General features: G+C 38.6%; 1 protein-coding gene and 2 pseudogenes across 1 annotated transcript in view; all 3 read right to left on the reverse strand.

Moving 5' to 3' along the window:
• IMPG1 (interphotoreceptor matrix proteoglycan 1) overlaps positions 1–1,354 on the reverse strand; it is a 126,208-nt gene extending 124,854 nt beyond the window's left edge. Inside the window, exon 1 of the mRNA XM_002923921.4 lies at positions 1,288–1,354. Within this exon, the coding sequence (XP_002923967.2) occupies positions 1,288–1,354 (67 nt within the window). The remainder of the gene's footprint in view (positions 1–1,287) is intronic.
• Positions 1,355–18,228: 16,874 nt separating this feature from the next.
• LOC105239610 lies at positions 18,229–20,333 on the reverse strand (annotated as a pseudogene).
• A 20,302-nt stretch (positions 20,334–40,635) lies between these two features.
• LOC100466850 lies at positions 40,636–41,740 on the reverse strand (annotated as a pseudogene).
• Positions 41,741–72,089: the final 30,349 nt, after the last annotated feature.

The raw sequence follows: 72,089 nt of genomic DNA on the forward strand, positions 1-72,089 counted from the left end.
ACTTTTTTGCATTACCCACCATCACTTATATGTTGAAAAACATAAAGGAATTTTTTTTTAAAGATTTTATTTATTTATTCGGCAGAGATAGAGACAGCCAGCGAGAGAGGGAACACAAGCAGGGGGAGTGGGAGAGGAAGAAGCAGGCTCATAGCGGAGGAGCCTGATGTGGGGCTCGATCCCATAACGCCGGGATCACGCCCTGAGCCGAAGGCAGACGCTTAACTGCTGTGCCACCCAGGTGCCCCAACATAAAGGAATTTTTATATAATCTTTTCTAGAGGTTTTTTTTCCCCTCTAAATGAAACCACTAAAAAGTTAATAACTGACAGAATCAGTTAATTTTGGGACTCACAAATACAATAACTCTGTTTTACTTACTCTGGACGTTTGTCAAACCAATAATTTAATTAAAATGTTAATTGTCTGGGGGCGCCTGGGTGGCACAGCGGTTAAGCGTCTGCCTTCGGCTCAGGGCGTGATCCCGGCGTTATGGGATCGAGCCCCACATCAGGCTCCTCCGCTATGAGCCTGCTTCTTCCTCTCCCACTCCCCCTGCTTGTGTTCCCTCTCTCGCTGGCTGTCTCTATCTCTGCCGAATAAATAAATAAAATCTTTAAAAAAAAATTCCTTTATGTTTTTCAACATATAAGTGATGGTGGGTAATGCAAAANCTTAAATATACCTGTTTAGTTGCTTGCTTTAATTTTAAATTTATTTGAAGATATGCCATAAGAACATTCACTGCCTCATTCTTTTATGCATACAACTTCTGAGTTTGTCATCATCATGAACTCTGAAGACAAAGCCCACTTGCTGTTTTTTAAGGAAAAGCAACTCATGATTTAACTATGAGAAGGTAAGAAATACATTTTTTGTCTGATATAAATAGCTTAAAACACTAGCTTCAAAAACTATTAGCTTCAATATTTAGATTTTATTTGTCAATTTTAAGAGATAAATGGAATGGTTTCATGGATCTAACTATTGTTATTGATATTAATAATGTGAATTTTGTATTCAATGTTTTATAAATGCAAAAAAGATACATACATCTCTCCTATTTTGTTAACATGAATTGCAGTTAAAATTATGTAGCAAATAAATATTCAATCAAGTGAAAACCATTTCTGACAATCATTCAATCAATTAATCAATATAATTCAGGGCCTACCACATACTATCCCTCTGAGACAGTGGTGACCTCGTTCATTTTGAATGTTCACTTCTGCAAATAGGTTTTAGATAAGCAAATTTTAAAAATGAACAAATATTTAAATAACTTACCTTTGCTTCCTTGAACTTGGAGAAAAATCCAAAAAACAAAAATAGCCCTTCTAGTTTCCAAATACATTCTGGCTTTTGTGTACTGGAAATTCTGGAAACAATCACAGAACAGTCCCAAATTTCATCTAAAAAAAAAAAGACAGAAATATGAAAAATAATTAAATATTGATGCCAGCTGAGTGAGAATAACTTCTTGGTTTACCTTTGTAAGGGTGCTAATTTATGAAGAACATGAAGCAGTGTCTGTTTCTGGAATAATCTGCTTATCTTCCCCTCTGGTGTAATCTCTGCTTAAGGGCCAGCTGGAGGAACCTTTATCTCATTAACCTTCTGGAGGAGCATCTGTCAGCCTAGCTCCAGGACCCTGAATGCCATTATAAACAAGTGTCCACAGGCAGAAGAAATGCTTTCTTCTTAGTTATTCACCTGTTACAGTGACATAGAGAGCCAGGGGAAGTTCTGCCAAATGCAGAAGAAGCCTGACAGTTAGGGTCAAATGTTTTCCAAAATGACATGCTCAAGGAACATCCATTGAAAGAGTTTAATTGCTATCCTTGGAAGTGTGTAGTTTTTCACTATATGTTAGTCTCTGGAGACAGCAAAGCTGTCTCCACTCACATAGAAATGCACTGGTTTGTACATAGCTTTCTTTCTGGCATTACATACAGCTGACATTTTTGGTTTGTTTTGTTTTATTTTAATTTTTTAAAATCTGTTTTTCAGACAGAGTTTAAAAAGTCAAACAGTTTGTGAAAAGTAATGGTGCTATTCCTCCATTCAAAGGAAACCACTTTTAAGTTTCTAAGCTAATTCTAGTATTCTCATTTGTACCACTTCTATTACTATTTTTTTCATTTTCACTTTTAGGCATTATCAAATAATAGATATTGAGCATATCTTCCTCTCTACACACACATTCCCTACTCCCCATAAACACGTAGTCGTCCTTCTGTCCACCTCAGTATTACTGTATTTTCAGTTTATTGAATATTCAATTTTATATTTCTGTGACTGTATACATGCTACATATAGCTGAACCACGGAGGATACTATAATTACACGTATTGAGCTCTTAAGCTGTGATGGACACTGCTCTTAGACATTTCCATAGATTATTTATATATTTCTTAATACAGTGTTATGGGGGTGGATACTATTATTAGGATCTGTTTTATATCTGAGGAAGCTAAGGTATATATGTCAGAGCCAGTGTTTGAACCCAGAGTCTGGTTCCAGGACCTATACTTTAACTGCTACCCCCATGATGCTTTTTGCAATTATCTCATATTTTTTCCCCTTAAGATTTTACATACAAAATGATAAATTATCCCCAAATGTTACCACAGATGTGTAAATTTCCTCTTCTTATGGTTAAACACTTCAAAGAGCCTGTCTTCCCCAGGACCTGCTCCCGCTAACCCCCTCCAGTCTGTATTGTTTCTTGCCATTGCTCACTGTAGTCATTGGGGGATCCTCCTTCACAGACAGGTTGGGGATGGCTTTTACCTCTCTTGTGTTAGGTTCTGAGTTTTCTGGATTCTATGTTGCCTTTTTTCTTAACCTAATCTCATTTCAGCAGAGCATACGCTCCAGTTTATTGCTGAAAGTTCACAATATTTGAGATCTTATATGTTTAAAAGGGTCCTCCGTCGATACTCATACTTGATTGATAGTTTGGCCAGTGCTATAGATGCAACGTCCGTGCCCTCCTAAAATTCCTATGTTGAAAATTAACCCCCAGTGTGATGGTATTTAGAGGTGGGGCATTTGGGAGGTGATCGGGTCGTGTGGATGAAGCCCTCATGAATGGGATTAGCTTCCTTATAAAAGAGGCACCAGAGAGTTCCTTTGCTCCTTCCACCACGTGAAGCACAGTGACAAGATAAGACTATGAGCCAGGAAGCAGGCTCTCATCAGACACTGAATATGCCTGCATCTTGATCTTGGGCTTCCCAACCTCCATAACTAAGAAATAGATTTCTATTGTTTATAAGCTACTCAGTCTTTGGTATTCTGTTATAACAGCCCAAACGGACTAAAGACGACTGAGTATAGAATTGTAGGTTGGAAATAACATTCCCTTAGAATATCAAAGACATTAATCCATTGTCTTCTAGCTTCTTGTGCTACTAAAATTTGATCTTTTTGTTCTTGGTTCTTTGTATAGGATCTTTCTAGAAGGTCTGTCTCTCTGAGAAGATCTGAGAGAGAGAGACAGAGATAGAGACAGGGTGCAAGAGAGGGAGAGAGTACTTCTCTACTGCCAGTGTAAGATTTGTCCTAGGTCCGTTACCACTCCACCCATGTTTTAGGACGTTGCTTAAACCTACATGTTCAGCTTAATAAAATTATTATAAAGTGAACACTCTAGGAACATCTAGGTAAAAATATAAAATATTAATAGCACCTTAGAAGGACCCATGGTCCCCCATTCACTAACACAAACCTTTCTTCTCCATTAAACATAATCATTATTCTGATTTCTATGGTAATCACTTACTAGCTTTTTTTTTTATACTTTTACTATTTATCTACACATCTGCAGGCGCTGTAGTTTAGTTTTGCCTATTTTATCACTATTTATCGAAAAGATTATTTCCTCTACTGTTCTGAAGTTCCACCTTTGTCATAAATCAAGAATACATATGTTTGTGGGTTCTCTTTTCCATTTGTCTCTTCTTGTGCCACACTGTTTTAATTATTGTACCATTTTATTATATGTCTTCACATCTGTAGAACAAATTTTCCCATTTGTTTCTTTTCAAAATTGTCTTGTTTACCTTTGGTGTTTTGAATTTTTATATACATTTCAGAGTCATATTGTCAAGTTCCACAAAAAGTTTGCTAGGATTTGTAAATACGTGTTGTATGGAAGTGCTGAATCACTATATTGCACAACTGAAACTAATATTACACAGTACATTAAATGGAATTTAAATAAAAACTTGAAAAAAAAAGAAATTACATTGGATTATATCAATTTGGGGAAACTGACATCTTTACCATATTGAATTTTCTAATTCATGAACATAATTTGTCTATTTATTTACTTAGGTTTCTTTAATTTTGTCTTTATATATTTCATTTATTTTTCTCTAAGTATTTGATATTCTTACTTTATTGTAAGAAGTATTAAATTTTATTTTCTAATTGGTTATTGCCAGGATATAAAAACATGATTGATTTTTGTATATTGATCCTCTGTCCAGTGATCTTGAGAAATAAATTTATTAATTATAATGATTTATCCTTTCATTCTTTGCAATTTCCTATATATAATATTGTCATCTATGAATAATAAGTTTTTTCTTCTTTTCTTATTCATTATTATACATTTTTCTTCCTTTACCTTGCTTTTCTGCACTGGTTAGGACCTCTAAATGTTGAATAAAATGGTGATAGTAGGTATGTCTTTTTTTCTGTTTCCAAAAGGAAAACCTCCATTTTATCAAGAAAGATGTTTGTAACAGGCAAGTATTTAGATAACCTATTATGGAATAAGGAAATTTCCTTCTTCCTAGATTTTGAAGAGTTTTTTTTTTCTGTAAATAATGAATGGCTATTGAATATTATTACTTGATTTGTGTGTCTTTTGAAATTATCATAGATTTTTCCCCTTTATCCCTTAATGGGGTAAAGTACATTGATTTTTCTAATGCTAAACCAACCCTACTTTCCTAGAATAAGACTACGTTGTTTATAATGTTAGTGTTCTGTATACATTGCTGGATTCAGTTTGCTAACTTTTTAAGTCCCTTAAACATCTATGTTCATGAGTAAAATTGCCTACAATATTGCTGTCTTATAATATACTAGCAGATCATTCTCATAAAAGGAGTTGAAGTGTGTTCTTTTTCTAGTTTATGAATAGTTTTATGTCATATTAGTAATAAGTCTTAGATTTCACTAGTAAAGCTTAGAATTTTCTTTGTGATAGGGTTTTAAATTTTGGATTCATTTTATTTATTTATTTATTTATTTGAGAGAGAGAGTGACAGAGACAGCACATTTATTTATTTATTTACTTGAGAGAGATAGGGGAGAGAGAGAGAACAAGCAGGGGGGCGGGGTAGAGGGAGAAGTAGACTTCCCCCCTGAGCTGGGGCCTAAAGCAAGACTCCATTCCAGGACCCTAGGATTATGAGCTGAGCCAAAGGCAGATGCTTAACTGGCTGAGTCACGCAGGTGCCTTCATTTTATTTTATTTTTTTAACTTCCAGCTTTATGGAGACAGTTGATATATAGCATTGTGTAAGTTTAAGGTATACAATGTGATGATTTGATATAATAGTGAGAAGTGATTACCACGATAAGGTTAATTAACACATCCACCACTTCATCTAGCTACCATTTTGTGTGTGTATCTGTGTGTGTGTGTGGTAAAAAGATTTCAAGATATACTTTCTTAGTAACTTTCACGTATACACTACAGTATTGTTAACTGTTGTCGTCATGCTGTACGTTATACCCCTAGAACTTACTCATCTTGTAACTGGAAGTTTTTACCCTTGCCGATTTCTCACCACCTTCGGTCTTCACCACTGGTGTATCTCTACTCTTTTTCTATGAGTTTCATTTTTTAGATTCCACATATAAGTGAGATTACACAGTATTTGTTTTTTTCTGTCTTACTTCACTTAGCTTTATGCCCTCATGGTCCATTCATGTTGTCACAAATGTCAGGATTTCCTTGTGTTTTATGGTCGAATAATATTCTATGTATGTGTATATATAGTGTGTATATATCTAATCACATGATATCTCATTGTGAATAACGTGGCAGTGATCATGGAGGTGCAAATATCTCTTGACATAGTGATTTTGATGAGGGAGCAGAAGTCTAGCTGAGGACAAAGAGAAGCTGGCACCCTACACCCCCCCCCCATGTGATATATGTGACATTCCTCAGGCACTCCTGGCTGCCCTAAAGGGGAAAAAATGGTTAACTGATAGAGATCACAGTCCTGCAGGACAGGAGTCTCCCTCAGTTTACAAATGTCCTAGCGATTTACAAGGAAAAAGCTTTCTTATCAACAGCCTAACTTCCAGAAGACCCATAACTCAGTTTGCTGAAGCCCTAACATCACCCTTCTATCCATAAAATTGAGGGAAACTGAGGCGGAAGGAAATGTAAATAAAATTGAATTTCTTCTAAACCTGAAGCCCATTGACAAAGATGTGTGATAGGAGGAATGTTACATTCCCAACTGCCTACCTGTTAGTGCCTCATTAGAGGGAAAAACAGCCTTGGCTTGACAATAACCAGGTCTCCATTGTCCTGAGAGTCTTCTTTAGCATATGACAGTCCTTCTGGACACCCCCTTTGTCCTCACCTTTCCAGCTCCCAAGTATATAATCAACCACACCTCACAAACCCAGAGCAGCTCTGCCCTCTGGTCCTGTCTCCGTGCTTTAATAAAGTCACCTTTTTGCACCAGAGATGTCTTAAGAATTCTTTCTTTGTCATCAGCTCCAGACCTCACATGACTGAACCTCACCTATATCCTAAAACTTCATCAATTTCATTTCCTTCAGATATATGCCCAGAAGTGGAATTGCTGGTTCATATGGTAGTCCTACTTTTATTGTTTTGAGGAATCTCCATACTGTTTTCCATAATGGCTGTTCTAATTTACACTCCCACCAAGAGTGCACAAGGGTTCCCTTTTCCCAATCTCCTCACCAGTATTTGTTATTTCGTGTCTTTTTGATGGTAGTGATTCCAACAGACATGAAGTGATAGCTCATGGTGATCAGATTTGCATTTTGATTTGATTTCATGATAAGCAATATTGAGCACATTTTCATGTACCTGTTGGCATCTGTATGTCTTCTTTGGAAAAATATCTATTCAGGTCTTTTGCCCATTTTTTAATTGGATTTTTTTTTCTCTTGAGTTGTATGAGTTCTTTATATATTTTGCATATTAATCTCGTATTAGATATGAGATTTACAAATATTTTCTCCGATTCCATAGGCTGAATTTCGTTTTTGTTGATCATTTCCTTTGCTGTGCAAAAGCATTTTAGTTTGATATAATCCCACTTTTTAATCTTTTAGTTTGTTTCTTGTGTTTTAGGAGTCATATCTAAAAATCAGTGCCAATACTCATGTCAAGGAGCTTTTTTCCCTGCTTTCTTTTGTAGTTTTATAATTTCATGTTTTACCTGTAAGTCTTCAATCTATTTCAGGTTAACTTTTGTAAGTGGTGTAAGATAAAGATCTGGTTTCATTCTTTTGCATGTGAATATCCAATTTTCCCAGCACCATTTATTGAAGAGACTGTCTTTTCTCTATTAAGTATTCTTATTTCCTTGTTGAATATAGTTGATTGTGAATGTATGGGTTTACTTATGGGCTCTCAATTCTGTTCTATTGATCTATATGTCTGTTTTTATGCCAGTATCATAGTTTTGATCACTAAAGCTTTATAATGTAGCTTAAAATCAGGAAGTATGATGCTTCCCTCTTTGTTCTTCTTTCTTAAGATTGCTTTGGCTCTTTGGGGTCTTTTGTAGTTTCATATAAATTTTAGGATTGTTTCTTCTACTTCTGTAGCAACTACTGTTGGAATCTTGATAGTAATTGCGCTGATTCTATAGATGGCTTTGGGTAGTATGGACATTTTAACAATATTAATTCTTCCAATCCATGAATATGGGATACTTTTTCATTTATTTGTGTCATCTTTGATTTCTTTCCTCAACATTTTGTAGTTTTCAGTGTAGAGATCTTCCAACTCCTTGGTTAAATTTTGCCTAATTATTTTATTGTTTTTGATATTATTGTAAATAAGATCATTTTAAAACATTTCTTTTTCGGATAATTAGTTGCTAGTGTATAGAAATTTTACCACTTTTTGTATGTTAATTTTGTATCTTGCAACTTCACTGAATTTGTTGTGTAGATCTAACAATTTTTTGGTGGAGTTTTCAAGATTTTTATATATATTAATTCATGTCATCTGCTAATAAGAGACAATTTTAGTTCTTCCTTTCCATATCTGATGTCTTTTATTTGTTTCCTTTTTTGCTTGATTACTCTAGCTAGGACTTTGAATAAGAGTGGGGAGAGTGGGCACCCTTGTCTTATTCTTGACTTTAAAGGAGAAACTTAAAATATTTCACCATTGAGTATGATGTTAGTTGTGTACTAGTCGTATATGGCCTTTGTTATGTTGAGGTACATTCCTTCTATACCTAATTTAAGAGTTTTTATCGTCAACAAATGTTGAATTTTATCAAATGTTTTTTCTGTGTCTATTGGTGCAATCATGATTTTCTTCTTAAATTCTATTAATGTGATATTTCACATTTATTAATTTGCTTATGTTGAGCCGTCCCTGTATCTCAGGGATAAATCTCACTTGATCATGGTGAATGATCCTCTTAATGTGCTGCTGAATTTGATTTGCTAGTATTTTATTGAGAACTTTTGCATCTATATTAATTGAGATATTGGCCTTTAGTTTTCTTATCTCATAGTGTCTTTTTCTGTCTTTGGTATCAGGATAATGCTGGCTCATAAATTGAGTTTGGGAGTGTTCCCTCTTCTATTTTTGGAAGAGTTTCCCCCTACATTATCACTATTGTTTCTAAAGTTAGTATTCTTTTGGATTTACAAAGTATTTATTATTTTCATTCTTATAACTCCTTCCTCCATCTCAAAAAAATTTTCCATTTTGCTCACAAAACTCATCTGAATGTTTCTTTTATTGTAATTATGCTGCTAGTGATTTATCTCAATTTTTGTTTGCTAAAATGGCTTTATTTTACCTTCATTATTGAAAGATATTTTTCCTACCTATAGAATTTTAAGTTGTTAGTTGGTTTCCTTTCAGCACTTTGAAGATAACATTCCAGTGTGTTCTGGTTTCCACTGTTTCCATTGAAATCAAGTTATCAGTCTAATTGTTATTCATTTGAAAATAATCCAACATTTATTCTCTGGCTGCTTTGTAAAGCATTTCATTTTGTCTTTATTTTCTGTAGTTTCATGATGATGTGTCAGTCTGTGGTTGTTATGTTATTTATGTCTCCCTGGATTTAACTCTTGAATCTGTGGATTGAATCTATGACTTTGTTTTGGAAAAGTCTTGCCTTTATTTCTTCAAATATTGCATCGCCCTATTCTCTTTCCCTTTTATTCTGTGATTCCAGTTTCTAAGCTTTAAGTCATCTCATTCTATTCTGTGTATCACATATACTCATGTTTTCCCAAACTTTTCCATCGCTTTTGTTTCATATTAACTTATCTTTTATTTCACTATTTTCCCATCATCTGGATCTAATTTATTGTTCTTAATTTCAGTTATTCTACTTTTTTCAGTTCTGAGATTTCTGTTTTCTTTTTTCAAGTCTGCTTCACCTCTCTTTTTAAAACAGTTTATACTTCTGTGCTAAAATTTTTAATACTGTCTTTTATCTCACTGAATATGTAAGAACAGTCTGATAATTCCAAATTCTGCAGCTCTTTGTCTTGTTTTTTCATTGTCTTGTTTTTTCTGTTTTCTTATTCATGTTGTATTATCTCCTTGTCTAAGTGGTTATTTTTTTCCTCCTGAATGTCACACACATATTTTAAGGGTTGTGCTACGGTAAGAAAGACAGTTGGATATTGGTGAAAAATATACACAAAAATCAATGGAAAACAATAAAGGAGTAGGCCCACACAAATACAATCAATTGATTTTTGAGGAAGATGCAAAGGCAATTTGGTGGAGAAAGGATTGTCTTTTCAACAAATGGTGCCATAAGCAAAAAAACAAACCAAACCATACAAACAAACCAAAAATGGAGCTAGACACAGACATTGTACCCTACCCAGAAATCAATTAAAAATGCATCTTACACATTAATGTAAAATGCATATCAATCTTCTAGAAGAAAATACAGGGGCAAATCTACATGACCTTAGTCTTTTTTCTTTTCTTTTCTTTTCTTTTCTTTTCTTTTCTTTTCTTTTCTTTCTTTCTTTCTTTCTTTCTTTCTTTCTTTCTTTCTTTCTTCCTTTCTTCCTTTCAAGAGAAAGAGAGTGTATGAGTGGAAGGGAGGGGCAGAAGGAGAAGGAGAGAGAGAATCTTAAGCAGGCTCTAGGCTCAGGGTAGAGCCCGTCTCGTGGCTTGATCTCACAACGCTGAGGTCATGGCCTGAGCCAAAATCAAAAGTGGGATGCTTAACCACCTGAGCTACCCAGGCACCCCTGACCTTCATCTTGATAATGAGATTTTAGGTACAACACAAGAGCATGATCCATGAGAGAAAAAAAATGATACACTGGATTTTATTAAAATGAAAAACTTCTGTTCTGGTAAAGACACTGTAAACAAAATTAATAGATAAGCCACAAACTGGGAGAAAATATTGGCACAATACATTGACAATAAAGGACTTGTATTCTAAATATATAAAGAAAACTTGAAGCTCAACAATAAGGAAACCTAACAACTCAATTAAAAATGAGCCAGAAATCTGAACAACACTTAACCAAAGAAGAGATACAGATGGCAAATAAGCATATGAAAAGATGTTCAACATCATTTGTCATTAGGAAAATGCAAATTGAAACATCAATGTGGTACTACTATATACCCATTAGAATGACTAAAAAACAAAAACCAAATCCTGACACTACGGATTGTTGGTAAGGATGCAGAGCAACAGGAACACTCATTCATCACTGGTGGCAGTGCACACTGGTATGGGCACTTTGGAAGATGGTTTGGCAGCTTTTTACAAAGCTAAACATATTCTTACTATACAATCCAGCAATCAAACCCCTACATATTTACCTAATTGATTTGAAAATGTATGTTCCACATAAAAGCCTGCATTTGAATATTTATAGCAGCTCTTTTAGTAATTTTGAAAACCTAGAGAAACCAAGATGTTCTTTAGTAGGTGAATTGATAAACTAACTGTGTGCATCCATACAATGGAATTCTATTAGCAATAAAAGGGTATGAGCTATCAAACCATCCAGACACATAGATGAATTTTGAATTCCTATTGCTAGGTAAAAGAAGCCAGTCTGAAAAGGCTACATACTGTATCATTCCATTTATATGAAACTCCCCAAAAGATAAACCGGTTGAAATAGATTAGTGGTTGCAGGAGTTTTGGAGAGCATATGTGCTTTGAATAGGTGAAAATAGGGGGTTAGGTCCAATGATACTATTTTGTATAATACTATAATGCATACCACTACATATTTTTCAAAACCCATCAAACTTTACAGCAGAAGAGTGAATCTTAAGGCATAAAAATTTAAGAAATCCTTTAGGTAGCCTCTAACTACGCTATGTGACAGTGCACGCTGTGACAAAAGAACCTAACTGCATTAAAATGTATGAAACAATGTCACTGAAGGGAGTGGGGCAAAAAGCTGAACGAAATAATTTCAGAAATGAGTGGAGGCTGTAAGACTAAAGACAAAAGGAACTGTATAGAAGTAGTGTACTTTAGTTGAAAAAAATTGCCTTCACCAGGCATATGAGTTAACAATTCTGAAACAACTATAACATTGAGGAGTTAAGTAAACAGATGGTGGATGGTGTGAGTCAGTTTTCTTGCTACTGGAGTGGAAGGTTACGGACAAGTAAGGGGAAGAAGAGGCAAGAGTAACTCATATGGTAAAGGAGTAGAGTTGGAGACATAAACAGGAGATAAATCCTGTTTAACACACACACACACACACATATTTATGTATAAGTATATACATTCTGGTTAGTATGTACATATTTCCTTTCTCCATCAGCTGTGAGGGCCTAAAAGCAATGACACTCCCATAGCAATGAGCACACTTAACACCCTGATCTTGATTGATAATGCCATTCTTCAGTAAGATAAACCAGGACTCCTTAGAAAAATGGCTTATTGTAAAACTGGGGCAGGACATATACAAGATGAATCCAGAATGTCTTGTAGTGACAGAAAGTAAGGAAGTGCTCAAACCAAACCAAAAAACCCCCACAAAACCCCGTAAGACCACAACTCCACAACGATGGTGGCATATTAAAGGGGCACAGGAGTCAACTGAAAGGGCTCCCAATGGTCAAATTTGGAGCAATTTTAGGAATAAAATGAAGTAGTATTGGATTATAACAGAAAATGTAAAATAAATATCCATGAGTCTATACTGATACAAATACATTACTGAAAAAATAAACAAATGGGAGAGAATAAACAAATGTCCCATGCAGAAGAACTAATAATTTATGTAGACAATTTATGCCCTCAAGGAGGTAGACCATATCTCCCATTTTTAAAGTATGACCTGTGTCCAGTGACTTCCTTTTAAAGAGTACAATGTAGAAAGGGGGAAAAGATTAACTTTACACTTGAGAATCCTGACAAAAGTAACTTTGATCAAGGTCAATATCAACAGTGAAGTCATGTTGATAGTATGCTTCCTTCATACGTTATGATGAAAATGGCACTTTACCTCTCTGGTCTTCCTCCAAAACATTCCATAACCCAGTCTAATCATGAGAAAACCATAAGACAAATCTCAATTGAGGGACATTCTAGAAAATACCTGATTGATATGCTTCCAAACTATCAAGGTCATCATAAACAAGGAAAGTCTGAGAAACTATCACTGCCAAGAGGAGCCTATGGAGAGAGACATGATGACTAAATGTAATGTGGTGTCCTGGATCGTATCTTGGAACAGAAAAAGGGTGTTAGATTAAAAGAAAAAAAAACTAAGAAAATCTAAATAAAGTATGAGCTTCAGTTGATGATGATATATCAATATTGGTTCATCAAATACAACATAATAATGGAAAATGTTAATACTATGGGAAATTCTGTGTGGGGTATATGGGAATTCTCTACTATATTCACAATTTTTCTGTAAGTCCAAATCTATTCCAAAATAAAAAGTTTATGAAAAATACAAAAAAATAAGTTTATATGAAGAGTTCAAAGTCTATCTCCTTCTAGGTAGGGTTTTTTTCCTTGCTTCTTCCATCCACTGGGGATAACTAGCAATCCAAGGTCAGTTCAATAAAATTTCTGGGTTGGAGATTTTCTAAACTACACAGATGATTCAGAGTTGGGAATCATCTCTGGGAATGCCTTTGTCAAAGGCATGGTTCCCTTTGTGTTCATCTTTGTTCCTAGGATGCAGCCCTTTGGGTTACCAGGGCTTTACTATCTCCTAGACTCCAACTTTTTTCCTTTCCTATGAAGAGATTTTTCAAAAACACTTCTAGCTCTGCCTTTCTTACAGATCAGCAAATGTTCTGGGAGGCAAAAGTGGCCCCCAAAGTTAGGCTCACCTGTCTTGATGCTGACCTCTTGTAAATCTCCATTCGGGTAATGCTACATTATTTTGTTAGCTCTCTATTCCCTTCGATTAGATGATTTTATACTTTATCCAGCTTTTCTACATTTCCTCAGCAGGAAGATTGGTTCAAAAGACCTAATGGCTTTATCTGCTGCAGAAATTCTAAAATTTTATTACTATTGTGTCCTTTCTCTTCCTGTTGACTGTTGTGGCTTCAGACTTTAAAAAATCCTTTAATATTATTTTCTGGAGGTATCTGGAAGTAGCATAGGGTAATGGGTTTTCAGGTTTCTTTAACTACAGACTATTTTGGTGATAGCTAAAGAAAACTGGAATCATCAGATTGGTATAGAGTCTTATTTAGAACAGTGTATCTGAAAATGAGAAATGAAGTAGGCAAAAGATGACTTTTAAATAACCACACCTAGGAAAAATTATATTAGGACTTAGAATAGATACATACTTATATATAAATATACATATAAATATTCTTAATATATATTCCTATGGGCTGGAAAGCTGGTAGGTGCTAACAAAATTCTTTCTTTCTGTTTGCTGTATATCCCTGTGTTATATGTATGTTTCTAACCCTGTTGTGAAACATCAGTGTTCTTTCTCTGAGACAGAAAGCAACAATTTTAAGTTATGAAAACTATCTCCACTCAATACCCTCCTTAATAAGACATGTTACTTAAAGGAAAATGTGGTATAGGCCACTTCATGTTCTTAAAAACATTCTATATCATACATATGATTATAGAAATGCTGAATTTATATTATCATGACACATATTTTAAGGTTTCTCTTGATGGAAGTACCTTATTAAGTTTTTCCATTTTTAATTAAAAATCTGGATAACTAATGTTGATAACTGTCACTTAGGAAGCAAATAAAAATGATAAACACTCATTATTCCTGAAACAATTCTTTCTGGGACCATCAGGTCTTTTTCTTAAGTACTGTTGTATTTAGTTATGGGTCATTGTTAATCAATCCAGAAGTGCTTCTTCAAGCTGGTTGACTGTCAACAATAATTATATATTCTTAAAGAGGTAAGCATTCTCCTTTCTTTTATAGCAGAATTTCAGTGGTGCATTTAAAATGTACAAGGTAGGGTTGAAAGGGCAATACTGCTTTTGCAGATGTATTCCTTCATCTGAAATCAGTAGAAATGAGAAAGGGTTACCAAAATGAATTACTTAATATCATAAAGAAATGATTCCACTTGTTAATCTATCTCTCTATATATTTGCATTCCTACTAAATTCCAAACTCTCAATTAGGTACTTTATATGCATAGATGGCATATTCCCATCATCTCCAGGAAGTACTATTTTTATTTCTGCTTTACAGATGAGGAAATTGAGTTACCAACTCAGAGTTGGTAAGTGTATTTCCCAGCTATGCCACGAGTAAAGGTGAAGCAGGGTTTTCAACCTAGATCTTTCTAATTCCAAAGCCTATGTTTTCTTTATTGCTCCTCATTGATGAGGGAAAGGAAGGCAAGCTGAAGATAAAGCAGAAGCTGACACCCTGCACCCCACCCCCCCCCATGTATGCAACATTCCTCAGCACTCCCATCTGCCCTAAAACTATGGAAAGGACCTGCAGCTCATTGATAAGGACACAGTGATAGTGTAAACAGCCTTGGCTTGACAATAGCGGAGGCTCCAATATCCTGCGAGTCTTCTTTGACATATGAAGGTACCTGCAGCTCATTGATAAGGACACAGTGATAGTGTGGGCAGCCTTGGCTTGATGATGGCGGGGCCTCCAGTGTCCTGTGACTCTTCTTTGACATATGAAAGTACTTTCTCAGCCTCCCTTTTTCCTCACCTCCCCCAACCCCATGGTATATAATCAGCCACCTCTCACAACCCGGGGCAGCAGCTCTTTCTGCCCACGGGTCCTGTCCTCGTGCTTTAATAAACCACCATTTTGCACCAAAGACTCCTCAAGAATTCTTCTTGGTTGTCGGCTCCAGACTCCACCCCACCGAACCTCACCTACATTCCACAACCTCATCATCATTATGTTCCTTTTACAGGAAGAACAGATGCTAAGAAAGTAACTGTTACTCTTTAGACAAATTAACAGCTAGTTCGTCCTGGTCAGCAGTTTCAGTGTGTGTGTGTGTGTGTGCGTGTGCGTGTGTGTGTGTTGGGAGGGGTGTCTCTTCCATACAAACAAGCAATTCTCGGACACCAGCTTCTCAGTGCACTGCAATTCAATTCAATTCTGACACTATCTGCCTGGATATAGCCTCAGGTCCCACAGGTTAAGGGCTCAGTCCTACAAGACCACCCACCCCCTCCTCAATTCACAAGTCAACTGCAAGTCTAGGTTGTCACCTGCGCTTCTGACTGATTGGCTATAGACTGAAATTTCCAAAAACCTAAAGATGTTAGAGTAGCTCACAGAGCTCACAGAAACATTTTATTTGCTAGATTACCTGTTTATTATGAAAGAATATAACTCAGGAACAGACAGATGCAAGAGATGCATAGGGCAAAGTATGGAGAAAGGGCGTGGAATTCCATGCCCACACCAAGTAAGCCACTCTCTCCAGATCTCCACGTGTTCACCAACCTGGAAGCTCTCCAAACCTTGTTTTGTTTTTTTTGGGTTTGTACAACAAAATGGAGGCTTTATTACATAAGCACAACTGATTAAATCATTGGTCACTAGTGATCGAACTTAATCTCTAGCCCATTTCCCCTCTTTGGAGGTCAAGGCTGCTAAGACTGCAAGTTCTGACCTTCTAAGCACAAGGTTGCTTCCCCTGGCAACCAGCCCCCAACCTTAGGAGTGACCCATTAACATAACAAAAACACCACTGTAGCTCTGCCACTTATGAGATTCCAAAGGGTTTTAGGGGTTCTGTGTAGGAGGGCGCCTGGGTGGCTCAGTAGTTAAGCGTCTGCCTTCAGCTCAGGGTGTGATCCTGGAGTCCTGGGATCCTGGAGTCCTGGGATCGAGCCCTGCATCGAGCCCTGCATTGAGCCCTGCATCGAGCTCCTCCGCTGGGAGCCTGCTTCTTCCTCTCCCACTTCCCTCTCTTTCTGGCTGTGTCTCTGTCAGATAAATACATAAAATCTTAAAAAAAAAAAAAGGAGTTCTGTGTAGGAAACTGGGGACCAAGACCAAATATTTATTTCCTATTATAAATCACAATATCACAAAAACACTGAATAAAAAGAGAAGCCAATGAAAATGCAGGGTCACATCCAAAGTCTACTGTTTGCATTCGTCTTTTCCTTCACATTCCAACTACTAATTTGGACATAATGGGTAAAGTGGCGACATAGGAATCTGGAAAGTTTCCATCTCTGAAATCTTTTCTTTGGTAGATTGACAACTGTCTGCTTAGCATTCTAGGTTTCTTCTTGTTCACATTGTTGGTTTGTCTCCGAAGTTCAGACAGGCAAAGGGTATTCTTGAGGTACTTCCATCACCATCAAAATGTGTGAGTAATCAGGAGTGGCTGAACCACTTCCAGAAGAAATGAATGCTAGGAGGAGCAGGTAGGCACTGCTATTAAGTGTTAAATCCTTGATCTTGGAAGAACAAATTCCATTATTCTACGATAAAAACCCAGTGTCCTCTGTCGTACTTCTGAGTGTCTTGAGTAAGTGTCTTTCTTGTTAATAGAAGATTCACATTGCATAGCTCAGAGTATTTTCCCTACATTATTACCTGTATCTTAGAAAAGGAGGGATACAATACACAGAAAGTACAAGGGTAACACCAATTGGAATGCTATCTAAGGTGGGCTCCCATCTTCTGCATTTGGCCTCCAGATCATCGCAGTCTGGCAGTCGGCTAAAGACCAGAGGATTAAATAAAAAGGGCTGCCTCACCTCAGGCATAATGACGGGAGGAACAGCAGATGGAATCTGACAAAACCTGACTTCATAAGGGCAGGAATGGAGGGAGGTGATTATAGGGCCACGGAATGAGAGTTTTAATGATGATATGAACGATAGCAACCCAGGGACAGAGGCCCTGCATCCTCATCCACCTTCATTATTTTCTCAGAGACCTTTCTGATGAATGCTGATGTGAGAGGACTTGAATGATCCCTTCCTTTCTGCAGACAAAGTGGGCCAACCTTTCTCCAAAGACTCTTAGCACAGAGCTCTTTTATCTCTCTCCTTGCCTGCAAGTCCTTGGTAATAAAGGTAGTAATGCAGAATAAACTGAACTAGTCCCTTCTTGGGAGAAATAATTATAAGCAGGACACTATAAAATTAATTTTTTTAAATTTTAAAGATGTCAATCTGTATGCATTTTAATTTTTTTCACAGTCTGTGCAGCTTCTATTTCAATCAGAAAGTAATCAAATATATATACAGTCTAAAAACAAGATAAAAGGTGAATAAAAAGGCACACAGTCTATCTGGGGTGGGGACAGAGGGTGCGCTGGCCCAGCATTGTATCTGGCATCCTGGGAAGAGGACCAATAACAGGACCAAGCAGAGAAAGGCTTGCTGGGGACAGAGCAGAAAGGAAACTGCCTGGCGGGCTGAGCCTGCTCACCCGTTCCACACACAAGGCAGGAAGAGACCCGAGACTACTCACATGGCCAGCCTGGCTTGGACAGGCCTAATGCAGGCCAAGAAGAAGCCAAGACCCAGCCTGGATTTTCTTTTAACAAGTCCAAACTTTCATAGTGCTGTCCACAGTCCCTGAGAAGAGCTGGCCCCTGGCACAGGCCCAGTCACACTGCCCGGGGATGCAGCAGTCTACATGCAGATCGTGTTGTTCACACTCCAGACCCTGAGGGACCTGTCACTGGACACGCTGAAGACTTTAGTCTGGTCTGGCATTGAGAGGACTGTCAGGGCCTACATACTGCAATGGCCTGTTAGGACATGGGCATCCTAGGATCCTATGACCTGTTACTTATATTTGATGTCTCATGTGTGAATGAGGTTCTTCTAGGTGCCACTGACAATGTGGCCATTCATTGTGCCAATATAGTAGATGCTGCTGGTGACATCTGCAGCTGAGGGTTAGGATGTCCCAGATCTTGATTTTTGTTAGGAGCCACCATGCATGTAGCTCTGACCGGGGCCTGCAACATGGTTCTTTAACTTCAGCTCAGTTCCCATGATGTCTCAGACCTGGATGTCCTTCAGGGAGCTGCTGAAGAGTCTGCTATAGGAGCAGACCAGTGTGTATACCAATTGTCTGGGCCTGGGTCACGGCCACCCTCTGAAGGTTCTGGATATCCCACATGACGTACAGTCTGCTGAGCTACTGTCAACCTTGTGCCCCTGAAGGCAGGCATCAGCACAATGCTGTCATGACCCTCCAGCATCTTTGGCACTTCGTGGTACAAGTGTCCCACATGTCACCCATGGAGTAGATGCAGAGACACCAGACAGGACCCTATTGGCCCATGTAGGTTCCTTTGCACTTGAAGATCTGCTGAGAGTCACGGGATCCTAGGATGCCCATGTTCAGCCATGTACTGATGTAGGACAGCTTGTCATTCAACATGGACACATCCCTCTAGAACGCCATAAGGTCCTCTCTGAGCTCCCCGGTTTTAATCTAGAACATCAAACGAGCTTAGGCTCATCCCCAGCTGGTCAGTCTTCTCTCAGAGCTTGCCCAGCATGAGGTGCAGAAAGCAATCTCCTGGTCCTTCTGGGTCAGCACCACGTGTATTCTGTGGAAGCTGTCAGCCTTTTGCTGCAGGAACTCTTTCAAATCCATCTCATACATGTACTGGTTTCCCATGAACAGGCACCTGTATTTCGAGTGGGGATACTTGATGTGCTTGTACTCCTTGAGGCGTCCTCCAGGTTCACCTTGAGGAGGGGCTGGCCACTAGGGTTGTTGGAGCACCACACAGGCCTGCAGTCACAGCAGCCCTTGGGGTCTTTCCAGGCACTGAGCTTGACAGTGAAGGGGCCCCCACAGGGCATCTACTTCAAAGGTGATGGGCTTCCTGCCAGCCACCACTGGACAGCCATGCCTGCGGTGAATGAAGAGCTCCTGGATCTACACCCCACTGCAATTTTGTTCACTACCACTGTCAGCTTGGTGTTGTTCAGGGGACACTTCTCTGACTTTAAGATGCATCTTCGATAAAACATGTGCCTCCACGTGCTGACCGAGGGTCTTTTTTAATTTTTTTAAAGATTTTATTTATTTATTTGACAGAGAGAGAGAGACAGCTAGTGAGAGAGGGAACACAAGTAGGGGGACTGGGAGAGGAAAAAGCAGGCTCCCAGAGGAGGAGGGAGCCCGATGCGGGGCTCGATTCCAGGACCCTGGGATCATGCCCTGAGTGGAAGGCAGACCCTTAACGACTGAGCCACCCAGGCGTCCCTGATCGAGGGTCTTGAACACACTGTAGCTGAGCTGGTAACAGAGCTTCACTGAGGGCTGCTCAGCAAACACTAGTGGCTCCAGCTCCTCCTTGTACTCTGGCAGCAAGAATGTGAGTGCAGCACGGGCTGGACTCTGAGTGCAGGCAGCTGCCAGAGATGGCACAGTAGAGCTTGATTTGGAGTGCATGCTGTCTTCCTCATCCCGTGGGAAGTAGGTGGTGGTGCTGGGAGAGGGGAACACCCTGTGGTGCTGTTTGTGCATGCTGGTCCTATTGGTTTTTGCAATGGTAGTGACAGCTGAAAAAGTGGGCACAAAGTCTTTTCCATTTTGGTCCCTATGGTGAGATCTGGGGTGGATGGCTTGGTAGTCTCCCTGGAGCAGTTGTAGCAGGTGACTTTGCCTGACCTCATGCTCATGAGAATTATCTTGGACATTTATATAATGTTGCCCCACCTGTGGCCACCAGGGAGTAGCAATGCCACCCTCCAGCTTCATCGGTCCCCCTTGGCTGCCTCTCTAGAAAGGGACCTGTGTGCATTTTAAAATACAGCATTTTCAAAATACTTATTTGCCACATCTACTAAGAGAGTCAACAAGGTGAGTTCAGTATCATCAAGTTATGTATATTCCCTTCTATATAAGGTCATGATAAATGTTGCACAATGTAAGAGCACAGGGACTTTCATCAGGGACTTGAATTTTATAGACACTAAACTCAGGTTAAATGACAGTATTGAAAGATCTTTGAGGTCTGAATTTCTCCAGTGCTCACTGTCTGAGTACTGAGACACACAGCAAGAAAAAGTGAACAGTCAACGGGGTCAAGGGCTGCAAAAAGAATGAAGAAGATGAGTGCTGAGGAAACACTGTTGGATCTATAATAGGGAGGAACCCATGACCTTTGGGAGAGCATTTTCAGTAGTGTAGTGGAGAAGGGAGTTGGCTTGCAGTGCATTACAGAGTAATTGGGTAGTGGAAAAGAGACAGTGAGTGAGACTTCTCTTTATATAGTGTAGCAGTGAAAGATGAGAGGGAATGAGTTTGACAAGCTAGCTGGGCCAAAGTACATTTTTTTTTTAAAGGACTGTTTATTAGGCAGAGCAGGAGGCATGGGTAAGATGTGCATTTGTAGCAGAGTTCAGGGGGTGGAGAAATACAGAAGAGAGAGAGAGAGGGAGGCAGAGAGAGACTAGCACAAGATTTCCTCAAGCAGATTACCTGTCTGTTTAATAAGCACTTACCCTTAAAGGAGGTTTCAAAAATTGCCTCATTTTTGTAGAACTCAGAAGAGTTTTAGAGCATGAAACACAGACATTTGCCCTAGAGGGGCTTGCCATTTAAAAACGATACAGTGTACATAGAGACAATGACATGGAGTTATCAGTTAAGTACCTTTCAAAAGATGTTAGCCAATATACTCTAACCATAATAAAAAACATTGATTACTTTGTTTAATTTATTCACATATAATCCACATTAGGTAGGTATTATCATTTTGGACATGAGGAAACTGAAGCTTAGGCAGGCTACAAGCTAAGGAAGTTTTGTTTTGTTTTGTTTTTAAGATTTTATTTATTTATTTGGGGGGGAGGGGGGAAATGGGATGGGGAAGAGTAGAGGGAGAGGGAGAAGCAGACTCCCCGCTGAGCAGGGAGCCCAGTGTGGGGCTCCATCCATCCCAGGACCCTGAGATTATGACCTGAGCTGAAGGCAGATGCTTAAATGACTGAGCCACCCAGGCCCTCCCAGGCTAAGGAAGTTCTTAATGCCTCATGGCTAATCGATGATTTTAGTCCAGTCTTTGATTTCAAGCTAGGATCCCACACCTAGTAACTGTCATTAAAAAATATTGAGTGAAGCTTGTGACTTCAAATCTCAAATGAGAATTCAAAAATGTCTGTATCTTACTTTAGGTAAGATAATGTCTGCATCTTACTTTAAAATATTTTGACATAGGCACACATGTGTGCATGTGGGTGTGTGTGTGTGTGTTTGCTTGTGAGTCTGAGCTATACTTTAGGTATGACCAATTGTCTGGTTGTAATGCATACTCTAGGAGAAGGGAGGGGATAGCCAACATTTAATAAAAGAGGCCTATAATCCAGGGATATCTATTATAGTCTTCAATAATCTAATTCCAATTAACACCAGATTTTAAAATATTAGCATAATGAAGGATAGAGATGGGTATTCATTGGTGAAATTAGCGGCTTGTTAATTAGATAATGGATGTTGGAAATAGGCGTTGATTAGTGAGATTAGTGATAGCTAAAGTCTGTGAGTTGACTAAAATATTCTAGAAATACTCCCCACCTTGCCCTAAGGCTAGTAAGTCACCCTTCTCTTTTAGAAAGAAGTTGGAAGCTTGATCCTTGACAGCCCAGTGTCTAGTCATTCTTTGGAGGGTTCTGGTTGACTGCTAATTACCATAAGGCTAACTGAATTCTGCCTTAAAATGTTCTCACATCTGTCCCAAAGAGATTTCACTGGGCTTACAGAACAGGATATATGACCTATCTGAAGGTCACTTATTTTTTTTTAAAATATTTTATTGATTTCTTTGACAGAGAGAAAGAGAGGGAAAGAGCATGAGCCAGGGGGAGAGGCAGAGCAGACTCCTTGCTGAGCAGGGAGCCTGACGCGTGGCCTGATTCCAGAACCCTGGGATCATGACCTGAGCCAAAGGCAGACGTCCAACCGACTGAGCCACCCAAGGGCCCCTGAAGGTCTGCTTATTTAATAAATGTTGATTTAATTATGGTCTATATGTATGAGCAATTTTTGTCTGATTCTTTTACTAAAACCTGGTAATGAGATTATATGGAAGTAGGAAACTCACCCATTCTCAACTTCTGGTGTCCACTATTATCTACTAAAATTAACCTATTTGTGTTTGATCAAATTGGCTTAGGCCGGTTAGACATTTATTTCTGTGAATTTCCTCTATAAATTTCCTTCCCAACTTTTAGAAAAACTGTTCTTCACCTTCTTAATATGTCTACCCTGATGACCTCATCCCCAGCCTCTACCTGTCTGCCCTCCAGTTTTACTGAGAATATAGATACAGTCAGATAGACAGTCCTCCTTTCCCCTTTCTTCCATCATCAAATCCTCCAGCATGCCTGTATCTGCCCTTACTTTTTGCCCTTCTTCTTATGTATGACAAGGAAGAGAGCATAGCTTCACTTGTGAAAGGTGAGCCTTTCCACTTAAGCTTAGTATCCTGTCTTGCTTTGTTACTTAAGGACTTCATTTCTGTGTTTTACCCATTCTCTTTTGAATCAATTTCTCCCTTTCTGTTAGATTACTCACACTAGCCTGCAAAATGCTCTATCATCTTTTACCTTAGACAAAAACAAACAAAACTTATCTTGATCCTTTTAAGCAATCACTCTATTTCTCTATCCCTACACAGTAAAACTACTCAAATTGTCTTTACTATTTTAGAAATAATTCAAACACAGAGAAAAGTTAGGGACTAATATAATACACACCAATGAACACACATAGCTACTGTCCAGCTTCATAAACTTTTAATGGTTTTCTATATCTGCTTTACCTTTTTAAGAGAACTATCATAGACATAATTAAAGCCCTTCTCAAATGCATTCTCTCTCATCCCCAATGGTAACCATTAACCAGAATTTTGTGTTCAGCACGCCAGTACATGTTTTTATACACTACTAAACAAATACATATTCACAACTGAGAGTTATACTTTATTCTGTATTGATGGATGTTGCTCCAATTTTCATCCCCACCAACAGTAAACAAGAGGTTCCTATTTCTCCATATTCATGACAACACTTGAATTGTCAGCCTTTTTAATTTTGCCAAACTGGCTAGTTTGAACTGTTATTTCACTATGATTTTAATTTGCATTTCCCTGACATCTAGTGAAATAGAGCATAGGCTATTGGTGTTTCCATTTTTAGAATTGCCTGTTCATCTTTTGCCCATTTGTCTTAACATCTTGAATGAACAGACCATCATTTCGCCACTGCTTTGTAAGGCAAACTCTATCTTATATTATTTCCTGGATCCCTACATTGTTTCATTGGTTTATTTGTACATTTTCGCATCAAGAGCACAAGATCCTACTGTAGCTTCATAAGAACTCACTCTCTGGTAGAGCATCTCCCCCAGTATGTTCTTCAAAATATTTGTAGACATTTTTATCTCTCTGGACTTCATGCGAATTTTGGGATTTTATGTCAAGGTCATGAAACCCTGGGGAGATTTTCATTGGAATTTATTTAGATTTATGGACAAAGTTGGGCAGAACTGAAATATTTATCTTATCACCAAACATGGTATATATCTCACTTCTCTCGACTACACTCTTATCCGGCTTCTTTCTCCATTACTCCATTGATTCTGGTTTGGTTTTCAAGAACACAAACAACCTGCAACTTACCAAATCTAATGGCTACTTCTCTGTCCATTGCTTACTTGACTCTTTGGTGGCCTGAAGGCCTTTGCAGCAGCTCAGCCTCCCTCTAGTCTCCATTTAGAAGTCACCTCCTCAGAAAGTTCTTTCCTCATTATTCTACTTAAAAAGCCACACGTGACTTATTTCATACCACTTTGTTTTGATTCTCTGCATAGTCCTTATCTCTATTTAATATGGCCTTTGCCAACCTCCTTCATTTACATCATTTCCCCTTGCTAATTATGCTTTCTTTGATTCCTTAAACACATCAAGCTGTTTTTCACAAGGGTCTCATATTCTTTTTCCCTCTTTCTAGAGCACTCTTCTCTTAAAGATACTGGCTTGACTTTCTCTTTCTCATCATTTAAGTCTCTATTCAACTATCACCTCCTAAGAGGACTTCCCTGATGACCCAGTTTGAAGTTACTCCCAATCATCATCATAACAACCCACTGTATTATCTTAAATGTCTGGCTCTGATTGAAAATTATCTTGTTTATTAATGTGTTTGCTTGTTTACAGTTAATATCCCCAGAACCCCCTCCCCTCATATATGCTACATAAGAGCAGTGATATTTATTTATATACATTATTTGTATATGTATATATATAAATTTATATACATTATATTTATTATACACTAATACCAGAACACCATCTGGTACCAATTTGGTGAATAAAATAAGCCACCCTATAGCCTAAGACATATAAAATTAACAATTGTTTATGAAATCAAACACCATATCCATGAACTGACATTTAAAAAGGATGTAGGTCTTAGGTCTAACAAAATAAGTAATTATAGTTGACATATGGCGTTGGTAAGTTAACAAATAATTGTTTAAAAATAAAACCTGGATTAATTAAATATAAATTGTTATATATAGATATTAAATAATTTCTTTCTTTTTTTTTTTTTTAAAGATTTTATTTATTTATTTGACAGAGATAGAGACAGCCAGCGAGAGAGGGAACACAAGCAGGGGGAGTGGGAGAGGAAGAAGCAGGCTCATAGCAGAAGAGCCTGATGTGGGGCTCGATCCCACAACACCGGGATCACGCCCTGAGCCGAAGGCAGACGCTTAACCGCTGTGCCACCCAGGCACCCCTAAATAATTTCTAAATAAAATATTTACTATTTATTATTTTATTTTATTTTTTAAAAGATTTTATTTATTTATTTATTTGAGAGAGGAGGAGAGAGAAAGAGAAAGAGAGTGTGAGCGGGAGGGGGGCAGAGCAAGAGAGAGAATCTCAAGCAGACTCCATGTTGAGTGCAAGCCTGATGCGGGGTTCGATCCCATGACCCTGAGATCATGACCTGAGCCAAAATCAAGTGCTGGACACTTAACCAACTGAGCGCCCCTTATATCTACTATTAATAAAAATAATCAAGGAGATTAGAGAGAAAATTAAGGTAAAAGAAGATTAACCTGCAATAAAATTATTATACAAATTTCACGTAAAATGATTGAAAAATATTTCTAAACATTCTGACAGCCACTCTAAAGAAAAACTTTAATCAGTTACATGATTCATGTTGTCCATGAGATAAACAGGAAAGTACATTAGGAGAGGCCTGAATATTCTTGTAGTAAGACTGGAGAGACTTCTCCCATGAGTTGTTATAAAACAATCTTCATCAGTAGTATTTGTACAGCTAATAAAATGAGGTGTGCCATTGAGCTCTTCCTTATAATGTTCTTCAATATATGCTAAAGACATAAAGGCCAAGGGCAGTCAAGTAAAATATTATTATGAAATGAAACAATCACATAGTTTGGTCCCTCAGCTTAGCAGAGGGTCTAGCGAGAGGCTGAATGGCAAATCCTTCAGGCAACCCTCTGTAAATATCATTTTAGCAACTGATCATGTAATAGGTACTGGCCAGAGGAAAACACGAAGTTATACTCCTTGCCACATATATACCTGGAGAGCGGTATTTTGTGTTATTGGACAAGCAAAACCCAAGTGCAATAACTATGGGCTGAGCTGGAAATAAGGTTATGAAGTCAAAGCCCCTAACGGGGATACATGTGTGAACAGAAAGCTGCCTCCAGAGACAGAAAAGTCAAGGTTCCTCTCGCAAAGCAGTCCAGGTTTTGCTCTAACACAGAATGAATGGATAACCTGGCCCCAGGGTTCTATACCACAAGGTATATCTAGATAATCGTAATCCTCTTTTCTGGATGCATTCTTTACTGCGACCCTGAAGCTAAGCTACAGATCAGATGCTTTTTTCACATACTCACACTGAACCAGTTTCAGAGAGCTCAGCTTTAGTTAGCCTCACAGGTCCATTTTCCTACCTGAAAAAGGCCTCCAAATCGCTAGAGATAAGTCACACTAGCCCTCTATCGTAGGTTACCTCATTTATTTGCTTTATTTGATACTTGCTTAATACATGAGAAGACAGAGGACAAAACTAGTACCCCAAAGCTCTTAAAACCCCAATTCAAATCTATATGTGCAGTCCTTGACTTCCCTGCAGTATCATTCTCCATGATCAGTTCCCTATTAGGACTTTCAAAGCTAGTAACAAGACTCAACCAGCAGTCCTTCTGGGCTGTGACTATCCTGAGTTTTATACCTTTTTAACTTTCTGCCTATCATTTAGTAAGTGGTGATAGAGAGCTTGCTAATTGCTTTCCTATTTAATAATAGTGGGTGAAATATCAGCATTTTAAGGCATGTAGCCCAAGGTGTACACTGACATTCACATTCCACTCTAATCTAGGGCACAAGTCCCTGTAGAACAGTGTCTGTTTTGCTTGCACCCAATAGGGTGTGAGAATATGCTGCAGAGGCAAGCTGTTGAGTGTGGCTGAAGACACGTGGAAGTAGAAAGAGTTAGCAAAAATAGTTATACTTGAGCATTAACCAAGTGTTAGAAACTGTTCTGTGTTTCTTGTCATTTAATACAGTGTTCCTCAATGGGGGTGTTATTGCCCCCCTGGGGGCATTGTGGAAATTTGCAGAGTTGTTTTTGCAGTTATAGTGGTTTGTGACAGGGCCAGGGATGGTAGACTTCCTGCAAGGTAGACGGTCCCACGTAGTAAAGAACTGACTTCATTCAAGTCTCACAGAAGTATCTGTAATATCCTGTGGCCATTCCTGTTTTTATAATTTTATAAATTGTATAGACCCTAATTTGTTTTTAGATTTAAACAGAAAGTAATTTGAATTTAAATATTTCTAAGATACTGACATTTCCAAGAGTGTATCGATCATGTAAATGAAGAGAAGATCAGAAAATTGTACTTTGTTTTACTTGGAACCTTATCAAGAGTCTTTACTATTTTGGGCATTATGTCTCCGCCTGCAGTACATGGCTAATGGTTGTTATACCTGCTGCATTAATGGTGATGCTGTGTGTATGTGCAAGAATGGGGCAAGTTATTATAGCTCCTAGTGACCCATTCTGAGGGATAGGAGCAGAGCTGGGTGGACTATTGTGGATTCCACGGTTCCTGCTATGGACGACCAGGGTTCCATGGTCTCCCCATCCCACCAGGAAGGAATGGATGGACAATCAACCTATAGCTTTGAACTCACAGCAGTGTTCCTGCTACACACCTACTGGAATCTATATTATCGGCTGGCACATTCAGTATTCAACTTTTAGTAAGCTTGCAGAATGGGCCTTTGCTAGACTCCAGAAAAGTTAAAGAAAAGCTTTGACCAAGTTCCCTCACACTCTCTTAAGCATGCATTTAAAATCAGACCAGCAAACAACCTTGATTTTTTCCTCAGTCTGAGTTTACCCAGACTTTTTTTCATATGCTAATATCAGTGGGCTGAATTTCTTCTTGGTTGGTTGAGAATATCTCTTTGATTTAAAATTGATTACTGAGTCTTGATAATCAAGGAAAGTTTTCGTGTGTGAATACACTTTTTTTTAGTGGGTCAAAAACGCTCAGTGTGGCCTTTGCCAGTGAAGATTAGGAATGGTGGATTAGAAAAATCTGCCTGTCTGGATTTATTTTGTGTAGGCCTCAATTGCCCTACTTAAGTTTTCATTTTTCTGGGAGCTTCTTAAGATGGTGATAAGTAGAGTTCTAATGAGCTGGAACCTTCTTCCTCAGCTACAGTTTTGACAGGTTGTTTGTCTCTAGCTTGAAGAGACTCTTATTGAGGTTAAATAGAAGACATACAGCTTCCAGAGGAATCTGTAGACTAGTATATTAAAATGTATCTGTCTCTTCTATTTTGAAATAACTGCTCATGGCAGTTCTTGGCCTATTTGTTGACAAATCATTCCAGAATAATTAGATAAGAGGCAGCTGTATGTACACTTTAATTAGCTGTTCTTGCCCCAAAAACTTGATCAGAAACTCTTCCTTGAATCATTACTGTGAGCCCAACACTGCTATAACTCTCCTCTTAATGCATATGAACTTTGTAGGCCTATTAAAAATCATGAAATACATACATATGCTGAATGAAAACATTTTTATGTATCTGTAGGATTAAAATAGAGGGAGAAATAGGTGTGGAGTTCAGATTGAGGCAGGATGGCAGTGATAAGTTTATTTAAGGCATTTTTGCCTACATAAAGAATACTGGCAAGGCATCTTGATTACTCGTTTATAGTATGTTTGGTCAGATGTTGTGCCCTAGCACCAGCACAAGTGTTGGTGAAGATTACTAACTTTTATGCACGAGTGATAACCAAACATTTATCTTACTTTAAAATTGGAAGAAATGAAACCCTCTTAAATCCTGTTCCCAACTTTAGAGATGGCTTGTACTTCCTTTGATAATTCTTCAATTAGCTATTTGGAACCTGGAAATCAGTTCTTTATAATATTGTGTGATTTTTTTCTTATAGTCTAAAAACACAGGAGGTCAAGGAACTTTTTCTGTGAAGGGCCAGACAGTAAATAATTTAGACTTGGGGTGTCATAGTATCCCTGTCATAACTACTCATGCGGTAGAGCAAATCGGTCATGGACAGTACCTAAACAAACATATGGGCATGGCTGTGTTCCAACAAATATTCTTTAGGGACACTGCAATTGAAATTTCATAAATTTTCACATGTTACAAAATATTATTTTTCTTTTAATTTTTCTATTTAAAATTGTAAAATCCATTTTTGGTTCACTGGTTGTACATGTTTGACCCCTGAGCAGCAGTTTGCAGGCCCCAGATATGCACAGAAGTGGGCTCTACTCACAACACTAAAGAACGTAACCATATGTATGTTAAAATGCTTGAGATACTTGATGTTTGTACAGGAAAAAACATTTTATGTCTAATTGGAAATGTCAGGGACACATCTGTTACAAAATGATCTAAATCAAGTTGGCTGTGCACAATCAATGGATATGTTTTTATTGGTAGATAGGACAGCCACTATTATTTTGTTGTAGGCAAGGGCTATAGATCTCCCACTTCCATATCCAAAGGCAGGTTATAGGGAAAGCACGTCTCACATCACATTCTGCATATATGAAAACAAGTGGCACAAACGCAGGTATCACTCTGTCTGTGCAATCTTAATGCAGTGACGTTCTTAGGCACCTAATACCCTGCACGAGTATGTTACAAAAAGACAATTTCTACAAGGAGGATTCAGATAACCTAGGAATCCGGTGACAGAATTCTGTTAGTGGCAAAACCCAGGACATAAAAGAACCCTAGGCCAAGAATGTCACTTCAAGGGTATAAGCTATGGGGTGATCATATTTATACACATGTAATTGCCAAGGTATTCATGGTATTTCTAGGGAATTTGTATGTCTTGAATATCTCATTTCACCAATGAAAAGACATCTCTCTCTCTCTCTCTCTCTCTTTTTTTTTTGAGAGAGAGAGAGAGAGTGTGTGCATGGGGGGTGGGAGAGTAGGAGGGGTAGAGGGACAGAAAGACTAGGGGAGAGAGAATCCTAAACAGGCCCCACACCCAGCGTGAAGCCCGACGGGGGGCTGTATTTTAAGACCCTGATTTGACATGAGCTGAAATCAAGAGTGGGGATGCTTAACCCACTGAAGCACCCAGGCACCCCTGGAAAGACATTTCTAGTATGTCCTATGCTAATTAACAAGCCCTCTAGTGCTGATAGGAATAGTTAAAAATACTTGTGGTAGCTGCCTCTGGAATATGGGCTGCTGCTTCTTTTCTTCTTTCTTCTTTTTTGAAGATTTTATGTATTAATTTGATAGAGAGTGGGAGAGAACATGAGCGGGGGGAGAGGCTGAGGAAGGAGAAGCAGACTCCTCACTGAGCAGGGAGCCGGTCGTGGGGCTCCATCCAGGAATGCTGTGATTATGACCTGAGCCGAAGGCAGTCGCTTAACGCCTGAGCCACCCAGGTGCCCCTAGAATATGGGCTTCTGATGAGCACCACTCAAATACTAACCATCCACCCATGGAATAAGCCTGAACAGGAAACACTAGATAGAAGTGAACATTCAGTTATAGATTAACACTAATATATATACACACACACACACACACACACACACACACACACACACACACACCATGATTTCTATGTTCAGGTACTGAAACATAAATCACGGACAATATAATATTCTTCTAGGGGATAACTACCACAGCAAAATGAGTGATTCCTTTTTCCCTTGGCAGTCTATCCTCCGGAAATTGTGACTAGGGACCCTTTCCACACGTGGCCGGTGTGGTTGTTTATTGGAAAGGGCAAGGAAAATTTTGGGTAGGAGCGAGGACAGCAGTTTTAAGGAACGCGAGCTGTGAACTCTTTGAGCACACGGGCTTCTGTAATAGAAATCTACGCGAGTGCGGGTTCAAGATGGCGACGTGAGAGGATCCTGAACCGCTCGCCTTCCACGCACACCCCAAGCTACAGCCACGGACAGAACAACTTTCTCAGAAAAAAGCCCGAAAACCTGGCTGAGCAACTGCTCTGCATTGGCGAGAGACGGCTACAACAAAGCAGGTAGGAGAAGCCAGGACGTAATCTGGCTCTAAACCCCACCCCAGCCCTCCCCGCTCCCAGTTGGGAATGCAAATCCTGGAGCTTCTCTCTAAGGAGCAGAGTTTGAACACTACATTAGACGTCTCCAACTTTTAAGACCTGCACCTGAAAGACAAACCCCCCCAAACATCTAGATTTAAAAACCAGCGGGGCTGGCTGTATGCAGCAGGCCCCCAAGCTACAATGAACTGAGAAACGGCTCTTAAAAGGTCTGTGTGCTCAGACTCACCTGCCCGTGGGCCCGGCGCAGAAGCCCATGGAGGGGTGCTGGTGGAGGGGTGCCGGCTTTGTGCCCCGGAGGCTTGTCTTGGAGTGTCCAGAGCGCCAGGCATCTGATTTGATACTTATTTGGGGGCCTGCTGGGGTGCTCCCCAAGGTGGAGACGGGTAGGTGCCGGCTTTACGCCGGCCTCCGTGCCTTGCTCCGGCAGGCCGATGCCATCTTTTTTCCTTTGGCCTCGGGTTCCATCTTCCTTCCCCCCCTCCCTCTGCTGTGCTCCAGAGTGCCAGAATCTCCCAGGGCAGGGGACCTTTACACACGTCTGGTCCTCGGTTTTACGTCTAGTGCCATGGTTTTACGTCTGGTCCCTCAGCTTTTTGCGGCTGCTGCCAGGGGACCCCTCCAGATGGCCTGACTTTGGGGGCCAGCGGGGCATACTGCTGGCTCCCTCAGGACTGTAACAAATGGACAAAACATCCAGCCGACTGAAGTTCTCCCTGGGGGATGGGGGGGTTGCTTTTCCTCTCTCCATGGAATAGAACACAACTTTTGCTCTCTCCTGACCTTGAAACACTAGTGAGCTTTGTACAAAAAATAAATTAAAAAAAAATTAAAGCTTTGTAAAAGGGTAGAGACAGTGGTTGAAAACAAAAGTTTTATGGCTGAGTCCTTCACAATAAAACTGACTCTGATGGAATTCTGGGTGATTTTTTCTTTCAGTATTTTTAAAGTTTTTTTTTTTTTTTTTTTTTTTCCTGCAGTGTGGCATTAGAATGTTACTGGACTCTGATCTTTCTTAGTTTTTCTTTCTCTATCACCACATCTTTACAATTTTATTTTTTAAATTATGCAATGTGTGAAACATATCCACAAGTAGAATGGATTTCATGGCTAATCTTTCAGCCATATGTCCTTATCTCCTTGCCCCACGCCTATATTATTTTGAAGAAAATCTCATGTTCTTTCATCTATACATATTTAAGTCTGTATTTCTAGAAGAGAAGGACTTGTTTAAAAAATAACTAATTCCAATGTCACACCAAAAAAAAAAATTAACAGGAATTCTGTAATATCATCAAACATGCAGTGTTTATATTTTTAATTATGTGATAAGATCCAAAAATTGCAACTGGTTGGTATGCATTTGAGTCTCTTCTAATCTACAACCTTTGTCCTTTCTTCTTTTCTCTCCCTTCCTTGCAATTTACTATGTGAAGAAATTTTTGTATTTCTAGGAGTTTTTCTATAATCTGGCTTTTTGCTGATTCATATTTGATTTTTGAGAATTTTCCTTTATTTCTTTTTTCTTAATATTTTTGTTATATTTCATTACATGTTCATTGTATTTCATGCTGAAGGTTTTAAAAAATATTTATTTATTTATTTAATTTTTAAATATGGAGAAGTATAGAAAGAAATATTTTAGTTCCTCTTCCAGTCTGAGGATAGACCTCTTTCAATTGTTGGGATAGAGCTCTTGAGGGCTCTTCTTAGGAATGGAACTAGCCCAAAAAATACCTTCCCTCTTTCTCCCCCTCCATCATTCATTAACCAGTGGTTCTTAGCGGGATAGTACTGTCCCCAAGGACTGTTCTGGAAACTTTCTGGTTTTTTTAGTTGTTAAATGGCTGAGGGGGTGGGGGAACCTAATAGACTCAGGAGGGAGGAGCTGGGAGATTAGATGTCCTGCAATATGTGGCACTGTCCTTCACAGTGAAGAATTTTCCCAGGTACTGCACTGCTTTTGAATGTTACCCTCAAATTCATGTAGTCAAAAAGTTGTTTATAATACTCAGAGACTGGATTTCAGTTCCGTTTTACCTATAACCACAAAGTTACTTTTCCACGGTTTTTACCATACATTGAATTTACTACAAATACAGTTACTGTGGTGTCTAAATGGGGTGTCTGTTCCATCAGTTGGGGGCCTCCCAGTGTGGGGCCATGATCAGGTGGAAGCCAATGGTGTCGGAGGTGAAAATTCACCTGCGGCAGAACAAAGGAGATAGAAACGACCCTTTTATTGGTAACTGTGCCTACTTGTAAGTAGCCCATTGATCAGTTAGACCTATGGGTATTTTCATGTAGGAGGCCGTCTAAGCCTGTCTCTATGTTCAGCCAGGTGGTTGCTGTGGGCCTTTTCCATTGCTCAAGCCTATTTGCCTAACAGCAGCCTCTATAGTTACTGGGTAAATTGAGGCAACACGGAAATCTGTTTTGTTTGGACCTTTCCATGTGAGAAAACTACCAGTAGCATTACCACTCATGGTTTTTGAACTGCTAACACAACACAGCTTTATTGTGTGCTTTTTGGCTGTTGCTTCCACCAGGCTACTTCTGAATACAAGTATGTGACGATTTCTCCATTATGTCTCCTCATTCAGGGCAGTGCCTCCTAAACTGTGACATGAGGTTGCTGTTGTAGTCTGCCCAAGCAGTTATGTTGTGAAGCAGTATTATTTTATTTTATTTATTTACTTTTTAAGGATTTTATTTATTTTAGAGAGAGAGAGTGTGCTGCCTGGGGCGGTGGAGGGATGGGGGGGGCGGCAATAGGGACAGAGTCAGAGGGTGTGAGAGAATCTAAAGCAGACTCCATGCTGACTGCGGAGCCCAATCCCACAACTGTGAGATCTGACCTGAGCTGAAATCAAGAGTTGGACAATGAACCAACTGAGCAACCCAAGTGCCCTGAAGCAGTATTATTTTATTATAATTTTTATATCTCCTATTTATTAGAGTTGGGACTTTATATAAATCATTTTGAAATAATTACATAGGTAGGTATGTTATCTATGGATTTTATTTTAACATGGTATGATGGGACTGTAAATATTTGTTATTAAAGCGGGGATTGGGTCTGATGAGATTGAGCCCCACAGGTTTATGTTGGTGGGGAGAGTCAAAACAGCACTGACCAGTTAGGGATCACTGAATATGTGGAAACATTTTAACAGTGGAGTTTGCATAATAATAGCTGACACTTTAGGTAGTTCTTGCTTAATATGCTGGGAACCTTTCTTTCCAGATGCTTTACCTAAATCAACTTCTCCAATGCTCATTACAGCTTCAGAAGGTCAGTGGGAGCTATCACTCTCCCCTTCTCATAAATGAAAAAACAAGGGACCCAGATATGAAGTAATTTACCCAAGGTCACATAACTAGTAAGTGCCAGAGCTGGGATACAAACCCTGGCAATGAGGCTATGAAGCCTATTCTCTTAACCACTGCATTTGATTACTTTTCTTTTGAAGCACAATTCACTGAGCTCAAAAGAAGGAAAATCAAACATATTGGCAGAAAATATACAGGTGCTAGATTTAAAGGGAAAATGGATATGCAATTTTGCCTTTTAGAGACTAGTTGTGCTGAGTTGTGTGCGGTAGGGTGAGAAGTAAACCTTTAAAGTGCATACTAGTCCCTTGGAGGAGCTCAAAAATATTTGTGAATGAAGTACTTTATAGAGTTGGCTGCGGTGGAGAATAAAATTATGGAAGAATCTCAAAGTTAATAAAGAAAGTAAGACAGAACTTGGACATCTATATTACACAAGACTGTACCAAGTGCCTTTTGTGAAATGTAGCACACCAGAAGCGTGTCTGGTGTTTCCACCATAAGCATCTTTGTTGCAGGTGTTTTCATGGCATAACTAATTGCCATAAGGCAATTTTACTGTAAAAGATAAAATCATGAAAAATAAAAGAGGGACATTCATTAAAAAAGACTATTAAATAACACAAAAAATGAGTAACAAAATTAAAAAGGCTTTATTGAGAAATAAAAAATTGAATACATTTAAAATGTGTGTAGATCCATGGCAATACTGTACAAATAACTGATTTTAATTTGTGAACTGTACTAAAGCACTTGTCTTCAAGGTTTTTTGTTCATAATATTATACTTTTTTAAAAAAAAGGTTTTATTTATTTAAGAGAGAGAGAGAGCATGCACATGAGTGGGGGGAAGGGCAGAGGGAGAGAAAGAAGCAGGCTCCCCACTGAGCAGGGAGTCTGGCTGGGGCTGGACCCCAGGACTCCGGAAACATGACTTGAGTGGAAGGAAGACCAACGGAACCACTAGGCGCCCCTCCCCCTTTATTTGCTTGTTGGTTTGTCTCCTTGTTTGGCATCACACTTTTTTGTCTTTTTTTTTTTTTTAACAAAAACTTCTTCCTTCATTAAGAGTGGTATCAGTTTCCAAATACTAGGATGCGTGTTTGTAACTGAACTTTGTATTATGTTGTGAAAACCTTCTATGCTGGTGTGTGTTCTTGGTATATTGCCATATGTTCTTTGATAGATGTTCCAAAGTTCTATGTGAAATGTAGGTTTAAAATTCTGCATCACTGTATAGACGATTACGAGGGCTAAGATTTGTATAATATAAAAATGAGAGTATTGCTTCAATGAAGAAATGAAAACAAGCTGTCAACCAGTTGTTGAAACCAACAAACTGTCAAACCAACCTGTCAACCAGTTATTTATTTTTTTAATGGCAAAATGGTCTTACAGCCAATTAGTTATGCAGAGAAAATGTTTGCATGAAAATCTTGCAGTGAAAATGCTTTTGGCAAAGAAACTTACTGCAAAACTAGCTAGAACCAGTGAGAGGAATTCCATGTGGGAGTTGCTTAATTTGCTTACCCAGGACCACAGAATTTTAACTACAGATGTTAATTAGGATACATCTGGTTCAAATATTCATCTTGACAATATCTGACTGGGGCTAGAGTAGAAGGGGGATATTTCTTAACAGAAATTTTTAAAATAAATTGACAGAACTCACATTATAAATACATCATATTAAAGAGTTAACCTAAATATGGGAACATTTACTCTAATCTCTTCTGAATAAGGAGTTGGCAGAAGTGTTACGTAGGAACAGCTCCAGGAATCATCTTTGTCCTGGTCTTATTGGGCGTCTTCTCTGGTTTGCCCCTGTATCTTCTGCAGTGTCCTTCACAAGTTTGGGTCACATGCCAGCCCTGTCTGAATGACCATTTCCCTTTGCCTTCTTCTGTCTACGCATGGCCAATGTTTCAAAGTTCAGACTTTAATTACACAGTTTTATCAATGGTATTGCTATAGCTCTAGCTATTGCACAGTTTGACATAAAGGAGGAACTTCAGTAGGTTTTTTTTTTCCCTTCATTTTCCTTGTGTTTTCTATGCAATGCATTCCTAGGTCAGCAAATCTGCTTAATACCTTGGTCAGCCCTGGTTATCGTATGATACAGTGCAAATGGAAGATTTTGACATTTGGCCATGTCATTGGGTTTCCACTTCTAAGCCACAGAATAAGAAAGGAATGATATGGGTGATTATTCTCAATTCTTCCAAAGATGGTATATTAACAAATAACTTTTTAGATACAAAAGAGGGACATCAATGTATTACATTGTCTTATGTATGTAAATACATACAATGACTTAGGAGGACATTAGGGTTTAATTATCTGATGGAATTTGTAAAAAGCAGCCTTTTCGTCCACCCTTGGCCAAGATTTTCACTGAGCTGCTCACTAACCACCCATGTTAGATGTTACTCCCTGGTTATTACGGAGTTAGTGTTGGAACTGCACCATTGGCCGGTTTGAGCATCACTCCATCTCTTAGTCTTCTTATGGCTGACATGGACTCGGTTCTTTGTACTTGATCTGCCAGGTCAACTACTTTGGTGTCATTTTTAGTTAACTTCCCGCTTCTCACTCTTCTTTTATTGCCAGTAAAGCTTTTGCTATTTGATGTTAATAATGAATAGTAATCTTAGTCTTTGACATGTCTCTGAACACTCTATAACAATGTACTGAAACTTGTGGGGAACTCATGCCAGGTGTAGCTCTGACGTAGGCTTGGTCTTACCTAGAAGAGTCTTCTCCATGCAATCAAACGTTGTAACTCTAAGTTACTTCCTGTAAAAAATGGCTCCCTAGCTTGCTTTTAGAAAATTTTTTTTTTCTTTCTGGTCTTTATAAATCCCTTTTTGTTAGGTGTTCCCTTTACCTGCATCATACCCTTCATTCTCACAAAATATTGTAAAGAAAATAACAACTTTTTATTTAATTAATTAATTTATTTAAAGATTTATTTGTTTTTTTTTTAAGATTTATTTATTTATTTTGAATGAGAGAGAGAAAGTGAGTGGGGGAGGGGTAGGGCAGAGGGAACAGGAGAGAAGCAGTCTTCCCCCTGAGCACCTAACCCAATGGGAGGCTCAATCCCACAACCCTGAGACCATGACTTGAGCCAAAACCAAGAGCTGGATGCTCAACTGACTGAGCCACCACGTGCCCTACAACTCCTTTTTAAAGAAGAGCAAACCAAATCTTCATGGTTAAGAGCTTTTAAGTCATTTTTTGTAGGCCTTCAAGCTTTCCTAAGTTATTTGTCATCTTATCCTGTCAACTCTACTTTTACAGTGATTATCGGTTTTATCCCTTCATTTCTATTCTCCCTGCAGCTGCCCTAGAATAGCAGCTCATTAACTCTCTCACCTGGACGACTTAAACAGCTTCCTAACTGGCTTCCCAGCTCTATTTCCTGTCTTCCATGCTCTTTACATTCTCTCCCTAGAGGTACTTTTTTCAAATACAAAATTTATCAGGCCACTTTTCTGCTCTGACTCCACCCCCCCCCCCCCCCCCCCCCCCCCGGACAATAGAACAAACTTTTTAAAACTTTGGTGTGTGACTCAGGGCTTTCAATCTGTCCAAACCTACCTTTCTAGTCTTTCTCACACATCATGTCTTCAGGCATTTTCTACCAGAGCAGAAGCATACTCCTACTGTTTCTAGAACAGGTCCTCTGATTTGCAGGCTGTGTACTTCCCTGCAGTTTCTCTTGCCTGGTAGGCCTTCCCTCCTCTTTCTTGTATCTCTGCCTATGCAGACCATACCGTCTCTCAGTATCTACCCAGTACTTTGAGAATTTTGTGGACTCGTACGTACTGAGCTTAGTAAACTGTCCTTTGCCTTCAGACCCCTTCAGAATTTATACTTTTCACGACACTTAACTACCTTTATTGACCTTTTAGTGTAGTCATTTGTGTGCTTTCCTAGTCCTTCATTCCCATCATTAGAATGCTAATAGAACCCCAACCCTGGGGTTAAGAAAATGTCTTTTACCTTTAAATATCCTCTAGCACTTAAGATAGTTCTTTGAATATATCAAGTACTCAGCAAAGGTTGGTTGAGCTTAAAAAGTATCCTCCTTTAAAATACACATATGCTTAGAAATGTTTAGAGAAAATCACTTGAACATTCACACAACTGCTTAGTGGTTCTCAACTGGGGGAAGGAGTCTGTGAAGATGGCAAATACAGTCTTTGAGCTACTTAGTATTTTAATAGGCCTAATGGAAATCATACCTTAGCCTATAATGAAGCTGGGAAGCTAACTAATATATCAAATTTGTGTTGGTAATTATATTAACTCTGTAAGAATAGTATTAATTTTTCAGTCTAGGATTGTTTGGTAGTAACAGAATATACTCAAATTAGCATATGGAAGAGGAGAAACTTAATATGATGCTATAAGGATATCTTGCATTAACCTAAAGAAGGAAGTACAGGGGCACCTGGGTGGCACAGCGGTTAAGCGTCTGCCTTCGGCTCAGGGCGTGATCCCGGCGTTATGGGATCGAGCCCCACATCAGGCTCCTCTGCTATGAGCCTGCTTCTTCCTCTCCCACTCCCCCTGCTTGTGTTCCCTCTCTCGCTGGCTGTCTCTATCTCTGTCAAATAAATAAATNAAGTACAGGTAGGTCTCACAAAGGATGGAAACCAGAGAGGAGAAATTACTGAAAATGAAGATAGCAGTCTTAAGAATTCTTCCCCTGAGTCCTCAGGTATTCCCTGTTGACATCAGTTTCACCTTCCTCTCTGCAAACTGGGTACTTAGGCTCTGCTAACACACAGCTGTACAATGTCTATATCTATTTTAAAACACTTAGTGAAGATAGTATGTGTATATGTCTAGCTATATCTCTATCTACACATACATATATATATGGATGCACACATGTGTGTATGTATGCCTATGTGTGTATATATACATCTATATATGCATAGTTGATATTTACTTGGGAAGCCAGTAATTGAATTTTGAATTTTGAAGTACTCAACCAGACACTGCTCCCAGGAAATTGGCAACATACACTAGTCAGCATTTGAAAGAACTTAACCAGAAATCCACACTCGAAAGACTGCTCCTACAAGTTGCAAACATATTTACCTCTACTTATTTCTAGACAGTTTTAAAATTAGCCAAAAGGGCATTAGAAATGACTTTGAATTAGTGAAATGTGTGATGTTCATGATATAGGGATTGACTAGAAATATTGTGTATGCAACTCTTCTTTATATGAGCAAATATGAGTATATTTCTGGAAGGGCATTTCTTGTCTTAGGACTCGTTTGGCTCTGTTCCTGGGTTCTGTTGTCCAACTGTGATGAGAAGTTTAGCTTAGTCCTGAGGCTAAAATATTATTGCTTCTGCCTTTAGTGAAAGAACCTAATAGTTATAAATGGTCAACTTATTTTAGGCCAGTTTGCAATGAGGGCATGTCATCATCACGCTAAAACTGATCCTGTCTCAGCATTTAGTTGTACGGAAACATATAGGCCCTTAGAGTCCAGATAACTGGAATCTCTCAATTTTCTTCTCAGGTTTTCTGGAAAGAGAATTAACTGGCTCATTTTGGGTTAGGGCCTGCCCCGATCAACAGTGACTGAGGAACTCTATGGGTTATGTAGTCGTCAACAGTGCTAAAGAAACCTCTCACCAGAAGCTGTGGGTATGCACTCTCCAAAAAGGGGGTCCAGGCTGGGTTGTGGGTAAAGAGTACATTTCATAGGATGGGGTATTGACAACATAAGTTCTTTGAGACCTCATGTTAATCAAATTCAAAGCTCTATTTCTTTGATTCAGAAGAGGATATAAAATTCTTTTTTTTTTTTAAAGCTATAGTTATTTATTATTTGCCAGTGAAGAAGATTGGCCTGTCCTTTAAAAAGAAAGTGACATTCCAAAATGTGAGGGGTTGAGTCTCCTCTAGAGTGCTGGACGGTGCTAGCTACTGCTACTGTACTAGGCCAGAGGGAAGCTCAGGTGGCGGCTCTCTTTAAACTCGACCACACTAAGTGCTTCATTCCCTGTGCGGCCTTCACTTCTTCCCAGTCCAGTTTGATGTCTGGAACCTCATCTTCTGGCTTTGGATCCTTTCTCAAGGCTTCCTGGTGGGAGGCCACCACGATGGGCAGAGGGCCATATTCCTCCCGGAATTCTACCAAGTGGAGACTCTTAGCCAGTTGTTGATGGGTTTCCTTGTGTGAGAGCCCATGGAAAAGACCCCGTGGGAGGTTGACCATGTGGACCAACCCAGAGACCTTGGCAGACATGTCTTTGATGCCAATGAGCTGGCAGATGGTGACGATGGCCCCATGGCTGTGGAGGCCGTAGCCCCTGGGTTGTTTCTTTATCTTGATATGGGTCCTTTTAAATCTTAAAGAAATATCACGGAATATCATATGGTCTTCTCATCGTTCTATATAATGCAAATAGCAAACTGCTCTGTTCTTTGCTTTTCTGAAAGCGTCCACCTGATCAATGTCTTTCCCAGTGGCAAAACCTGTAGCTCCTCTGCCGTTCCCCACACCAACCAGGACTCGGGCTGGTTTCTTTTCCTCCCTCTTTTGCTGTCATATTGAAAACATTTCTTACTTCAAGTATCCTGGCATCAAAATCATCATATGTTTCTCCTTTGGGACCATGGTCAGGGGGGCCAAGACTGACGCCTCCCCATATGTTTCTGCTCCATCCTCGCTCCCGTTTAACCTTCCTCTTCCTCTTGCGGTCCCACTCTTCCCTCTGCTGGACCAGGTCAGCCTCTACCTTCTCCTGCTCTTCCTTGCTTCTTTGGGCAACGGTCTGCACAGCTCCCTCTCTCATAAGAGGGACATTCAGACCAGGCCAGAGGAAGCCGTGACACCTTTCACCAATGATCTGAGCCTTGTTCAGATCCTTTGTTCTCTTTTTCTTAGTTCTTTTCCCATTTCCTTTTCTTGCTCCTGCTCCAGTCTCTGCCAAAGCACCTTTCCAAAGCTCATCTGCTGTCAATTTAATGAAGAAATTATAGGATTTATACTGTTGACCCATTAAATTACTGGGAGAAGAAATACAGCATTGTGTCTGTAGCCACGGGGCAAGCTGGTGAAATGATGGTTGTCTCTGATTCCTGGATATGACAAAGGGTTGTTGCTGAGAACAGTCTTCAATGCCGAAATGGAAGCTGTTGGAAAGGTGTTTAGGTAAAGCTGTGACCACCCCCCCCGCCCCCCCGCCGCGCGCGCGCCACACAGCACAGGGAGGCAGCCCGCAGCGCGCACCGCGACCGCACGGTGGAGCCCTGAGAGCGCCTCAGGATATAAAATTCTTTTAGAAATCCAGCAGACATTTTTTTAAAGTAAGTTAAATTTTACAGAAATCAGGGTAGATTGGTAAAATAATAAAAGGATTCTTGAAATGCAGTAGTGTTCCTTTTAACAGCTTTATAAATGGATGGATTTTCCAGGGGATGGGAACTGACCCTTGGAAGAAGGAGGCACTTCCATGGAAGGCAGGGAAATAGACCACTTGCTCATGGGATGCGGGGGCCCAAGTGCGATAGAAGGGAGAAGGATAAGAAAAGGATTGAGCAGGACCTAGCCGACAGACTATTTTTGTATTTATATGTAAGGCCAGCTCTGCCTGCTTACAATGCAAACAGCAAATATTACCAATTAAAATTTTTTTCCTTTATGGAGAATGACTCTGACATAGAGTGTGATTGTGACAAGGCCATTCAACAGAGCAAGTGTTTGTTGTGCAAAATTTGTTTTGATTAGACTAGCAAGGCTGTTTCTATGGGCCATCTGCTGGGACATAAAGTTTTGTTAGAATCCTTGTTTAACCTGCATCTATGAAAAAGGGGTTGCTAAGTAAATTAATAGATTAAACAAGAGAAATGTTATGCTGATTGAGAGTGAAGGCCTTCAGCTGAAACATTTGCATTCAGACAATGGATACACTAATTATAAATATGTTATCAGTTAAAGTGCTTTCGCAGCTTGCCTTCCTGTGACAGTGGTTTCACTGCTTTGTCCTGGAATGCCTTGAAACCCCATTTCTTTAAGAAAAGTTTTCTTCCTCAAAATTTCCATTAAGTTAAATGATCTTTTTTTTTCCCCCAATTATAATAAACCACAGAGGTTTGACTATATTCAAAAACTTTGTGGGGCACTTGGGTGGATCAGCTGGTTAAGTGTCTTCCTTTCGGCACAGGGCACAGGTCATGATCCCCGGATCCTGGGATCCACCCCCCACCTTGTTGGGCTCCCTGCTCAGTGAAGGAGCCTGCTTCTCCCTCTCCGTCTGCTACTCCCCACTGCTTATTCTCTCTCTCTCTCAAATGAGTAAATAAAACCTTTAAAAAAACAACAACTTTGAATCCAAGTATCAGCAGTTTCAGAGAATCGTTATGGTGGTTGGAAGGAAGGGAAGGGAGGAGGTTACGGTAGGAGGGGATGAAGAACATGGCAAAGGGAGCTCAAAGTGGGGAAGATAGAAAGGTGGAGAGGGGGAAAGAAGATTAGATAAAAGATAATGAGCAGAAAGAGAGTTGGAATAAAGAGATGCGAGGAAGAAAGAACTGTGAGGTGTGAAGAAGCAGGGAGAGGAAGCAAGGGCAGATCTGGAAGAAAGGGTTTCTTGAAAATGATTGGCTTTTATTATTTATTAGTCATATGGAAGTTAAGTAGAAATAGAAGTAGCAGTGAACTCAGAGGGAAGAAATATCTTTCAAACTTGGGTCTCTACAGTTATTACAGTTAGGAAGCATCAGAATGGTATTGGAAGACTGGTATCTCCATAAAGCCTACCTTTGCTCTGTCCTTCCCGGCTAATTGGGTTGACCGTATCTCCTCACACGTAAGGCCCCAGTACTGACCTCTATTAACCAGGCTTCCTGTAGGCCAGGTGATTGTTACTGGCTGATTTGGAATGTAAAGGAAATGATACAACCTTGGGTAAAGGTTACGCCTTTGGGACCTGTCTCTCCTTATACCATTCCTTCATTCACTCTGCTGCTTTTCTCTTTCTGTCTCTTTGACTTTCTCTCTTTGTCTCTCTTTTACACACACACACACACACACACACACACACACACACACACACGATTCAGAGTGGAAAGTTGCTTTAAGAGAGGGATGTGCTTTATGGGAGTATGACATCCTCATAGTTGTACAGTTGATACAACATTATGAAAAAATACTCAAGACTCAGACAGGCACATCACATATTTCTTAGTCTCGGCTATATCTTTGCATTTCTTGGTGGTTGTAACATAAATACCAGGCATTATTTTACTCTTAAGGGGACTGTGGTTTGAGAGTCAGTGGCAGATTTGGTGCTACCTTTTTTCTTTTTCCAACCTGGGTCTGTCTGGGGCAATGCCTCCTACTAAGTTGAGGACCAGGCAGAAGGTGAGTTCTCTTAGCCCATTGAGATTGGATTGCTTTCCCGGTTCTAAGTTTTCCAGGGAAATTTCCACTCTTGAAGAGGTCATTTGGAAGCAGGAAATTAATGAAAACCTCTCTTATTTATTTATTTTTTTTCTTGAGAGACAAGACTTTTTGGTAGATTGGGGCTAGTACATTAGTGGCTCCTTTTAAATCTACTGTACATTCTGTACGTTATCAAGTAGTACCTGGATTCTGGGACCCATTATGCTAATGGATGCTTATTTTCTCACCTCACTTCCCTGTCAAAGATTTTCCCTGAAGCTGGTTTCATTATGATTTTAAAAATACCATCTGTCTGTCTAAGAGTCTTTCCCCTCTGTTTTGGACAGATTTGTATCTGATTTCTTTCACACAGTTCTATTGAACTTCTCCAGGTGCAGAGAGTAGCCATTATACAGCTTCTGTCCAAAGTCATCTTTTTTCATACTATTGCTGTGCAACTGTTGGGGGAGTTTGTCATTATTAACCTTGGGCTTTTGTAGCAGCGATTAAGCTCCTTTATTGGTTTATCCAGCATGACACTGGCATAATTTAAATCACATCCTTGTCTATGCACAGTTCATTGCTTTCACCCCTTTATCTGCAGCATAGCTTATGAGTTTTTCCCCCCTCACAGTACCTTAGAGAGATGTCCTTGGGTCCTTCGTATTTTGCACCTGTATGTTTTTCTGCCTGTGGTATTCTTCTTTACTCATGCATTACATGCACTTCAGTGACCTGTGTACTATTGTGTTGGTTCTAGCCAATGCTCACAATGGCCCAGATGTATTATTTAATTGCCTTTTCTGCTATTAACATTTTTAGTAGTGACATCTTGGAAATGAAACACTAGAAAAATGTGGCAGTTTTCTGTGTGACCACCTTTATGTTTGTTTTCTTTGGTTATTTCCTATGAAGATTTCCCCTTGCCTATAGTCTTTTTGAAAAATACACTTTACTTCCTTCTAATGATTTCAATTGTTCCCATGTCCTTCATTCTTCTAATCTTTCCCATAATTTTTAACTCACATATAAAGTATGTTTTTATGGGATGTTTTTGTTTTATTTTTAAAGATAAAAATATCATATATTAGCTTTTGCTTTATCCTCTTGCTCTGCCCTTTCATTATTCTGATTTTAGGACTCCAAATATTTGTAGCCCAGTGACTTATAGACAAACCCATTTTTTTCATGTTTTAAACAAGGCAAAGTCAATGGTACTAATATTCATGGATGGATGACTATCCAGGGGCCAAAATTTAGAACATGAATCACTGTCATTCACTCATCAAATTTTTTTAGAGTACTTTTTATACCCTGAGCATTTGTTGTAGAGAATAAAAGCCACAAAGTTCATAAATAAGGCTTCCCTGATTATATACCTGCATTGCAAGAAAGGAGGGCACACTAGCCCGTGCCTGGGGCCCATCACATCCAGTTCCTTAACATGAAAAAATGAAAGACTCTCTTTGGTACATTTGGTAGCCAGTACCACCTCCAAGATTTGCTTTATGGTCAGCAGGGGAGAGCTTGTCTTTATGACCCTTGGGTAGGGAAGTTGATATATCAAGATGCTCATCAGGGATGGGCAGAGTGGATCTTGTAGTTCTACCATGCTTCAGAAAGGCTCTTCGAAAGCATTTGATGACAACATTTGAAAAAGTTCACAGTATTTGTCCAGTAAGATATTTAGGATCTGTAAAAAGGGTAATACATTCGCCAAGGGGCATAGGACATGAAATCTCCTTGTTGGTTGAGATCTTTACTTTTAGAAGATATGATTAGAGGTTCTGTTATTAGGGAGGGAATTGATATCTCATCATGTGGTAGTAGGTGCTGGGAGTATGATGGTGAGCTATAGATATTGAGTAGCTATTAAAGCCTTTTGACTGAAAGAAGCCATTCCAACTGAGCAATAAGGTAGAGGGAGCCTAGAGGGACAATCAGATGCATGCGTACTCCAGATGCTGTACTGGGCAGAGCAGTGGCAGTATTTAGACATTATGTCAGGCACAGGGGAGGGGAAAGGAGGAACACCCAAGGCACAAGCTGGGTAGATAGCTCGGGTAACTGCTGAGAAGAGAAGTGGGATTCAGGAATGGAGACCAGGAACTCAGATGAGCTGTCAACTCAAGGGGTCAAATGATCTTGGAAGGACAAGGTGATTGGTTCCATAACAATAAAATCATACTGCCCTTAGTTTTATTTATGGATGGGGAAGGAGAGGTGTAAGTATAAAGGGCGTAAATAGGATGAACTCACTTGCCTCAAGGAATATGTATTGGAGGGTGTTTTCATTCTTATGAACCCATCCTAGAATGCCTTGCTATCACTGGAGACTGATACCCCTGTTTTAACCTATACAGGTATAACAAGTGTTTCTCCTGCACCAAGGTTCAATAGAGTCACAAAATCAGCTCAAGCCTCACCAGATTACTGGAAGTCTAGTTCTCCATTAGTACTTTCTGCTCCCAAGATGATCAGGAAAGGATACACCCACACTCTGTGGAGGTGATGTGTCTCCTTTGTTTGGCTGCCCCTCTGCTGCTTGGACCTGGGTGCTGCTGCTCCCCCTGTTGATATTTCCTCCGTGGCCCTTAGTACAACCAATGCTGCTTCCACTGCAATTCTAATCTTACGCCCACCACCACTGTCGTCCATATGGTCATCACCACTAACTTTGTGGTTCTGGGTTCTGGGTCTTTCCCCAGCTTGCCTCTGTACGGTGGCAGCTGTGCTCTGCAGGCTACAGATTATTCTGTGTCTCTCCTGGGCTTGGGCAGCAGCGATAATGGCTCGCTCAGTCCTAACATGGCCAGGACTACTGTTTGCTCTGTTTCACCCTCTCTGGCAGCTGGAATTGTTAGAGTCTGAGAAGCACTAGATGTGTTTTTCCTCAACCTTTAAAAAAATCCGTATTATCATTTTTAAGATTCCTGGCACTTCACTAACCGGGGAGTGGAGGGGCTCCTCCTCTGCCTCCCCATCTCTGGCCTTGCAGCTGGAAGTTCTTCCTGAGCCTCTGTGCTCAGCCTGTTGTCTCTCGGAGACTACCTGCCCCAGAACCCCAGCGTGAAACTGAGAATGACCGTGTGCGTGGCAATGGTGGCGTCAGTAAAAGGGGAAATTGCAGGGGCTTCATAGGCAGAGATAGATTTCCTTCATTTTTGGCTTTTTTACACAAGAAATTTAGGAGAGCCGCTGGCCAAATTAACTCTGCAAGGGAGCTGCAAGACTAACTTCAAAGATGGTTCTGAATGAATTGGAACAATGCGTTATCTTATTTCCAAGACAATTCAGAACCTCTGTGGGCAATTTGTGCCCCAAAATCCATGGTTGCTGATGGTGGCCGATTATACTGAGTGCCCTATATCACAGACAGAGAAGGAAATCATTGTGGAACTTTACCTAGGGAGGGATCTATAATTCAATTTCCTAGGACTGGTGCTGGAGAATATCCAGGTAGTTTTGAACGTTCCTCCAAAACTTTTTTAAGAAGGTCGTAATCATTGGAACCTTTATTATGTTGACCTACTTACAGGATAAACTTGAGCAAATTGATTTTCCTCTCTTCAAAGCATAGGTTCAAAAATTTCCTTATGTATTTATATAGTCATCTGTCTTGCGATTATATAACATTCATACCAGTTTATTTATTATTGTTTTATCTTTCTTAGCACAATGAAAGCTTCACAAAGGCGTGGATTATATTGATCTTTTTCACCATTGCATCCCTTACATTAATTAAAGTCTCTGGTAAACAGGTGCTCAATAATATTTGTTGAATGAATAAATGTATGGTAACCCAGCAGAGCCCCGGATTCAGACATGATGGGCCATGTCTATAGGACTGGAGGAACAGGTCTACCTTATTCACTATAGGGAAGGAGACACCTCTTTGGAGGGAATTCAGTCCAAGTAAAGAGATCATCAAGATATCAACTGTGCTAAAAGGACTGTGGAGTAGTGTCTTAAAGGAGGAGGGATTCGGATAATGGCAAATGTCATTCAAGTTGTAACCTGATGCAGCCTCTTGGGCTGAGCTCTGGGGTAAGAGAGCTCCGATTAAAGTTGAGGGAAAACTAGGGGAACTGCAAATCAAATGTCAGCTACATTGACGCCAGCAGCTTTTACGGTGATGGCAGATAGCACTGGAGTCTCTGCTTGGATGACAGATGCCTCCTGTGACACAGCATGGTGAACAGCTTCACGCTGTCAGCACCTGGAGGGGGACAGCATCTGGTTGGGTGTCGAGGACGCTGACAGTCGTGGCACTGCTGTGGTGAGCAGAGTGGCAGAAGTGCCTCCAATAACATGATTCTGGGACAGCCAGCCATCATGAATTAGGAGAAGAGGAAATGGAAGATGCCACAGGCAGCTGAGAGGATGCCCCATTCTCTGCCACGAAATCCCCATTTGATACCACTAGGGTTGCTCAAAAATGTTGGTGGAGAATTTGAGAGGGACTGACTAGTTGCAGGTTGGCCTTAGGGGAGAGGGGAGGAATTGCAAGTTTGGATGGTTATTTCCCTCCCTGCCTGTTGCTCTTTCACCCTTCCATTTTCCCCTGGATTGGAGTGTCCTGGAAAACATGAACTAATAAACAGAAACTAATTGATTATGGCTGGAGTTATCCCCATGTGGGGTTTTGTACCCCAGTTTTGGGATCCTTGAGATTTGGGAACCTAATTTACTCCCTCACTCTAGGAAAATGTAGCTTTTATTGAAAAAACAATCCTTAGCTTGTCATAGCTAGTAAAAGAAGTCCTGCTGCAAACCGCCCTTGTTTACCTGGAGAAAAATTGCACAGCCTTTTTGGTTAGGCTAGAGATACCTTAGAGCAAAGTATATAATGTTGGGACTCCACATTTTAACAGGAAATCATTTCTACTAATAATCTTTACCCAGTCTCAACTTCTCTTCTGCTTGAATTCATTTGTGCTGTTCATTTGGGTTCTAACATCTTGAGACTCCTTTCCCCCTACAACTGAGAATCTCATTTAGTTGACTTCCCTCCTCTCTGCCATACTAACCTTTTTTTTTTTTTTACCTGAATGTGATCCTTTTACAAGTTTCATTTAATATTCCCAGAGCCCAGTGTTTAGCCCCATGCGCATCCAATTTCATTCTCATCAACTCTGGTGTGCTCTCAGCCTGTAGAGCTGGCTGACTTCTCCCGGCGGCCCTTTTTCTTGGGCACATTCACTGAAAAAAATCTATAAATTTGCCCACGCCAAGAAATTGGTCAGGTGTGCGGTATTCACCAGGCTTGTCAAACCCTGTAAGAGTTAGCAAATCGGAAACTGTAGACACATTTGACTTTAAGTTACAAAAGGCAAACAGCTGCATATTCTCTGATCCTGTCAGCTCTGAATGTTTCCAGAAACAACAACGCCAACAACAACAACAAAGAATTTTATTTTGAAGTTTGGCAGGGCAAAGAAGTAAACAGACTGACTCTCACCTGAAATCCTTCCCTGCCTCTCTTCCCAAGGGATTTAACATGCTCTGCCTACAAGTGACCTAAATTTTAAAGAATAATTTACCTTCTGTTCAAGGTCTTAGTTTTCTCCATGTTTTTCCCCCCATTAGATAATGAAGCCAGTGACTCAAGGGGATCGGTATTATTAATTATTTGTTATATTGACACTCTAGATCACTGGTTGAAAGCGATTGCTGCTTCTTTAATCCCAATATAATCCCCCCTCAGGATGACCCCCCTTTGGATTGCAGCATACAGAATTAGAATGGTGTGATAGGGAGGTTCAGGAAGCTTAGAGAGAGTGAGAGAAAACCTTTTGCTCTTGTCAGCCATCATCTTACAGTTCAAGGAATAGACTACAATTTGCTACTCCTGCTTTTTGTGTGATGTATCTTCATTTTTTATCTGCCTCCAAATTATGCACACCCTCACATCAGAAAGGTGTGTGTGTGTGTGTGTGTGTGTGTGAGAGAGAGAGAGAGAGAGAGAGATCATCAAATTTGGTTCTTGCAATTTTGTAATGTGGTTCCTAGTAGAAATTATAGGGATTTCTAATGAAGTTGCTGGCGAGGGAACAGAATATGCTAGGTAACTAGAAAGGTCATTCTTCCTTGTTAAAGCAGAATCAGATGTGTGCTGAGAATAGGATGAGCCAAAATGTTAAAGTGACTCTGTCACTCTGATGAGACTATCAAGGATGAGCCAAAGTAAAAAGTACAAGATGAACTGACTATGATAAGGTATAGAGTTGTCTGTATCTGCCAATGGCTCTGTATCCCTGTCATCTAGGGGAAAAACGTGTAACAGCTCTTCCAGTAGCTTATGTATCCTAGATGGCGGGGTTATGGGTAAAGCCCAAGGCTGCATTCATGAAGCGGGGTGGGAGGGAAGCCGGTGGTCAGACAGTTCCCAAGATTGGATCCTGATTTTTCTTCTAACGTATATTCCTCTAGCCATGTATATGGGTAAGTAATGCTAGCTGCTTAATAACAAATTTCCAAATATATAAGCTCGGACATGCTAGATGTTTATTTCTTGCTCCCAAGTGGTTGACCCTGACTGGTAAGTTTTGTTCACCTTAGCTGTGACTCGGGATCCATGTTCTTTCTAGAAAAGCTGCACAGATGATTCTGGTTTTCATCCCCAATTGGCTAACCAACAGCCAACGACATAGTCAAAGAAGAAGCTCTCTTTTATGTAAGAGCTCTTGAAACTGTTTTCTTACTCTGAGTTTGAATTTTTGCAGTATCAGTTATTCCAATTCACTTCTCCAGTACAATCTCCACAGGGAGAATATAAAATATGGTCTTGCTTCAAAAATACTGATCACCCACCTCCAACATTACATGTACATCTGCATTCTGGACAGCGTCTCAGTTCTTTGCAGCAATTTTTCCCGAGGGTGACATTGGGTTTCATAATTTATCTTCTTGCCAGAGAAACAGGCAGGGTTGAGGCTTTTGTGTTCCATAATTGATCATAGTTTTAGTGTTTTGCTTTACCTGAATAAGAATAATTATATTTTTAAATAACTTTTATAACTTTTTTTTGAGCTCTGATTACATACACAAACATTGTTTATGGATTGAATTTTATGATCTCTCTATATATCAAAGATTTTCCAGATTTTTCAGAGAGTGTTGGTTACAAAAATAGTTCTAAAGTCAAATCAGGCAGGAAAATCTTCTACTAGAGAAAATTTTTATTTTAAATGTAGCAAAACAGGGCTGTATCTTGCTTCATGTTTTTAAGTGTGTTCCTGAATAATTTTAGATGAGAGACATGTGAGTTCCTGCAAATAGGATTCTAGGTTTTTCCTGTGCTGATGACAGGGACTGCCTTTCACACTGTGGTGGCAGTGTGAAGAATTAGCTCAACCTTGTCAGGAAGAACATCTAAATATTGATTATTTCAAAACCCCAAATCAGTATTTTAGGCAAATGCTTTGACATAAAGATGGGCTATGTAATATTATGCAATGAGTAATATTATTTGGCTAACTAGGGGTCCATCTGTGATTAATATCATGTTAGACACTGGAATTCAACACCGTTCCATATTGCTTTGTTTGGCAGGTCAAAGTTCTATAGTTGTAAAAGTGGTAACTGCAATTTTCAAAATCTTGAAGGCCATTGCCATTTCATTTGTATTTATGTAGTGGTGTATGGTTATATACACTTTGGGACATTTGACCAGCATTGGAACTTATCTCTGAGAAAAGGCTGGAATCCCATTTGTGGGCACTCCTATGGCATTTTAGATGTGCAACTATTCAAGACTGTAAATGAGACCTAGCAATGGCCCTAGGAGAGCAACATCTTGGTTATAGAGATGTTCTTTCAATCCATACTATAGAATGACTACTCTTCAGGAATTGCTCATTTCTGTAGTTCTTATCATATCAATTCTTCTTAAAAACCTGGTGGCATAATTGATCTTTGATAGGAATAGTAAGGGATAAGTTAAGCAGTCATCCTATAAGCTTCTTTCAAATTTATCTATGTATTAGGAGAAATCATTGGAATGCTACATACCGAGAGTGTATCACCATGCCCTGCCCTTCACTTGAATTTCTTCTAAAAACCAAAAACTTTACCTTCCATCCTCAGCTTTCACAAAGGTCTAGTATAAGGAATAACCATATGTGGAAGGTTTTTGTCATAGTTTTCATTAAATGGCTTTTGAGAATGTGTCTGTTGTACTGCTCAGTCTCTTATGTAAATATCTTTGTGACAAAACCTGCTCAGGAACTAATGAACAGCTATTCATTATTCTGTGAAATTTTGCCTCTATTAAACTCATTTTTATAAGATCTTTACTTTGATTTTTAGGAAGTTCAATTTCTAGCCAATTCTTGCAGCTTTTCTTAGTCAAGCTCTTCATCATTTAATATTGTTTCGCTCTTTTTGTATTTTTCCAGTTTTTTTCTTTACTATTTTTTACTTTTATGTTATTTATTTATTTTAAAGCAGGGGAGAGAGAGAGGTGACAGAGAGGGGCAGGGGGAGAGGGAGAGAAAGAATCTTAAGCAGTCTCCATGCCCAGCATGGAGCCTGATGTGGGGCTCAATCTCACAACCTCAGATCATGACCTGAGCCGAAATCAAGAGTCGGACACTTAACTGACTGAGCCACCAGGCATCACATTATGTTATTTATTGAGTAAATTAAATGTTGGATTTGGTACCATTTTTTGCTTTTATGTTATTTATTACTCATTAATTCAACAAATGTGTTTTGAGGTCCTGGAACAGTGCTAAGCTGGTGGGGATAGGGTAGGGTTAGAGAAGACATTCCATCTTAAACACTTAAAGAGTTTTCAGTCCTTACTTTTATTGTGAACTGCCTCAAAGTATTTTGGAACAATTTAAATGTAAATATGTACCCCGTCTCTCCCTGCTATTGTGACACCAGCTTTCCCCTCTCCTACAAAAAATCTCTCCAGTTGGATCTCAAAGTCTGCAGAGTGTGTGTGATGATTGCTTCTGGGCATGTGCCTTTTGTCTTTTGTCATTTTCCCTCCTCAGATCTCTTTTTCTTTTTTTTTTTTTTTTTTTTTTTTTTTTAAGATTTTATTTATTTATTCGACAGAGATAGAGACAGCCAGTGAGAGAGGGAACACAAGCAGGGGGAGTGGGAGAGGAAGAAGCAGGCTCACAGCAGAGGAGCCTGATGTGGGGCTCGATCCCACAACGCCGGGATCACGCCCTGAGCCGAAGGCAGACGCTTAACCGCTATGCCACCCAGGCGCCCCTCAGATCTCTTTTTCATACTGCTCTTCTGAGCCTGTTTGAGGCATCTCTCTGCTGCTGTTGCTTCCTGTTCCTGGCTGCTCCCTCTCCAAGCCATCCTGTACCAAGGTCACCTTGAATAAAAAGGCTCTGTCAACATGGGTAGAATCTCTTTTCCTCTCCTCCCCACCTCCTCACCTCATTCTGCCATGATAAACCATAAAGTGCTGCCTTGCTTGCCCACTGTTGTATAGAGATTTCTATGAAAGAACCACATCTTAGAGATTTTTTTTGCAGGTCACTCTCTGGGACTCTGACTTGTGTGCTTACTTCTGGCTATCCAAATCCCCCAGAGCTCCTAGTCTGTCCTAGGTTTGTATTTAATGTTGACATGTTCATTATAATCAACTAAATGTGTTAAATGAGTGTAAGCTGATATGGGATTTCAGAACTTTTCCTCTGCTGTTGTCAAAAAGTCTGTCTATTAGCTTTATTTCTGTTGGTCAGCACTTCAAATAGTTTAGATATAGTTTAGATGATGACATTTTCTATCACAGTTACATAGAGGAAAATTACACTTAATGGTTTAGTGACTCACTGAAAAGAACACATGATAATCTTTCCAAAGCCCTTATTCCTTTTCTTTTTTTTTTTTTTTCCAGATTAGGAAGGCAAGTCCTGATTTTCACTGAAGAGTTGATTTTTGCTGAACCTGTTTTATCCTCTTTAGTAATTATCATGACATCACAAGGAAAGGTAGTTAATACTCTCTGATTCTAGTACATAGTCAATAGGACAAATAATAACCTGCAAGCAAATTGAGAAGACTTGTAATATTAATATTGTAATAGAAGGAACTCAGCGTTACACCAGGGAAGGGAGAAAAAGTCAACTAATATAAGCAATAAGAGAAATAAACTTTTTAATAGAAAGAGATAAGAGGCATTTCCAATCATCTTTTGGTTATCTTTTTGGTTAGCCACTTGGTGTTCCTAGGAGACCTGCCTGAAGCATTTTGCTGAATTATTTAGTAATTTAATGTCAGAGATTAACTAGACTTTGAATTTTGTAGCCAGATCAGAGTACTATACTAATGATTGGGAGGGGATCAGGCCAAAAGGTGAATAGGTCTTAGACATGTAAGAGATCATCACAAATCATACCTAAAAAATGGTTGAGTATAGCATGTAGCAGCTCTTCCCAGGAGTTTTAAAGACAGCTTGTCCTTGAAAATGTCAAAGAGACTCTATATTAACTTTATCAGTCAGATAGTAGGGCCACTTTGAGTTTACGAGATAAGAGATTTCTTTAGCAGGAACTAGACTGTGCACAGTTGTTGGGGGACTTGGAAGTAAAGGTCTGCAAGGGAGGATTGAGGAGGAGTCCCTAACTGGTCAGCCTGATAGACCAGAATGACTGAACAAATGAGCTTGTAGGGAAATCTGCAAAGTGAGCACATTCAGCTGAAGTGGGACTGTGAAGGGACAGCTCAGGAAGTGATGCATGATAAGTAGCTGCTGTGTTTCATTGTAGGCAAACATGAGGGTGGCTGGTGGAACCAACAGTTGAGAAGACAGGCTGGATGTAGAATGAAGGAGAGTCGAAGCCCACCAGGCACTTCTTCATCTGTCCATATCTTACCACAAAGATTTCTGAGAACAATAGTTTTGCTTTACTTCTGCTTTCCAGTCTTGTGGATTGGGTTCTGCTTTCCAGTTCTTCTTTTTGGCCAACTCTAACTGAGAAACATACAGAGTAGGAAACAATGGGAAACATAGCTCACAGCTTAATCAAATTGATACAGCAAAATCCAGCAAACTCTTGCACCCATAAAAGATGCCTCAGCTTTGTCCAGAGGATGGACTGTAATGGAAAGAATTCCCATATACATTTCCATGACACTGTAATCCCCACAGGGCCATGGCCAGGTAATACTCAGTTCATATACCTAGTTTATAATACCTGGCTCATAATGGGAACTCTGGAAGCTATCATGGTGCCTGGCTCAGAGGAATTACATAAATATACATTGGATAAAAAGAACTGATTTTAAGTCAGAAGCTCTGAATTCGGTTCTGTTTCTGCCACTGTACCAGTTATCTGATTCTTGACTCTTAGCTTCATAGTTACCCTTTTGTATTCCCCTCTATATTACACATGGTGGGAAGTCAAAAAACCATATTTCCTGGAGACTCTTGACTTAGTTAATGGAATAGTGCATCATGAAATAGGAGAGCAAATCTGTGTTTTTTCTGCTTCTGGCTTTAACAGCTGCAGGAACAATGGTAAGTGACTATGGAAACTAGCAGTGAAAACAACAAGTCCAGAAGTTTCAACAGAACTGTTTGTTGGCTTCTGGTTTCTTGTCCAAAGGCACATGGGTTCACACAGTTCTGCTCAGTAGTGCAATGTCCATTGACTTGGATATTATCACTTCCTTTTCCTCCAGCTCTAGGGATGGTAGTGGTTTCCTAACACTACTGGTCATCTCCTTTTTTTTTCTCCTCTAGCTTTTCTAATACACTGGTAACCAATTTCTTGTATTAAATTACTTTTAATCGAAATAATGAGTGTGGTTGCTGTTTCCCTAGATGCATACGTATGATGTAACCTTCTACTAGCTTTGGAACCTTGAGCATTTGACTCTCAATTACCTCAACTTGAAAATGATGGTGAGAATCCCCATGCCGTTGTAAAGGTCTTGTGCAATCACGTTTGTAAAGGTGCTCTAAATGTTATAAACTACTTATCAGATGTAAGTTGTTATTAGTTAACATATAGTTTTTCTGGAGGGAGAGTTACACCGCGTTTGAATGCATGGGCTCTGCCTGGGTTCATATTCACTTTAGCTACTGATCAGCTATGAGAGGTTGGGTGAATAGTATACTTCTCTAAGTGTGTTTTCCTATATATAAATGGGGTCATAATAACACTTATCTTACACAGGAGGTATTAAGTGAGATATCGTGTATAAAGTAATTAACTTAGTGTCTGGCACATCATAAATGCCCATTATTATAATTATTGTTATTATTATAATTCTGTGTAATTGGTGAGGGTAGTGTGTAGTGTATTATGGGACAGAGTTGTATGATGGACCCAAGAGAGAACTAGCAGTCAATCTGAACAAATGATCAAAAATAGATTAATGTAAAAAGCAACTTCTTTAAGATTTAATAGACAAAACAGAGTGAATAAACTCTACAGTTTTAAGAAAAAAAAAAGAAAAGAAAACCACTTCTTCAAATTCCTGAATATCAAAACATTGATTTGTACTTACTTTGAAAATTTTTACAATTTATTCATCATCAAGATTGTAGTAAGTATTAATTGTAGATAAACTTAAAAATATACAAGCATAAAAAGAAAAGAATAAAATATCCTAATTCTAGTACCTGGATGTGCATATGTTAAGATCTTGTTATAGGTCATTCTACTTTAGACCTTGCTTAGTGAAAGGTATTCACACACACAAGACAGATGTATGCTTTTCAGCAACTCTTGTTTTGGGTATGAAATGTTTGTTTCCTTTAAAATAATTACATAACTCGAGAAAAATGGTCTAATTGCCCACTGAGGACATGGCTCTGTGTCTAACTTACTATCCTGCCTTTAGATCAGGAATCAGAAACTGCACTTTTTTTTTAAAGATTTATTTATGTATTTTAGAGAGAGAGAGAAAGTACAAGTGGTAGGGACAGAGACAGAGGGAGAGAGAGAATCTCAAGCAGACTCTGTGCTGAGCTCAGAGCCCAAGAGAGGGCTGGATCTCATGACCCTGAGATCATGACCTGAGCCAAAACCAAGAGTCAGGCGCTGAACTGACTGCACCACCCACGTGCCCCAGGAACGCATATTTTTAACTACTTTATTCAGTTGGAATAAAGTGTTAAAATTTGAACCCTGGATGTTACATCCCTTCTGAGTCATGATGGTTAGCTGTTTAAATGAAGATTCCTGCTTCTGGTGTCAGCACCTGCTTAGGCTGGGACTACATTCTTCAGTCCTTCTTTCATCTAAGGTACAGTGACTATATGACTGGTTCTTACCAACAGAAGATAAGGAAATTATATGTGTTGCTTTTGATCTAATGCAATTGAGAAGTGGGTTTGCTTTCTCTACCTTTTCTGTTTGGGCACTAGGGGATGGTGGAGCCATCGATGGAAGGTGTGTAGGTTCCTGAATCATTATGCAAAGGAAAACTTTTGGCAGACCAGTAGCACTTGCATTAGATTTACATAAGTGAGAAGTAAATTTCCATTGGATTAAACCACTGAATTTAGCATTATCTTAATACACATCTTGAGCCCACATGGAATGTTCTCTCTTTATCCTCTTCTTTCTCCTCAATGTCTCCTTTGTATATTGATCTTTATATTTTCCACAGCTCTTAGCATACAGTACCTTGTACATAGCAGGCACTTAATTAATGTTAATTATAATTGGGCATGGTTCCTGTACTAATATAAATTCTTAAAATGAGCTTGAAATAGTTTCAAGGTAGCGATTAGAAAAATGCAATATTCTAATAATGTAGTATAGACTAAGTACAAGAAAACTTTTATTATAACTAGAAGAAGATTCATATACAAAATAAGCTCAAGTGGAAGATTCATTCTCTATTTCTAGAGGCACTTAAAATAGAGCATTGGAAAAGGTGGCATTTGTGTGTGTGTGTGGCAGGCAGGTCTTAACTAAAATTGAGATTGCTTTCTCTTCTTTTTTCATTATCTTTCTTACTGACCCCTTTCTTTCTTGCATTTTTCCAAACTTTTTATGCCCTTTTAAATAGGAGAACACCAGAAGGCTCTCTTCAATTAGCCCAAGTGCACTTGACAGCCATCTTCCCAAGGGCCTGTTCCTGCATTTGATAGGTAAACTAGAGTGGTGAATATTTCAGACCTGGGGGAAGGCACTGTGATGCCTGGCCTATGTGGAGGTATTTTTCAGCTGATGGGCCTGCTGGCATCTCTCACATCACTCCGAGGAGGCATCTCCATTCTGAATATGCAAATATTGTACTCCCAGACATAAAAGATCCCATCTAACTCAATCATGCTTCAAATCTCTGAGTGGAGCTTCTGTCAGAATTAATCATAATTTTGAAACTGACCCTCAACAAGAGGAGAAATTGCGTTTTCTAGTTTGGTTTCCTTCAATAGCTTTTAGTTCTAATATTTGTATTTAATTTATTAATGACTTCAAATAAAATATATTTATTTTTCATTATGCAAAAAATCCAAAGAGCTGGAGCTCCTGGGTGGCTCAGTCGGTTAAGCATCTGCCTTCGGCTCAGGTCATGATCTTAGGGTCCTGGGATCGAGCCCTGCATCGGGGTTCTTGCTTAGCAAGGAGTCTGCTTCTCCCTCTGCCTCTCCCCTCACTTGCTCTCTCTCTCTCTCGTGAATAAATAAAATCTTAAAAAAAAAAACAAACCAAAGAGTCGCTGGATTGGACCGATAACATAAGAGCATTGCTAGAGAACTCAGTCAACTTCTGTAACTTCATACAGTATTTTATTATATGATAATCATCTAAACAGCACTTGAAAAAATTTAGATCCAGGATCATCTCAGAGCCTTTTCCTGCCCAATTAAGTTCTGCAGAATCAAAGAAGCTTGGAAATAATGATAACTAATTACATATTCTGTAAAAACTGCAAGTTTCCTTTGTGTATCTTTGTGTGTCTAATGGAAATTTTGCTAAGGTGAAGAAGAGTTCAGTGTATCACCACCAGGTGTACAGCTAAAGGCCTAAGACAGAAAGACAAAGGTTGGCTCCTATGTGCGGAGAGCTCTGAGCGATTGCATAGAACCAGGAAGACAATATTTCAAATAGTGTCTAATAGCTTATGATAATTGATTTTCTAGAGGCATGACAGCATGTGTATATTTGTCTTTCAGCATATGAATCATGCCTTCTTCAACTCACGTCTCTAGTGTTTAGTAGCAAACTTAGAAAATAGAAAAGCCACTCTGCCAATGTCTGTTAAATGAAGAATTTGGATTCAGAGATCTTGGGTTTACATTTCTGTGTACTGTTCATTGGTTGTGTGCATTCTTTCATTTATTCATCCTTTTATTTTTCCTTTCATTCTACCACCATGTATGGAGCACCTATCCTGTGTCAGATATTGTGCAAAATGCTGGGAATATGAATGAGAGTTGTTGGTCCGCATTCACCATCTAAATGGAGAGGTAGGGGACAGACCAAGCTTAATGTCATTTGATAAAATTTGTGAAGGAGTGAGCACAGAAGGAGGCAACCTGTTTCTGGAGGAGGGAGGGAAGGAACAATCAAAGATCGTGTGTTTTAGGAGAAGCGATGCTTGGACTGAGTCTTAATAAATGAGTTGAAGTCTGCCGTGTGGGCAGGAGTTAGACCGGGAGTGGGGGGTGTTTTATGAAGAAACCACCTATGCCAGGGAAGGGAGTCTGTGTACTGGAGGAAAGGGATGTGACATGGTGAGGGGTATGTATGAGACCATAGTAGGAGTTACCCTGGGGAAATTAAGGGGTCAGATCATTATATACTTTTCATGCCATGCTAAAGTGTCTGAACTTGATCCTAAAGATGAAAAATGAGAGAATTTGAAGTGTTTGTGGGTGGGATGGTCAAATTTATAAGTTACTTATTGTGGTAAGGCTTTTTTTTTAATCCATAAAATGCAGAAAGATTAGTTATCCCTGAAAGTTTCTGTGAAGATGGGATGAGATGATAAACTTAAGAGTATTCTAGAACGTGTGACAGAAATGTTAACTGGTATTATTAATGCTAACAGCTCACATTTATTATGGACTTATTTCTCTAAGTATTCTGTGTGGAGTAAATCATTCAATTCTCACAACACTATGATTGAATGTATATTGTTAAGTGGGACACTTTGTGTTGTTTTCCTAATGGTAATGTTCAATTTGACTTGATTTATTCTCATTTAAGAATTTTATTTCTTTTGACAATTGTTCTACAAGGCCTTTGAAGTGACTGGAGTAACTAAAGAAGGAGAAAGTGGTTTATCTTAGCTGTCAAAATGAGCTCTCTGACCAGCATATATATATATATTTTGCTTGTTTGTTTTTCTTACAAAGGTGGACTAAGAAACAAATTATTGGGTAGAGAGGACAAAGAAATAAGTGGTATCAATCAGTCTTTCTCCTTTCTTCCTCTCCTGGAATAAGACACCTCCGTAGTTTCAGGCTGCTTTCTTGAGATGGGTGTGGCTCCTCTTGAATCATGACTGGGCTGTGAGAGGGTTCTGCCCAAGCTCCTGATCACAGATGGTTTTCAGGGTTGGGTGAGGTCTCAGGTTGTTTTCCGAACAGAAAGAATGTGTCAATCAAATAAGGCCAATCTTACTTCTGGGCTTTGTCCTATGATAGTGTTTTCTGTCTATTCATCAGAAACAGATCTTCTCGTCGGTCTTTTATCCCCCCTAAGAGGGATCTGTTAAAAGTAGTTGATTATTTATCATCAGCTTATTATTTTTTTGCACTAGTTCAGAGAAGTGAAGTCTAAATATTAAAGGCACAATGGCTTTGTTGTGTGAAGGGAGACAAAATTTAATAAATTAGAATCCAAAAGTAAAATATTCAAAGTCAGAATATTTAATAAGACTCTCATTTTCCCTTTTCCCCAGCCGAGATAATTATAACAGTATTTTGTAGAAATTCTACAAAGAGCAATAGCACTTTCTAAGGAACTACTTTTGTTAGGTGCTGTGTATCAGAGACAAACCTCCACTCAGGGTGATGCTTATTAATACTTACGGGCCTCGAACTTTTAATGTTAGCACAAAACAAAAACAGTAACACAGGGGACTTCTAAAACCTGGAAAATGAGTCAGTTAATTAATTAGGTAAGAAAGAAAAAGAGGATTGAAGACAAATTCTCTTTTATCATAGCAAATGTGCCCAGAGCTCTGTCCTCAAATAATGAAGAGCACACTACCTAACTTAATTCTTTAAAAAAAAAATATGGTCAGTTACCTTGTATTGCATTCTGAATGATGATGATGATGATTTGTTGGCATCCATAGTCTACATACAGTCTATGAAAGGACATAAAGATTTTAAAACAAAGTCGAATTTCAGTTGCATTGGGCGTAATTTGGGTCTTTGATAAAAATCTTTTAATGATAAAGTTACATTTTTAATAAAAACTGGTAATGGTAGTAGTTTCCCATATAAGGAAATTAGGAAGTAGAGTGCCTGCTCTGCGTCTTGCTCCTTTTTTTCTTTGTAGCTACTGCATTGCTCATGGTCACTTAAAAATTGCTGGGCTTCATTGGTTCACTTGTAAATGCAGACATCTACATGCTTTTCCATTTCCAGCAGCATAATGAAGTTTAATTATATTTCTTTTTAAATATCCATTGAAATTTTTACAATTTCAAAGTAATAGAACTAACAGTAACTTCCTTTGCTACTTCTCTGCGGTCAAAAGCTGATATCCACCACGTGCGCTTTGAAATTTCTCACCCAAGGTTTTGAAATAGAAGCTGCTTAATGGAGGTTATACATTTCCATATAACATTATAAACTAAACTTTTGATGAAGAGAAATGGATGGCACATGAAAGTCTAGTAAAAGGGCTGGCTTCGTTGCTTCATCTACAAATCTCACTGAACAGGACTATTTTTCAACCCATGAATAATCATGTAGACCATTTATCTCAGCAATGCCACAGGGAAACAAAGAGTAAAGCAGCAAAGCCTTTTGAAGTCTGGACCATCTGATAGGAGCCACTAATCTGTTTATGACATATAGCCTCAGTGCAAATATATGTCCAACAATGTTTCAACACTTTACTGAAGCTAATTTGCAGCAGAAATATAAACTTGCTGGCTCTATTAATAGGTGAGTTTTTGAAGGTGAACGAGCAAAGCAATACTTGGTAATTATACTTGCAATATGTAGTTATGTGGATTTTTTCTTTCACTTTGATTATTATAGACAGTAAAGTTACAAGTTATCCTGGATTAACCTCTCTCCTAAAATGCAGCACACTTCTCTGAAACTTATCCTAACGCTCTTTTTTTAAGCTAATGCAAGTATATTTTAATATTCGTCCACGTGAGGCAATTCAGAAAAGTGAATCTATTAAAAATCAGAACTCGTATTCTGGTTTTTCACACCTTTGCATTGCTTCATTGGAATAGATAATCAAAAGTGTACTATAATCATGACCATCATTCCAAAACAAGGAAGACAGAATTGTATGTAGTTGAGTAAGCCTAAGTCCGTGTGAGATGATCCAATGGATTTCAGAGAAAAAACACTGAAAATTTCTATAGAAAGTGTTTAGGAGATTATACGAAAATTAAGTCCTATTTTATCAAGTCCAATGTGCTAACTTGAATTCATTAATTAATGTATTTATGCATTCACTATTTTCTGAGTGTCTACTATGTAAGGTTGGGTGCTATTTAGTCTATACAAAAAGAAAAATAATCTTTTATTCAAGAAACTTCCGGTTCATTATTAGTTTTACAGGTTTAGATAGTATGCCCTAGGAAGAGGTTTTGTTAAAGAAATATGATAATAAGAAAAGGTAAAAATTGTTTTTGAGCTGGGTAGTTTTAGAAATGCGAACTTTATTGAGGAAGTGGTGACAAAATAAAAAAGAAATAAGCACTTTTATCAGTGAGATACAAAGAGCCTGATCAATACCAAATAAAACTTCTATCTATAGGGAGCCACAAAAATAAAGTGTTGAAAAAGGCAACTTAATTTTTTATTGTTTGAAGCTAAATCACCAGTTGCTCTGATTTTTCTTGTTGAATTTACTAATCATACAGAAATCTGACTCACTCCTGACTAGGAAGCTCAGAATTTCAGTTGGTTCAGCTTCATGTAGACACAGAAAAACCACTGTAAAATAGGAAGATAAGAAAATAGTGTGATTTTTAAATAGGTTGAAAGTATAGAACAGGGCTAAAAAAAACTCTTGCTTAAAGGAGAGCAGCAGAGCATTTTTTTTTCTAATTTATAAAAAAATCTAAGTTATCTTATTTGGCCTTATCCGTGAGAATTCAAATCACTTTTGCAAAATGATAACCTATCATGTAAATTATGATCAGAAGGGTCATAAAGGCAGACTGATAATAAATGCTTTGGGAATTGCATCAAGTTCTATAAAACGTGAAAATTTCGCTTTTGGATGCGTGGATGATTCAGTGTGGCATCTGAAATGATGGTGATAAAACAGACGGCATGTTACTTATTTTTCTGACTCTCTGTGGTTGATGGCTTGAATTTTCTAAGCTGTGAAGGGTAGGTAAGCAAATTTGCTTGTATTTTAGTGCATGTGTAACTGGTGTAGCATATCTACGCAGAAATAAATCTTTCTCAGCGGAGTTCCTGTAATGGGCTCAGTGCCTGGTTTGCCTACTCTGAAGGCTTATCTGGATTTTGATGGCAAGAGTCAGGAAGGATCTCTTCATTGTAGTTCTCCATCTGTGGCTATATTCCAAGGATGTTTGTAACTGAGAAGTTTATGGGGACAATGGAAAAGCCTAATGGAGAATGCCTGAATCCTCACTATAGGATGAGAACAGAGCTTTTCCATGGCAGTGTGAATCTGATCCCCCTTTTCTAAGGAACCCTCAAGCCCCCAGCTTTTAGCCAAGGTATTTAAATCTGTTTCTGATTATTTTTTTCTTGCACTGCCCAGATGTTCTGAATTTTTCCTGCGTTGCATGAAGTTTCTGGCATGTGTTACTCTGAACCAAGCTGTCACTTCCTTATATTATAGACCTTTTGTAGAAGTGGTGAAAAATGATCAGTTCCTGATACATAATCGCTCACCTGTTCTTCCCTCCCTCCCTCCTTTTTTTCCTTCCTTCCTTCCTTCCTTCCCCCTCCCTTCCTTCTTCCCTCCCAACCTTCCTTTCTTCCACTTCCCTGCCTCTTCCCTCTCTTTCTTTTTAAAAATGGTTTATTTCATTTTTCACAAAAATTTATAAGACTCAAAGTAAATATAGTCAATAATATTATGGTAACGTTGTATGGTAACAGATGGTAACTATACTTATCATTGTTAGCATGCATAATGTATAGAATTACTATGTTGTGTACCTGAAACTAATATAACATTGTATGATAACTATACTTCAATAATAAAAAATTTTTAAAAAAGACCCAGATAGGAACACAGCTCTCAGTCACAAGTGAATGAGACAGTAGTAATTTAAACTCTAAGCAGAAGCATATTCAATATACACTCTGTTATGAGATATTTATACAATGTTATATATAAATAATTTAGACTGCAGGCCAAATTTGTTTTTTTTTTTTTTAAATTAGATCTGCATGTGGAAGACACTTGTGATTACATGTTAAGATTGGTAAAGCCAATTTCAAGTTACTTATATTTTGAATATAGACTCACCAGTATGAATAGGTTAACTAACAAAATAATAATCCTCAAAGATCCTCTCTTTGTCCCGTGCTCACACATTTTTTCATATGAGTCTATTTGCTAATTTCCCTTCTTGTATTTACTCTTCAAATTACAGTAGTTAGGCATTGAGTTCCCTGTGCATTTCAACTATTTCCTTTATTTCAGCCTTCCCATTTGCCATTCTCTTTTTCTGGAAAAAACCAACACAATGATTTCTATTGCTGCAACTGTAATAACAGCAATAATGACAGCTTGTAGATCCTGCATTGAAAATTCAGGTACTTTTTCATTAATATAATAATAAATACCTTGTCTCTATATGCAGTGTTTGTAAGGAAGCATTTTCTAAAGTTTTCTGTTAATTACTAATGGCCTTTGTTCTTTGTTTGTTAGAAGAGCATTTTTCAAACATTTTAAATTGTGATTCACACTAAAAACACATTTTACATTGTGATCCATTACACAAAAATATGTACGTATATTAATGAAAGTGAGTTCATGAGATAGTATTTTTATCATTATGATATACAATGCACTTACTTATTTTTCTATTCTAGTCTCATCTATTTTATTAAGCAATGTGGTTTGGAACCACACAATTGATTTTCTGACCTGCTAATAGATCAGAAACCTCAACTGATAAGCGATTGCTTAAAAATGCATCTTTGGCTTCTCTCCGACGGCTCTCTGCTCTTGAGTTCTCTGCTCTCGCACCTGTTTTATGCCAACACCATGCTGTTTTGGGTTCATTCCTTTTGGCAGGAGAGTAACTTCCAGAGCTGGATCTGTGTTGAACATTTTTCATTCTTGGTTGGAACCACAGACACCGTGACACCTAGGGTAACATTTTCCAAGTATCCCTCCTGGGAAATGGCTACAATATTCTCAGCAGCTCATAGTTTACTTTGAACCATTTCATCCCATTCATTGTTGTATGGGCTCTACATGGACTCTGTGACATATTTTCCCATTTTCTGTCAGTGGTCCTGCTACTCTCATGTTGAATCAGGGACGTGCATAGGATAAAGTGAACTACTGTGCTCTAAATTCCATTCTGACTTTCTAATCCATAAGCCATGATAGATGATGCCAGGGAGAATACATTTCTTTTTTTTCCCCCTCTCAGGTTTATTGAGGTATTATTGACATATAACATATGTAAGTTATATGTTATATAACAACATAATTACTTGATACATATATGCATATATTGTGAAATGATTACAACAATAAGGTTGGTTAACATAACCATCACCTCACATAATTACCTCTTTTTGTGGTGATAACATTTAACTTTTTAAAAAAATTTTTAAGTATATAATACGGTATTGTTAATTATGGTCATCATGCTCTGCTTTAGACCCCAAGAACTTATTAATCTTATAGCTGGAAGTTTGTCCTCTTTGACCAACATCTCCCCATTTCCCTCAGCTTCAGTGCCTGGCAGCTATTATTCGACTCTCTATTTCTGTGAGTTTGGTCTTTTTAGATTCTGTATATAAGTGAGATTGTACAGTATTTATTTTTCTCTGTCTGAGTAATGCTGCAATGAACAAGGAGGTGCAGATATTTCTTTGAGACAGTGATTTCATTTCTTTCAGATATATACCGAGAATGGGATTGCTAGGTCATATAGTAGTTCTATATTTAATTTTCTCAAGAACCTCCATACTACCTTCCATTAGTGGCTATTGTAAGTTTACATTCCTACCCAAGTGCACGAGGGTTCCTTTTCTCTACATCCTTGACAGCACTTGTTATTATCTCTTGTCTTTTGATAATAGCCATTCTAAGTGGTGTGAGGTAATACCTCATTGTGGTTTTTATTTTCACTTCCCTGATGATGAGTGCTATTGAGTAACTTTTCATGTACCTATTGGCCATTTGTATGTCTTCCTTGGAAAAATGTCTCTTCAAGTCCTCTACCCATTTTTATCTTTATTTTTTTAATTTATTATTTATTTATTTATTTTACAGAGAAGGTGAGTGGGGGTGTGGAGTGGCAGAGAGAAAGGGAGAGAGAGAATCTTAAGCTGCTCCATGCTCACCGCAGAGCCTGATGGTGCCTCAATCTCATGACCCTGAGATCACGACCTGAGCCAAAATCAAAAGTCAGATGCTTAAGTAACTGACAGTCCACCCAGGTGTCCTGACCTTCCATCCATTTTTAAATTGGACTGTTTGTTCTGTTTATCTGAGGTATGTTTCTTCTATACCCAATTTTGAGAGCTTTTAACCATAAAAGGGATGTTAAATTTTGTCAAATGCTTTTTCTGCATCTATTGATTGACCATATGATTTTTATCTTTCATTCTGTTAATATAGTGTATCACACATATTGATTTACATATGTTCACCCATCCTTATATCCCAGGGATAAATCTCATTTAATCATAGCATATGATCCTTTTAATATATTATTGAATTCAGTTTGCTAGTATTTTGTTGAGGTTTATCTTCATCCGAGTTATTGGCCTGTAGTTTCTTTTCTTACAGTGACATTATCTGGCTTTGATATCAGGGTGATGCTGGCCTTGTAAGATGAGTTTGGGAGTGTTCTCTCCTTTTCAATTTTTTTAAAGAGTTTGATAAGAATTGGCATTAACTCTTTAAATATTTAGTAGAATTCACCATTGAAACCACTTAGTTCTGGGCTTTTCTTTGTTGTGAGGTTTTTTATTACTGTTTCAATCTTCTTGTCATTGCTCTGTTCAATTTTCTATGTCTTCATAATTCAGTCTTGGTAAGTTTTATGTTTCTAGGAATTTATCTATTTCTTTTAAGTTATCCAATTAGTTCGCATATAATTGTTCATAGTTTTTATGATCCTTTATATTATTATTGAATCAGTTTTAATGTCTCCTCTTTCATTTCTAACTTTATTTATTTGAATTTTCTCTCTTTTTTCTTAGTCTAGCTAAAGGTTCATTAATTTCATTTATCTTTTTCAAAAAAAACCAACTTCTAGTTTTATTGATCTTTCCTATGGTTTTTCTGATCTCTGCTTTGTTTATTTCTGCTCTGATAATTATTTTCTATCTCAGCTAACTTTGGGTTTGGTTTGTTTTTTGTTTTCTGGTTCCAGGGTGTAAAGTTAAGTTACTCATTTGTCATCTGTCTTTTTTTTTTTTAATTTAGGTATTTATTGCTGTAAACTTCCCTGTTTTTTTTTTTTTAAAGATTTTATTTATTTATTTCAGACAGAGAAAGAAAGAGAGAGAGAGAGCAGGAGCAGGGGGGAGGGATAGAGGGAGAAGCAGACTCCTCGCTGAGCAGGGAACCCAATGTGGGGCTTGATCCCAGGACCCTGGGATCATGACCTGAGCTCAAGGCAGACACTTAACTGACTGAGACACCCATTTACTCCTAAACGTCCCTCTTGAAACTGCTTTTGCCAATATCCCATCAATTTTGGCATGTTGTTTTTTATTTTCATTTGTTTCACTATATTTTTAAAAAATGTTTAAGATTTTTGAAATTTTATTTTAATTACAGTATAGCAAACATACAGTGTTATATTAGTTTTAGGTGTACAATATAGTGATTAACAAGTCCATACAACACTATGTGCTCATCAGGACAAGTGCACTCCTTAATCCCTTATCCATCCCCCCATGCCTCTCCCCTCTGGTAACCATCAGTTTGTACTTTATAGTTCAGTCTGTTTCTTGATTTGTCTTGCCCCCCCTTTTTTTTCTACCCTTTGCTCATTTGTTTTGTTTCTTAAATTTCACATATAAATGAAATCATATGGTATTTGTCTTTCTCTGACTTTTTTAACTTTTTAGCTCTACCCATGCTCTTACAAATGGCAAGATTTCAGTTTTTTTCTGACTGAAAAATATTCCATTATATATATATACATATATATGTATATATACCACTTCTGCTTTATCCATTCATCAATCAATGGACATTTGGGCTGCTTCCATATCTTGGTTATTGTAAATAATGCTGCTATAAGCATAGGCATGCATGTATCCCTTTGAATTAGTGTTTTTGTATTCTTTGAGTAAATTCCCAATAGTGCGATTGCTGGGTCATATGGTAGCTCTATTTTTAACTTATTGAGGAATCTCCATACTGTTTTCCACAGTGGCTGTACAAGTTTGCATTCCCACCAACACTGCACAAGGGTTCCTTTTTTCCACATCCTTGTCAACACTTGTTTCTTGTGTCGTTGATTTTAGCCATTCTGACAGGTGTGAGGTTATACCTCATGGTAGTTTTGATTTGCATTTCCTTGATGATGAGTGATGTTGAGCATCTTTTCATGTGTCTGTTTCAACGTATTTTTAAAAATTCTTTTTAAATTTTTCTTTGACCCATCGGTCATTCAGGAACATGTTGTTTAACCCTTACATATTTGTGAATTTTCCAGTTTTCTTCTTGTAATTCTTGTAATTGATTTCATACCACTGTTGTTGGAAAAGATACTTGTATGACTTCAGTCTTTTTACATTTGCTAAGGCCTGTTTTGTGACCTAATAAGTTATCTATTCTGGAGAATGTTCCATGTGTACTTGAGAAGAATGTGTATTCTATTGCTGTTGGGTAGAATGTTCTAAACATGTATATTAAGTCAATTTAAACGTTTAAGGTATAGTTCATGTTCCAGTATTTCCTTACTAGTTTATTGTCTGGATGATCTGTCCATTGTTGAAAGTGGAGTACTAAAGTCTTTTACTATTATTGTATATTGTTTATTTCTCTGTTTAGATTTGTCAGTATTTGCTTAATATATTTAGGTGCTCTGAAGTTGGGGGCATATGTATTTACTATTATTATTTCTTTTTGTTGAATTGACCCCTTTATCATTATATAATGATGTTCTTTTTTTTTTGTTACAATTTTTGACTTAAACTCCATTTTGTCTTATATAAATATAGCTATCTCTATTCTCTTTTGGTTTCCGGGATAGTTAACCTGGCTCACCTGGAGCCTGAGGGGTTTTTTTTGTTTGTTTTTTGAAGGCTGATTAAGAACCTGGAGCTACAGGAGCTGGCCTACTCTGTAAGAACTAGCTGAAATTGAGATTAATGGGATTCATGTACCCTGGGTTCTGGGGAGCCTGCCAGGAGTCCGGTGCCATGGAACCTGCCAGAACCAAAGTGGGCAAGGAGCTTGGGTTTGGATGACCCTGTTGAGAGATGGAGACCAGGGCTGTGGGAGTTGGGCAACAACAGGATGGAATGGGAGCCTTGTTCTGCAGGAATTTCCCAGGGCAATGGGATCTGGAAGGTGCTGAGATGGGCCAGGGGTTGTGTTCTTGGGATTCTGAGGGGAGTCTGGTGCTCTGGAAGCCAACCGGGGCCATAGTAGCCACATAGGGTCACTAGAGCCACTTGGTATACATTTCTTAAAACTAACAGTCCGATGCTTACCTTTAGAATTCCCTATTTAGCTCACAATGATTTTGATATCTTCCAGAGCATAGTGATGGCTCCTTATATCCACTGTGAACAATAAGATACAGCTCCTCCCCTGCTGCTTTCATCTCCACGAATCATATGGTGGGCATCTCATCCAACATGGGAGTTGCATGAACATTTGGAATTGGTGCTGGAAGTAAGCAAAGAGAGGTTGGAAAACTACAAAAGGCCAGTGTAGTGAGCATTTGAAGTATGGGGAATAAGTGTCAGGCAAAGTTGGTGAGAGAAGCAAGAGTAAACAGTGAAAAGCTTGTCATTTCACATTTTTGTCTTTATTCACAGTGATGGAAAGCCATTGAGAGTTTTAAGAGGATGAGGCTGGAGTGGGGAGGGTGATATCACCAGTTGAGCATGGTGAAAGGTCCAGTGGGCTGTAGCGTGCAAACTATTGGAAGACGCCAAATTATGTGATAGTAGACCATCCAGAAGGTGATTTCAGTAGTCCAGGCAAGTTGCGACAGCAGTTAGAATTAGGGAGGTGGTGGTGGAAATAGAGAGAAATAGATATATTGGTAGATTAAAAAAAAAATCACTATCATCATTATCATAAATTTCCCTGAGTTCCTTGAACTGTTTTTTATTTTGGGGTTTTTTCTTCTTTTTCTTTCTTTTCTTTTCTTTTCTTTTCTTTTCTTTTCTTTTCTTTTCTTTTCTTTTTTCTTTTCTTTCTTTTCTTTTCCTTTTCCGGAAAGGCTTGTAATGCTTAGGGTGGGGAAATTCTCCCCAAATAAGACATTGTTTAGATTTAGTCCAATAACTGTGACTAAGACAAGTGAAGTGCATATTTAATCTATAATATAAAAGCTGAGACTCATTTTGCCATAAAGATGATTAACTTATCCTTGTATTTATATTTAACAGACTGGAATCAGAGGAAGAAAAAAGTCATTTATTTATTTAAAAAGATTTTTATTTATTTGAGAGAGAGAGTGAGCATGAGCAGGGGCAGGGGAAGAGAGAGAGGGAGAAGGAGATTCCCTGCTGACCAGGGAGCCTGATGCAGGGCTCAGTCCCAGGACCCAGAGATCATGACCTGAGCCAAAGGCAGATGTTTAACCCCCTGAGCCACCCAGGTGCCCCAATAATTTATTTGAATAGGAGTGAAGGCATTTAGAGACAGAAGCAGCAATATTTTAATAAAAAGATAAGTCCAAAAATATATAGCTTTTTAAAAATTAAGCACTCACTTGATACTCTTTGATCAGTTATGTGTGATTCTTCCTAAGTGATGGTAAGATATTCAAATACTTATTTATCTGCTCTGTGGTATTGGTGTTTATAATATCAATAGGATAAAAACCGTATAAAAATAAGTATATGACATACACATTCATTTACTGGAATGATTACTGTTAAGTGGGTTTTGAGATAGAGTTGTCTGTTCTGACACTTATTCTCACTTTTAAAATAGGAAGAAAGAGATTTAATTTCCTTAGTGGAGGGAAGACTTTCTGGAAAAAAAAAAAATCACCCAAGTTAAAGACTGGCTTAACTGGTGGATCTTAATATCTTTCATTGCCCAAACTTGAGTGATTTTTTTTTTTTTTATTAATGGAGGTGATTGAATGGAACAATTCATTACATATCTTTCTTGCCATTTAAGCCATTCTATCAAAATATTCTAAAAATTACATTTCACCTGGTAGTAGACATTTAAAAAAATAATTTTCTTGAGGAACAAAAACTCAGAGCCCAATTTCATCCTATCTTTATGCTTAGCTCATCACTTTATGAGAAATTACATCTTTGGAAATTGCCAGCAAATGTTTTTGGAAACAATATATCCACTGTGGTAAAAAGAAAAATGAATAAATGAAACTGCCATAGAGAATACAAACTTATTAGAATTTTATTTAATTAGATTACGCTTGTTGTCCCATACTCATTTTCAATTCTGATGAAAAAATTTTGGACTTTTTTCACATTTAACTTTGAAAACAAAATAGTGAGAACTTTTTTGATAACATTCGTGCTAAAA

This window comes from Ailuropoda melanoleuca, chromosome 19 (assembly GCF_002007445.2).
Source record: "Ailuropoda melanoleuca isolate Jingjing chromosome 19, ASM200744v2, whole genome shotgun sequence".
In the NCBI taxonomy this organism is placed as follows: domain Eukaryota; kingdom Metazoa; phylum Chordata; class Mammalia; order Carnivora; family Ursidae; genus Ailuropoda; species Ailuropoda melanoleuca.